The sequence below is a fragment of the Phycodurus eques genome, chromosome 13 (genome assembly GCF_024500275.1).
Source record: "Phycodurus eques isolate BA_2022a chromosome 13, UOR_Pequ_1.1, whole genome shotgun sequence".
Lineage (NCBI taxonomy): Eukaryota > Metazoa > Chordata > Actinopteri > Syngnathiformes > Syngnathidae > Phycodurus > Phycodurus eques.
In genome coordinates, this window is record NC_084537.1 from 8,358,564 (window position 1) to 8,412,451 (window position 53,888).

The following is a 53,888-nucleotide window of genomic DNA, read 5'->3' on the forward strand; positions in this document are numbered from 1 at the left end:
GTATGTATCTTTTAGAAACCAGCTTTCTTTGACGTTTTTTAAGGGTGTGAGGGGGTGCACAAAACTTGTTGAAAGCAAAAAACTGTTTGCAAAAGACTCATTTATGACAAAATCTTCATTGACTTCCACTGAGGCTTGTTTGATTTTCGAAATCAGCTTTTCTATTTTTTTTTTTTTAAGGGTGTGGATATGGGTAGAAGGGGTGCGCCAACTCTTGTCGGAATATTGAAGGGGATGCATGGCTTAAAAAGAACATTGTTCTATGATGTAAATGTCACTGCACTTACGGTAATCCAATTAATTTGCTATAGACTGCCTTTTTCGAGTGTGTTCACGGGAGACGGGGTGCACCAACTTGTTTAAGGGGCTGCTAAGGTTTAAAGGTTTGGGACTCATCTGACAAAATCGTCATATATGTCCCCTCGTGCTTTGAGAAATAAGCTTTTTTCTATATTTTTCAAGGATGTGTGCAGGAATGAGGGGTTACACCAACTCTTGGAATATGGAAGGGGTGGATGGCATAAAAGGTTCGGGGACGCTATTTCCACTAATCCTTGTGTATAACTTGTAATAAGCTTTCTTTTATGTTTTTAAGGGTATGTGCGAGGGATAAAGGGGTGCACCAATTTTTTTAAGGGAGTGTGCATCTTAAAAAAGGTCGGGAAAGACTAATTTGAGTCATTTGTATTGCATGTTTTTTCCCCCCCATTAGAATGTTTTTTTCTTGATGTTTGTTCCATCAAAGTTAAGGTGGGATGATTTCCGATTTTGAAAACATTAAGGCGAAGACAACGAATTCAGAGATGCAGTCACGTTTATTGTGAAGGGACAAACATTATAAAAGGAACAAATGTGATGCAATGATGGCACGACAAAAACAAGAAGAGGGGAAAAAAATGATAAAAGCAAAAAAACAAACAAAAAAAGGTTGGAGCTTCATCGCATGCGTTTTTAATCAGTAGCTTCATAACGACGTGTAACACTTTCATTTGGCTTTTTCTTCATTGTTTTTGAACACATTAATAGAATTCAAGATGAGTATTTTTACTTTTTATTATTTTTTTTCCTAATTTTTTCTGTAAAACCAACTCAGAAAGTCCCAGAACTACACGGTGGGCTGAGCTTGTTTGATTTGTTGTTTTTCATACTAAAATATATTATCGATTCATCCTACAGTCATGTACACTACCAATAATAAAGCGTAATAAATAACCGTCAAAAGGAAAATACAAAAAAGACATAAATATATATATAAAAAAAAGTTGTGTAAAGAGTTTTTAATACTGGCTTTGTTAAAAACGCGCTCAAATCCAACAACAAAAGAAATACTGTTTTGGTAAAGTAATAAACAGGAAAAACCAGGCGAGCGCCACGTTCGCGAACGTTTGCCACCCAAAGTGCGGGACAGCGCGCCGACATTTTCAACCGGAACAAGTGCACAAATGGGATAAAATAAAATTAAGCGTTATTGTCAAGTCGTTTTAGATCTGAAATTAAACTTAAACAAAACTGTGAAAATAAAAGTTTTACAAAAGAAAATCATTACCAAAAAAAATAAAAAAAATTGGTGTAGCTAATTCTTTAAAAGTGAGGTTGTAAACCTGAGCTTCGTCTACTTCACAATGGAAACAAGATCAGGAAAATATTTACTTACATTTTTGTTCAAACAAACTTGAGCTTTTATTACTTTATGAATCACAATGAAATTCTTTAAAAAATGCAAACATCGTTGAAGTGCGCGAGCATAATATATACATAATTTGAATTCTGTATATTTTTTTTTATGTAAACGTGAACTTTTACCACTTTACAACAAAGGACAATAAGTTTTAAAAAGATTCGTTAGAAATTGTGTAGCCAAACCATTTTAAAAACTTTTAAAATGGAGCTAATTACAAATGATTCGAGGAAAAAAATATTTGTTTTTTAAAATCACATAAATTGTGGTTGATTTCTGTTTTTATGAAGTAATCTTGTAAACTGGAGTTTTTACTTCTTTGTAATGGAAGACTACATTTAAAAAAAACCAAAAAAAGGTAAACAGTTGCAAATTAAAAAATAGAATTCTAATAAAAAGAACTGAAAATTAAATTGTGTAGCAAACTAGTTGATTTAATAAGTTAAACAAACACTATTTCCTCACAAATTGAAATTAAGGTTCAGGATTTTTTTAGCAAGAATTTTCAAAATGTTGGCCGTGATTTTACAAAGAAATTGCAAATCTCTAAAATCGTGAAGCCGATTGAAAAAATTTATCTTGTAAACTTGAGCTTGTTCCTGTTCCAATAATTGTTATATTTAATTAAATATACAAACATTTGAAAACGTGCAGCAATATTAATTATAAAAAAATACAAGTTTTACTGCTTTATGAATCGTAATGAAATATGAAAAAAAAAAAAAAAAACGTGTAGTAGATTTTATTCAATGTAAAAAAAAAAACAACAAAAAAACCAATCGTAGATATTTTTTTATTTTAAATGTAAACTTGAACTTTTACTGCTTTACAAAACGCACTGAAATGTTTGGGGTAAAACTCCAGAAAATTGTTAAAATTGTGTTACTACTAAAACTGTCAACTTTACTGTTTACAAATCGCAATGACTTAAAACATTTAGGGCATATATCATTAACACTGTGTCGTTGATTTTCATTTTATTTTAGAGATGAGCTTTTACTGCTTTTGAGACGTAATACAGTATTTAAAAAAAATACGAAAATCATTACAATTACGTAAATAATTTGACATGCATGCTGTTTGGCGGCTGTGGTTAACGGGTGGTCATACGGGTGTGAACGTGGCGCTGGGCGCTTGTAACAGATAAAGAAACCATCGTACGAAACGTGTGTAAAGTAACAGGTAACGTACAGTAACAGACGCATGTTAACACCCTCCACGCGAGTGGGGAGACGACAACAACAATGTTCAATGGCACTTTAACAGCACGCAAGTCTTGCATAAGGCAGGGGCGCCGCCCATTTTGCTCGTGGGTGGGTGGGGGACATTTTTTTTTTTTTCCTTTTCCTTAAGGCTAACAGTCAAAAATAAAAACAAACGCCAGCTTACGTCAGCTAATGGCATATAACACTGAAAGGGTGACAATGGGGGAAAACCGTAGTGCAGCGCTTTTTGTTCGTAGAACTCAAGGAAAATACTGATGTCGGAAACATTGGCAACCCAAAAAAATATAAGTCAAATTAGTAACACGAAGGAAAGTGTCTATAAACAAACATTTGTAACACTGATATTTGCAAGAGAAAGAAAAGAGTTTAGGCACACCTAGGTGTTTGGACACAGTAGTGGACCGTTAAAAGCAGCCAACCGCCGCCGGAGCCAGAGTCGGACCCAGATCTGGAACTGCAGCTGGAACTGAAGTCGGAGTCAGAGCCTGATGTCAGACTGTAAATGGACCCCCATAAAATATGAACCCACCAACTCCTAAAATATTCACTTAAAAACATACAGATCTTTTATGTTGCGTGAACCGGGCATTTGCAAAATCACCAAATCATAGATTTTCTTTTGAGGGGGAACCTATCCGCTGTTATTCTGTTTCTTTGCTTAAGCCAAACCAAATAAAAGTATTAATTTGGTGCAAAACAAAACAAAACAAAACAAAAAAAAAACTGATGACGTGACCTAAGGAGCTTGATTTAGGCAAAAGCAGTGCTTTGACCCCAGCTCGTGGCATCGTGGTGCCAAGAAACTACTGTGAAGTGAGTTTCATTGGGACAAAATTAGTGCTTTGGTGCCATCTCGTGGCATGTATAGGTAATGCTAAACCTTTTTGGGGCGTAAGGGGGTCATTACTTCCGTGATAAAAAGAAAATTAACTAAATGACTACAAATAGCATATATTACTGACTCTAACCGATCGAGAACATTAAATGATTTTCTTGATATGCAAATTTTGGTGGGGCAGCCATAGGGTGGGTTAATTTTTAAAAGGGTTCATATTCCATACGACACCTGATCTGGAGGCCAGACCTAGAACCGGAACCGGAGTCAAAGCCAGAGTTAGATCTGGAGCTGTGGCTCTCAAAAGTGTCCCGAAGGGGGGAGGGTTGGCTTATTTGGTGTCCGTCACAGCTTGATCGTCGGAGGATTCCTCACTGTCCGACCAGTCCCTGATGCTTTTGTAAGTGCAGTCCGCCATCTGCTCAAGGTTGACGCCGGCTGCCTCCGCCTTGTCCGCTACGGGGGGCTCCGGCGTCTGCTCGTCTTTCAGTTCCACCTCTACCACCTGGCACGCAAACTCATCCACATCGAGGTTTTTCTCCTTTTCTTCTTCATGCTCTTCTTCTTTTTCATCATCTTTTTCCACGTTGTCTTCTTCGTCGTCGTCGTCGCCGTCGTCGTCGTCGTCATCAAAGTTGCCCTCGTAGATCTCGCACTCGCCGTCGTCCACCTGTACGACCCGGATGTCGTCGACACACATGGCTTCGTCGTCGTCCTCGCTTTCGCCGACGTCCGAGTCCAGCGTGGCGGTCGGACTTCCCACGACGACGGCGGCGGCGGTGGCGTCTGCGTCCGGGCTGGAGCCATAATCGGAGCCGTCCCGCTTGCAGTAGGAGTAGCGGTGGTTCATGTGCTGAGAGTAGGAGCCCGAGTGCGAGAAGCGCTTTCCGCACTTGTTGCACTGGTAGGGTTTCTCGCCGGAATGCAGGCGCGAATGCTCAATAAGATGATGCTTGTGCTTGAAGGCCTTGTGGCACACTGGACACTCATGAGGACGCTTTCCTGCAATCCAAAAAAAAAAAACATCGGCTCGATGCAGAGGTCAACTCATTAACGTGAGCCACTTTGCACTCAGTATTTGTACTTGTGTGAGTTAGCTGTACTCAACACATTCAGAATCCGTTTTTTAATGGTACCAAAACCAGTCTCTGGCTTGTCTATTACTTTGTCTTCGCAATTAAATGTCTTACCGACATTCAGTTTAGTTCATATTTGACCAGCTATGGGTTAGCTAAACTGTGAGGTTACTGGAGCTTACCTGTCTTTGTGGATTTTGTAGTGAGGGAAGACGTTAGATATCTTTTTGCTTTGAGATAAAAACCTTGCATGTTCCCATTCTCTTTTTCTTGATTTTATTAAAAATATAATCCTTGAATCCAAATGTAAAAATCTTCTGAGCTCCCTCAATGGGAGGTGGCAACGACACTTCGCCACATGGCCTACTGGTGGGTTACCAGGTTTGCACGGACTACACAAAAAAAAAAAAAAAAAAAAACACCTTTCTAAGGAAAATAAGACAAATGGCAGACTACCTCAAAAATGCAAATTTTGTGTCCCAAAAATCCTAAAATTGGCTACTGAGATCTGAGACAAGTCCCCCACCTCTGGGTCAGACCACCAGGTAGGACGTACCTGTGTGTTCATATTTGTGCCTGAGTAAGGAGCTCCCCTTCTGGAAGGCCTTGTTGCACAGGTCGCAAGCGTAGACGCCGTTTTCCAGACGGGGCTTCTTCATTAGCGACATCTCCCTTTGTTCGTCCGCCGCGCCATCGGAGCTCACTTCCGGTGTCTGCACGGAAAAACACAAGAAAACTTCAAGTGGGATTAGCTTCAAATACCCTTTCGGAGTTGGAGCCAAGTCGTTTTTTTTAAACAGGTTACTCGACTTTATTCCTGCAGTGCTTCGGGACTTGGTTCCTGTTAAGACGTTGCTTGGTAGATTCTTTATTTTATTTTTTTTTGCTGTTTTGAGCCAAAATTTGGGTTAAGAGCAATCTCCAGATGTGCTGCCACTTGAATTAAGTGAAAAAGAAAATAGAGCAATCAAGGTACAGCCATGCCCGTGTGTGTGGGCAAGGACAGCCACATAGACTGAGGCACTTTCAGTCGTTTACTGAACTGTCAAACACAAATACAAAATAAGAACACTTGCAAGGAGTTCCTGTCCCGCACCCAGACGCTCAAACTGAAATCAACTCGTGACATCAATCACTCAGCCACGCATCTTAAAACACAAATACAGTATGGAATTATACTATGTGAAACCAGTTTATTCCTTAAAATTCTCTTTTGTTTTATTACCTTTTATACAGTGGACGACTGGTTAGCACATCTGCACATCCCCAAAACATGCATGGTAGTTTAATTGAAGACCCTCTATCGCCCATCAGTGTGAATGTGAGTGCAAATATTTGGTTGTTTCTATGTGCCCTGCGATTGGCTGGCAACCAGTTCAGGGTGTACCCCGCCCCTCGCCCAAAGTCAGCTGAGATTGGCGCCAACACACCCGTGACCCTAGTGAGGAAAAGCGGAAAATGGATGGATGTTTTTATACAATATCGTGCTATTTTCTTTATTGAAAAGACGTTTAAAAAAAACACCAAAAAAAACATGGTGGAACGATTAATGATATTTCATTTCCATGAGAAATATTGATTTAATATAAGAGTAAATTGATTAATAAGCGTCACTGACGGTGTAGTGGTACACTCGCTTGACTTTGGTGCAGGCAGCGAGGGTTCAGTACCCAATCAGTGACGGTGTGAATGCAAGTGCAAATGGTTGTCCGTGTCGATAGGTGCCCTGCGACTGACTGGCGACCAGTTCAGGGCGTAGTCCGCCTTCCGCCCGAAGTCAGCTGGGATAGGCTCCGGCACCCTGTGACCCTAACCAGGATAAGCGGTGTTGAAAATGGATGGATGGATGATTTATAAGATTTAAAACAGAAGGAAATAAACTCCTACGTCAAGGTGCCAATGTAAAAGCAAACGGCTTATGGAGTGACACAAGGTTCTGTACTAAAATGACTGCTGTTGATAACTCGAAGATGGTATTACCTTGTGTCCGTTGAGCACGACCGTCTTCGCCGCGGTTCCAGCCGAGTTGGCGTAGGTGTAGGTGAGCTGTGGGATGAGAATGGTCCGCTTGGCCGAGTCCCCGAGGGCGCCAAGGCAGCCAACCGGGCCCTGACCTGTGATGGCCACCAAGGTGGGCAGCTGTGAGGTGGGTATGATGTTGACGGCGGTTCGGCGCGTCTGAGGCGTGGCCACATAGATAGTGCGACCACCCACCTGCTCCTTCCTTAGGCAGGCTAGGGTCACAGGCTGGGGTGTTTTTTTGGCAGGTGAGGTGTCCTCTGGGAGTGCAGCAGATGTGGGAGCGGGCACCTGTTTCGGGAGGGACAGGTCCAAGGGTTCGGCCTGGGAGTCCAGAGCCTCGGGGTCCTCTGGCTCGCTTTTGATGATGACCAAGTCGCTGGTGTTTAACGACGGGGATTCAGATGGGGATTGACATGAGGCTTGTTTGGTGGCCTCTGACTCACAGTTTAGAGGTTCAGTCTGTTTGGACGCCGCCTGGTCTTGACAGATTTTTCTTCCAGAGTTCATCTTGGCAAACCACTTCCGCACCACGTCCACGGGAATCCTAACAGAGTCTGATATCTTCTCTAGCTCTTCTTGGTCAGGGTTGGAGTTGGAGGCGAAGTAGGTCTTAAGGAGGGTCAGGAGATCATCCACAGCTGGCTCCTGCTCTAGCGTCACACCGGCGTCGCTGAGCAAGGCGGCGAAGGATGGGTCCAAGGCGGCCGAGTCCACCGCCTCCCCGTTGGCCGCCTTGTGGTGCTGGAGCAAGTGCAACGCCTCCAGGTTCTCGGGGCACTCGTCGCACAGTGAACAAGTACCGGATCCGGTGTCGGGTGGCAGCCCCTCGGCTTCTTCAGTCTTGATGCTCTTCAATTGGTCTGTTTTTGTTTCTGTGATGAGCACCGACTCTTCGGGCTCCTCCTTCACCAGGCTGAGGTCAACCTTGGGACTGGGTGGCTTGTCAGTTTTGGTCGGGATGGGTGCAGCCGGGACCAGGTTGTTTTTGACAAGAAGCGGCATGGGTTGGGTGGTGCTGGCAGTAGTAGTAGCGGTGGTGACAGGTGCGGGTCCGATGCTGTAGTTGATGATGATCTTGGTGGTCCCATCGTGGTCAACGAAGGCGGGCAGGCTAATGATCTGCTGCTGAGGTTGCTGGACCACGATCCCCGGCTTCCCCTGCACCGCAGACCCATTGGCGGTCCCCAGAACCTGCCTCAAAACGTTCCCATCCAAAGCCAGTTTCAGGACGTTCTGCAGGTCACTCAGATTGATGTTGATGGGGGGCACCAGCCCCACAGTGGGAAGCACCATAGCTACGCCCTGGGATAGGGGTTGGAGCTGGGGCGCCGCCCCATTGGCCGATGGTGCCGACGCCACAGCCGGCTTGCAGGGCACCTCGGTCGCTTCTGATTTGATTTGCGTGACGGGGAGCTGCTCTTGGAGGGGTTTGCTTTCCGGCTTCTCCGTTACGACCACGCGGCCAGAGGTCACGGCAACCCCCGGGATGTCAGCAACGGGCGGCAGTGACTTGACGGACTTGCGGGCCAGGCCGTTGGGGGCGCTGGCCGCACTCACGCACTTCTTGCTGCTGATGTGCGAGCTGTACGAGCCAGAGTGTGAGAATCGCTTCTTGCAGTTGGCACACTCGTATGGTTTCTCACCTGGAAAGCAAAAAAATTAAAATTTTAAATAAATATAAAACATTGATAAAACAGAACTCCCTGCAATGTCACAGAACGACACAATTTCATGTCATAGGTCTGCCAGAGCAAGAACCCTATTGTATTTTTTTCAGAATATGTTCAGTGGTGTCCAAGATACATGAATTTAGCATTTGAACGTCAAAAAAAAGTTTTCCATTTCAGTATCGCAACTTTCAACAGATTATCTATGTCAGAACAAGAACCCTATTGCTTTTGAGAGATCTTTTTAGACAAAAGGTACTTGAGAGCTGGGATGAAAAGTAAAATCTATTCGAACATGAACAGTTTGTTCTGTGTGTATGTGAAAACAAGAACCATATTTGAGACATCTTTAGTCAAAAAGTACATGAGGTAGCTGGCATCAAAGGTAAAAATCAGCAATGCTTGTCACTTCTCTACCAGCAAACTTTTCAACCAATCTCGGAACCGAAACAGGTTAATGTTCAAAGACTTCTCAGGGTCTCGGGTTTCTTGAACCTATTGATTTTGAGAGGCCTTCAGCCCCAAAATACTAGGTAAATCTGTTTTGCGTGTCATTTTTCTACTTGTTAAATGTTAAACCAATTTCTGAACTTTAACAGCTTATTGTTGCGGTGGCAAACCAAGAACCCTATTGCAGTGGTGGGACGTAACGAAGTACTCGTACTTCAATACTGTTTTGTACTTCAATACTCTGTACTTTTCTCAAGTATTTATCTTTCTGACACCTTTTTATTTTTACTCCTTACGTTTTACACAGAAATATCTGTACTTTCTACCCCTTACATTTTAAAAATTTGCTTGTTACTTTTAAAACCTTCTCAAGTTAGCGACGACGCGATGCAAAAGGCAGAATGCCGAAAAACAGGAAATCGAAAGTAAAGTCAACCCACTGATCATAGACATTGTAGATACGACACTCCTGTTTGAGCCACGTGCCTGTGACAATGCTAAGCTAGTGGGGGAAAGTATCAGTGCATTCCATGCATAACTAAGTTAGTGGGGGCAAAGTGTCGGCAGATTCCATGTTTGCGGATGGCAGGTCGGAAACCAAAATAACAAAGATGCCTGCACACTGTGCTGCGTACGGTTCGTACAATCACTCTGAACTTGGATTAACCTTTCATAGGTAAGAATGATTTTTTGTTTTACTCTTTTTTTCCCAAAGGTGCCTGCAATGAATGAACCGTGATAGTTTTTTAGAATCTTAGCTTGTCGAAGTCAGGCTCGCTGGCAGTCACTTTTCGAGCAATAAAATACCTCCAACACATTTATTTGCGCACTGCCAAAACAAAACCGTAAACAAAAATCATAATAATAACCTGTTTGAAAAAATAAAAAGAAAACTAGCTTTTTTATTTTTAACTATTTATGTTGTACTGTATATATCTTTATTTCAATAGTCCAAATAAATGCTCGTCTTTTCATTTAATTTTTGTTTGTATTTGTTTTGTCCATTGTGCCCACCAGAGAAAGCATGCAAATCATGTGGAGAGATACAGTACAAAAATATCTAACTAACAGGTGTCAAACTCAAGGCCCGGGGCCCACATCTGTCCCGCCCCATCATTTTATGTGACCCATAACAGCAAATGATTTGCTTAATCTTGAAGGATTCTCACTAAAATCCATCCATCCATTTTCTGAACCGTTTTTCCTCACGTGCTGGAGCCTATCTTTGGGGCGAGAGGCGGTGTACGCCCTGAACTGGTCGCCACCCAATCGCAGGGCACATAGAAACAAACAACAGTTCGCACTCACATTCACACCTACGGGCAATTTAGAGTCTTCAGTTAACCTACATGCATGTTTTTGGGATGTGGGAGGAAACCGGAGTACTCAGAGAAAACCCACGCATGCACGGGGAGAACATGTAAACTTCACACAGGCGGGGTCGGGATTTGAACCCCGGTCCTCAGAACTGTGAGGCAGATGTGCTAACCAATAGTCTGCCGTGCCATTGGATTCTCACTAAAATTTGTACCTAAATTTAAAATTGTCATTTGCAACATATAAGAGGAAATTGAGGACATTGAGATATTGCAAGAATTTTTTGTAAATAAACCCATTTTTACAGTAACTTTAACGAAAGCTGAACAAACAACATTTCAAAACTAGTTATCCGTCAATTTGTTGTGTATATGTAATACTATGATAAGGTGATGAAACATTTACATGGTTTCAGAGTCATAACGGTCCTCTGAGTGAAACTGTACAAAAAATGTGGCCCGGAACAAAAATGAGTTTGACACCCCTGATCTAATTACATGTACTCTATTATTGGGTTGAAAAAGGTAGATTTACTTTTTTACTTAAGTACATTTATAAGTGTGTACTTTTGTACCTTTACTTAAGGGAGTGGGTTCAGTACTTTTACCAGAGTTGGTTTTTTTTTGCCCGGCAGACTTGCAGCCTGGAGTTTTTAGCAGAGCTGTAGCGGACTCCGCTCTCAATCTGTGAGGACGGACGTGGCGCGTGTTCGAGTCCATATGTGGTTGAACCGACCACCGTGACTCAAAGTTGTATACATAGACGGCTTGTTGGCTTCATAGCTTACATAGAGCAAAAACAAATCTTTGATGTTGCGACAATTGCGTGCCAGGCATGACATGCATCAACGATTTTATAAAAATAAAAGTTATTCATCACCGATTTGCCTTAGACACAGTTGCCAGTGACTAATAATAAATATCCCTGTTTCACAAGGATTTTACTTCCACATTACCTTTCAAAAGGCTATGAGGTCCATGGATGAATGTGAAAAGTCAATGTGTGTGTGTGTGTGTGTGTGTGTGTATATATGGTTTTGATATAACCGATTTAAGAGTGTCAAATGCTTCAAAACAGTGAATCATTTTAGGCTAGTTGTCTCAAATGATTAATTGCTTCAGAAAGCCTCAGTTTCTCCATCCCTAGCAAGAACTCTATCAATTTTGCCACTCACCACTATGTATGCGCAGGTGCTCCTTCAGGTGGTGTTTGTACTTGAAGGCTTTGAAGCACTCTGTGCACTTGAACTTGCGAGGGCCTCCTCCACTTCCACCGCCACCGGACGACTGCACGTGACGCTGAGGCGGGGAAATAAAAGAGACACTCTCAGACACTGATGCAAGGAAAAGAAAAAAGAAACAGCGCTAACGGTCATGCTAATGCTAAAGAGAAGCGAGGAAGGTGAGCGCACGTGTCATCAAGTAGGAAATGGCCAAACTGAGCCAGACTGGTCCATTGGGATAAATAGATGGGGGTGGTTTCCAGAATAGTAGTGAGGGTGGACTACCAGGGGTCCAGCCAAAGGTTAAGAAACTAGTTGAAAAATGTTAACTATTAAAAATAATGTAAATGATTCTACTTGGACATAATAAAGGTTACGTTAAAAATAGTTTGTAAAAGAAGGTGGAGCGGAGGTAATTTGGTTGCACATGCAGCTTACTTAAGTTAATCATTCATGATTTTGGTCCGTATGCTTCCTCTCGTCTGTTTGACCTTTTAACTGTCAATCGTAACGCTAATCTGAGCTACACCAATAATTAACAATAAACGTCTGCTATTTTTGTTTGAAAATGGCTGTTTTGTACGGAGCCCCCCTGGTGCCAAGGTATGAGAAAAATAAAATTCATTGATAATCTGTTCCCTCAATTTAGTAATCTGTACCCTCAGTTTAGTAAATGTCTGGGGCTCCGTATACCTCTGTATATCTGTCAAGTGAAGTAAATTCTATTTGTATGTTATATTCTTACTCGTGTGAATTCTGTGTATAAATTGTCATGTCGTGATATATCCTACATCCCATTTTTCAACTGAAAGGCAATATTGCTGTAGTTCGAGGCGGTTGCTCATTATATAGCAGTACTAGCAGGACTGGCTACAATTAGCCTGCGTGTTTCCTAAACACAGTACTAAATTGAGGGTACAGATTACTAAATTGAGGGTACAGTTTACTAAACTGAGGGAACGGATTACTAAACTGAGGGAACAGATTATCAATGAATTTTATTTTTCTCATACCTTGGCACCAGGGGGGCTCCGTAGTTTTGGGGTAATTTGTCCATTTTCAAGGATCAAAGTTTTTCTTTTTTTTTTCTAAAAGCAGCACCCGAAGTCAGTTTCACTTAGCAGCATGGAATTTGGTAGGCATCTTTACCATGAGCAGACCCACAAAAAAGTTTCACAAACCTGTGCTGTACAACAAACAGGAAGTCTGCCATTTTGGTTTGAATATGGGGTTATTTTTGGCTATTTCCAAGTGTCCAAGTAATATTTTTTTTAATTCAGCCTCCAAAGCCAGTTACCCTTAGCATCATGAAATTTGGTCAGCATCTCTATCCTATGCTGTAAAACAAACACAAATCCAGCTATTTTAATTTGAAAATTTCATTTTGATGGTAATTTGGGCCATTTCCAAGGGTGCCAGTAAAATATATTAAAAAAAATATTCAGCCCCTGAAGCCAGTATTCCTTAGCAGCATAAAATTTGGTTGACACATCTATCAGGAGAAGAACCGCAAAAAAGTCTCAAGAACCTGTTTGGTAAAACGAACAGGAAGTCAGCCATTTCGTTTTAAAAGATGGCCATTTTGTTGAAATTTTGTTGGGCAAACTAATACTAGAAATTGTCACTAAATTGTGAAAAAAAGTTTCATTTTCATCACTACCTGCTCCTTGCTGCTCCGGTGGTGACTCATGTGCCTCTCGAGTTGCGAGCGGTATGTGAAGGTGTAGCTGCAGTGCGAGCATCTGTAGTTGTCTTCGCTGGTCTCGTGCCGGTACTTGATGTGTTCTTTCAGCGAAGCGTTGCGCTTGTAGCCTCGCGAGCAGTACGGACACGTGTGCAGCTGAAGGGAGTCTGGCGTGCCTGTTTGCAGAAACGCACGTTCATTCGTTGAAATATCAAAAATGTATTTGAAACACGTGTGTTAAGTTTTGACGAGAGCTCAGAATTTAACTGAATTCCCCTTTAGCTTAGGTTAAAGACTTTGACGTTTACGAAAACACGCATGTTAGGTTAGTTGAAGACTGATAGTCTTATGTTTACCATAGCATCGTATGTTAGATTTCTAGTCTAAATATCTTCGATGTTTACGATAACTTTGAGGATAAGCGGGTTTGTTGATCTCAAATTTGTCCTCAATGTTTACAAAAATACACTTTCAATATTAAATCGGCTTTGATCTTTGCGAAAAACGTACATCACGTTCATTGAAAACCTGCCTTTGATGTTTACAAAAACAAATGTCAGGCTCACTGATGGCTAAAATTCATCTTCGATATGTCGTTCAAGACTATGAATCATCAATGTTGATGAGAATTTAGTGACTCTAAACCGCCTTTGAGGTAAACACCTACGATAGTTTAGTTGAAGATTAATTCATCTTCAGTGTTTACGAAAATCTGCGATTGGCTGGCAACCAGTTCATGGTGTACCCCGCCTCCTGCCCGACGATAGCTGGGATAGGCGACTCAGATAGATGGATGGATGTTTACGAAAATATGTAAATTGAGTTAGTTGAAGACTGTAAATCGTAAATTTTCAATATGATTGAAAACCCATGCATTGACTCGAAATTGATTATAACAAAAACGTACTTTAGTTTGTTTCAACTCAAATGCGTCGATGTTTACAAAACCTTGTGCAACAAGTTAACTGGAGACTGCATCACCTTTGATATCTACGAAAATGTTTCGGGTTCACTGAAGAATATCAATTCTTCAGTATTTCATGAAAAAAGAGACGCTAAATCATCTTTGATGTGTAGGAAAACACTTTCACTTTAAATTGTCATTGAAGTTGACAAAATATGTTCGGTTTTCTGAAGACAAAATTGCTTTACCATCATTAGCTATCGTTCCCAAAAATCGAAAGTGATGTTTATTGAAGACTTAATCATCATTGATGTTTACATAACCGAGTAGATGACTAATTGCTACACAATTTCTGCTTGTACTACCGTTTTCGTCCACGCCCCCCGTCTCCGCAGGACTCTGCTGATCATCGGGGGCTTCTGGGTAGATAACAGCCGTGTCTCCTTTCTGGAGGATCTCCTCCACCACCACTTCTTTCTTCACTCCACACTGCGGCTCCAACTCTCCTCCTCTTCCTCCACCATCTTCTTCTTCTTCTTCTTCTTCTTCTTCTCCTCCGGACACGCACTCCACTTTCACTGAAAACACCCAAATATGCTTTGAATCATTCCATCCTGACAAGAGCGTGTGTTGTTTCTGCACAGAGTCATCACTAGAGGGCGCCACAATCCAGGGTTAAGGTTTCAAATGAGGGTTTCAATGCAAGTGTTGGGGTTTCAAATCCAGGTTAGGGTCAATTTGTGTTGTTGTGGCTGGCGGAGACCCTGAAAATGGTGAGGAAATCCTTCCTTCTTTCATCCTTAATTCCTACATCCTTCCTTCCATCCATCCTTAATTCATTCCTCTATTCCTAATTTCTTTTCATATACAATTCTTGTTTCCATCCTTGCATCCTACCTCCATCCCTCCCTTTTTTCCTTGCTTCCATCTGTCTTTTCGCCATCTTTTTCTTGTTCCCTCCCTTCTTGTATTCCTCCTTTCCTCTCATCATTCTTTCCATCCCTCCTTTTATACATCCTGGTTGTTGTTCTTCTAACCTTTCCTTTTATACAGTCTTGTTCCCTTCCATCCTTTCGTACATCCTTGTTTCCCTCCTTCATCATCCTTTGTTCCTTCTCTCCTTCCTTTCATTTATCATCCTTCAGTCCTGACTTCCATCCTTCTTTCTTCCCTTCCAGTCTTCCTTCCATCTTTTCATCCATCCTTGTTTCTTTCCTTCCATTGTGGCATCCTTCCTTCCTCTCTGCCTTCCTTCCTTCTTCTGTCCCTCCTTTCTTTCTCACCATCCCTTTTTTTCCCTTCCTCTATTCTTTATTGCTTGGATCTTTCCTTCATCATTCCTCCCTTTCATCAGCATGATTTCTTTCCTATCCTTTCTCTCTTCCAACCCTTCAGCCTCCATTCTTATTACCTTCCATCCATCCTTTCATACAATCCTTGTTGCCTTCCTTCTATTCATCCGTCTTTCCTTCGTTCCTTTCATACATTCCTTTACCTTCTTTCCTTCCCTTCTCCCTCCCTTCCTCCTTCCATCCATCCTTATTGCCTCTTTCCTACCTTCCTTCAATAAATTAATTTCAAAAGTCTAGAACTACCTTTAGCTCACATTAGCAATGCTCAGGTTTGTAGTCTCAGTTGCATGTTCTAGCCATGTTAGCAGGCTAGGCTAGACCAAGCTAAAGTAAGCTAAGATGAATGAAGATAAACTAAGATAAAATAAGCCTCTGTTGGGCTTGTTTACAGCCACGGCATCCCGAGTCAAGGTGTTGTTATTTTAATCTGGATTTTCCCACGTATGGAACATGCACAATGGCTGACAGACAGACATGCGTTGCGTCACCCGTGTCATGTGTTTTAGGAATGGGAACTGTGTGCAGGTGCGTGAGTGCGTGCGTGTATGTGTGTGTGTTGTTGAACTTTTTTTTCCCCCCTCTCAGAAGGTTTTCCGCATTGCCATGGAGACAAAGGATTATAATGGAAGCCAGACGAGCCCCTCTTCCTGCAAAAGCTCGGTCAGGGACAGGTGAAGCCAGCCGTGTGTGTGTGCGTGTGTTTAGCCACATGATCTGGGCTTCCCATGACCTCATCATCCCAATTTTTCCACATCTGCTTCCCTTCTTCAGTCGTCACCTCCACCTGCCGACACACCAGTGGTTCTTTTTCTTTCAAGTGCTTTCTTCAATTTTCTTTCTTTCTGTCTCAGTGCTTTGGTTCAAACTCTACATTTTCTTCACTTTTTACTTCCTGTGGGTATCCAATCACTTTTGTCCATATTTTCTTCATTTTTCTCAATTCCTTGAAGGTGTCCCAATATGTATGTCTTACCTTTTCTTCCTCCCTTCCCTCCTTTCATATATTCTTGATTTCTTTCTTCTATCCAATTAGGGGGCGATTCTAGGATAAGAGGTTTAAGGGTGTTGGGATTTCATTTTAACCCAAAAATGGGCTACAAACCTGTGCCAGTCAGCAAGGGCAGACTGGCGTACGGGGAGACTGGGGATATCCCCGGTGGACCGGTGGGACGATGGGCCAGTGGCCACAAGAGGAAGAAGCAAATGAAACAGAAAAGGGGGGGGGGGAGTCTAGCACCACAGCCGTCAGCCAACAAGCTTTGTTGTCCACTAGGAGGGGTGCGGGCGGGGGGTTAGTGTTGTGACTCGTGGGCCCATTGTTGCGATGAGAGGGTATACTGTACTTACATGTTTTCGCCTACTACTGTCTATGCTGAGCCAATCAAATTACATATTACATATGTTAATGTCCCACCTTTTTCCCCTAGCTGTTGCGGCTGACCATCACCTGCCAATCACTCTTCAGCTAACTGTACTAGAACCTGTAGATAGATAGCCAGCCGGACCAGAGTTAAGATGGACATGAAAAAAAACAACCTCCAAAACGAAAAGGTGCTGCTGAGAAGTTGAGAGATTAAAAAAATATATATATTAAAATCGCTCGAGGAAGTGCTGGGGACACATAATTTGGCGGTCGTTCGAGTTTGGCAACCGCCACACAGGAGTCCGTTGCCAGCGCAAGCCGCGGCTAGCCTACTCCTCAACAGACAAATAAACATGAAAACCCTTGTGATATAATGGTAAGTTATGTTTGAAACTTTGTGATGCTTTACGTGAAAATGCTTATTTGGCTAACATTATGGCGTGATGTGCTGACTCTAGCCTCGTCGTGTGAGCTGCCTGCGCCTACATTTCACAGAGTTCAAAATTAGCATCGTTCAATGACCAAATGTTTTCCTATATTTGTCAACCTGCTTACTGATGATTTCTGGTTGAAATCTAACTTGATTATGAATGAATAAATAGCTTATTAATCAGTCATTTCTTTCTAGAGTGTGTATTAGGCCGGCACAGAATGAGAAAAACTGCAATATTGCAATATGACTTGTGATAAATAAACATGTATAGCTATAAGATAGAATTTGTTACCACGTCTTAATGAACTTTCTCATTTATCTTAGTTCAGTTTGTCTTAGGTGTAGTGTGCATGATGTTAATATCTCTTGATGATGAACATTTGATAAATTAGGCAGTCTCATTGTTTTTGTGTCTGGTTTCGTCAGTCCTTCTGCACAGGATGTCATGTCAATAAAATTTCAATAACGTGTATATCCATATTTTGTTGTCTGTCAATCATAGGCCAGCATGCATGGTCCAGAGGGGACTCCCGAGAGGACTGTGACCCTCAAATTGTCTCCAGTTCAGTGATTGTCAAAGTGTGGTTTGGGTACCTCTAGTGTTACGCCGGCTCTGTTTATTGGTGTGTGACAATCTCTGAATGAAATGTTCAAAATGTGAACAATGTTACAGTGGCTTAAACCTTTTTTTTTATCCAGTACAGTATATTTGTTGAGTACAGTTCTGTTGTATATAACCTTTAAGTTTCTTACAGTTGCATTTAAGAATTTTAGAATTCTTTGTGTCCCAATATTTACTTGGGTACAATGTTTTACTTTTGTCTTCAAAATATTTGAATCGAATTCATTACTTATGTACATTTTGACTATATTTAAGAACACTGTTAATGTTCAAACTGTGTATAATGTTACTGTTACTTTGTTCCTTTTGTCTTTGTTTATATTTTTCATTTTAGGTTTTTGAGGTTCTTAACTACTCCCTGAATTATGGTCCAAAAGTGTTGCCAGCTGGCTGGCTCCCCACGGCGCGTATGAACTGTGCCGGTCTGTCCATGACTCCCAGGCCACTTTTACTCCCTAGTCCGCCCCTGAGAGTCAGTAAGCTATTCAGTAGCACCTCGGCTTTAATATTATCACATGTACACCGTACATGACACAACAACTAACTTCTCTCATTTCAATTCAAACAGAGGACAGTGGCCACCTGAATCATTTCCATCCATCCATTTTCTGAGCCGCTTATCCTCACTAGGGTTGCGGGATTGCTGGAGCCAATCCCAGCTATCATCGGGCAGGAGGTGGGGTACACCCTGAACTGGTTGCCAGCCAATCGCAGGGCACATACAAACAAACAACCATTCGCACTCACATTCACACTGAGGGGCAATTTAGAGTCTTCAATTAACCTAGCATGCTTGTTTTTGGGATGTGGGAGGAAACCGGAGTGCCCGGAGAAAACCCACGCAGGCACGGGGAGAACATGCAAACTCCACACAGGTGGAGCCGGGGATTGAACCCCGGTCCTCAGAACTGTGAGGCAGACGCTCTAACCAGTCGACCACCGTGTGAATCATTTCCTAGCTAGAAAAAAAGAATGTCAGCTAGCTCCTACCAAACAACATAAACAGTGAGCTACGATTAAATGCAGCAAAAATGAGGACTGGTAGTGAAATAGTCCGTTGCTATTGAGTGGTTGTAGTGAAGAAATGTGCCACAAATCGTGGTTTAAGCCAGGACTTACACCATATCACTGAAGGCAGAGTATTGTTCTGTGCAAGTAGAAAGCTCAGAGCCCAATCAAGGAAAGGTGGGAGGGATTAGGTGGCGCAAAACATTTGTTAGTTGGGGTGCTGTACTTTTGCTGTTACGCTCTTACGTTATGTTACAAACAACTAGCACTGTGGGTTTCCACTTTTCGAGGTTGTTTGAAAATGACATACAATTTAAAAACAAAATTGGATCTCTCAAATGTTAGGGGTGCTGGGATCTATTTTTGGGGGTGCTTCAGCACCCCCAAAAATGGACTACAAATGCCTTCCACTCATCCTTCCTTCCTATCTTCAGTCCTTCCTTCCACGTTTCCTTCATCTTTCCTCTTTTACTTCTTACCTTCCTTCCCTTATTCCTTTTGGGTGATCTTTTGTTTCCTTTCTTCAATTCATCCTTCCTTCATCCCTCTCATCCTTCCTTTCTTCCTTCTATCTTGATTCCGTCCTTCTATCTTTCATTCCTTCCTCCTTCCTTTGCTCGATCCTTTTTCCCTTCCTTCTTTCCTTCCTATCTTCCATTTTCTTCCTTCCTCCCACCGTTCCTTCTTTCTTACAACCTTACTCTTTCCTTCCTTTCTCCCTTCCATTCTTCCTTATATCCTTCCTCCCACCTTCCGTCCCTACCATCCTTCTTTCCTTCCAGTCTTTATTCTTCATCGTTCCATCTTTCTCCTATCCTTTCCTTCCAGCATTCCTTCCTTTGTCCCACCATCATTTCTTTCCTTCCAAGGTTCCTTGCTCACTCACTTTAGTCCTACATTCCTCCTTTCATTTTCTCCTCTCTTTCTCCCTTCCTTACATCTTTCCTCCCACCCTCACTTTTTTGCTTCCAACCTTTATTCCTTCCTCCCTTCCATCATTACTCCCTTCTTTCCTTTCTCCCATTCCTCCCTCACTTTCTCCCAATCTTCCTTTCTAACCTTCCTTTCTTCCTCACTACATTCCTACCTTCCACCTTTCCTTCGTAGAGCCTTCCATCCCTGCTCTCTCTCTCTCTCTCTCTCTCTCTCTCTCTCTCCCCCCCCAGCAATTACCAACCCTCGTCTGCGCACCTGTCCCCAATCAGCACTCATCACTGCCTGCGTTTAAGCCTGCCAGATCCAGGAATCCAGCCAGAGAGTATTGACGCTCGTTCGTTGTACACAGGCCGGCTGTCATGATTCCTTTTCGTGTGTTCCTTTGATTACTTGGCTACCCGCATTGTACTAATCCTCTTGTGTCCTCCTCCGTCCCCAGTGCTCCTTCCGTGTCTCCCTCTCCGCTGCTTCCTCCTGCCACGCCGTCAAAGCTCTTCCACCTGCCCACGCTCCCGCTACCTGCACCTTCCTTGTTCCAACGGACTCCTCAGATGTCCTACCTAACCCCGAGCTTCTACACATTAAACCCTTCTCATCTACTTCCTCCACCTCCGCCTGCTTTTGGGTCCAGTCCGATATTATACAATTACCAATCGTGACTCTTACCTCCGTTCCAGGCTCCATTGTGTGTTAATACTGCGTTGTTGGCGTCTGTCGCGTCTTTGGCGTCGCGGCGGCCCCCCCTCGCCACCGCGGTCTCTTCGCCGTCAGGCGGGCTTTCGTCCTCCACGATGTGTAGCTTGTCGTCATCGTCCGAGTCGGAGCTGCTGGCCTCCAAGCCGCCGTTTACGTTCGTCACTGCGAGGGGACAGAAGTCAACAGGAAAAGAAACAGACAGACTTAAAAGTCACATTAACACATCGTTGCAATTATCAGTCACAAGTATGTATGCAAATAAGTATGTCATTATTTAAATATGTCTGTGTTGTCCATCCATTTTCTGTACTGCTTATCCTCACTAGGGTCGTTGGAATGTCTGTGTTGTAAAGTAGGTAATAAAGTATGTAAGCATGTGTCCATGTAAGTATGCAACTTTGTCAAGCTAAGGAGGACGCATGTCAAAGCGGGGACAGGGCCCTGTATAATCGAGCTAGAAACCTGCTGACTAAAGAAATTAACATTGCAAAGAGGAACTCTGCAGCAAAGTTGGAAAAACAGTTTAGTGCTAAGGACTCTAATTCAGTCTGGCATGCATTACAATCGCTGACCAATTACAAGCGACGATCCTCCCAAGCTGAGAACAATAGCACACTAGCCAACGACTTGAATACCTTCTACTGCAGATTTGAAAAAGACACTTTCACAGCCCACACCCACCCAGCCGCACCACTGACCACAATCACACCTCTGACTTCTGCGTTGACCATCCACGAACAAAATGTGAGACACATCTTCAAACAACAAAAGATTAACAAAGCGGCAGGCCCGGACCTTGTGTCCCCATCCTGCCTCAAAGTCTGCGCGGACCAGCTCGCTCCAGTCTTCACTCAGATTTTCAATAGATCTTTGGAACTTTGCAAAGTAGCATCCTGTTTCAAACGCTGCACCATCATCCCATTCCCCAAGAAAACTACAATCTTAGGTCTGAATGACTACAGTCGCCTGTCGCCCTGACATCTGTGGTCATGAAGTCCTTTGAACGTCTCGTGCTGGACAGACCTCAAGAGCGTCACAGGTCCCCTGCTGGACCCCCTGCAGGTCTGCGGATGATGCAGTCAACATGGGACTGCACTTCCTCCTAGATCACCTCGACAGTGCAGGGACCTATGCGAGGATCCTGTTTGTGGACTTCAGCTCAGCATTCAACACCATCATCCCTGAACTCCTTTCCTCCAAACTTCTCCAGCTCAGCGTCTCACCTGTCATCTGCCAGTGGATTTACAGCTTCCTGACGGGCAGGACACAGCAGGTGAGGCTGGAGGACACCACCTCATCCACACGCAGCATCAGCACTGCGGCACCCCAAGGTTTTGTCCTCTCTCCGCTGCTCTCTCTCTCTCTACACGAACGACTGCACCTCAAACTCCTGAAATTTGCAGATGACACCACTGTCATCGGCCTCATCAAGGACGGTGACGAGTCTGGATATCGACAGGAAGTGGAGCAGCTGGAGCTGTGGTGCGGCCGACACAACCTGGAGCTGAACACGCTCAAGACTGAAGAGATCATCGTGGACTTCAGGAGGCCCTCACGCTGTCCAGCTGCCTTGTGTCAACCGTCGAGACCTTCAGGTTCCTGGGAATTACAGTCTCTCAGGACCTGAATTGGGCGATCAACATCAACTCCTCCTCAAAAAGGCCCAGCAAAGGATGTACTTCCTGCGGCTTCTGAAAAAGCACGGCCTGCCACGGGAGCTGCTGAGGCAGTTCTACACAGCGGTCATCGAATCAGTCCTGTGTTCTTCCATCATAGTCTAGTTTGGTGCTGCTACAAAAAAGGACAAACTCCGACTGCAACGGACAATCAAAACTGCTGAAAGGATTATCGGTACCCCCCGACCCACCCTTAAGGACTTGCACGCTGCCAGAACTAAGACAAGAGCATGCAAAATCCTCTCGGACCCTCCACATCCCGGTCACCGGCTCTTCCGGCTCCTTCCCTCAGGTAGGTGCTACCAATCAATGGAAACGAGAACTAGCAGACATTCCAACAGCTCCTTCCCTCTTGCCATCAACTTCTTAAACAGCTAACTTACAATTCCATTGCAACATGCTGCCAATTTCTTTTGTCTGAGTTTGTTGTCACATTTCTGTCGGGCCAATTATATATTACTCGTGCACTCACTGTAGTAGTCTCGCCACGCTGCACTATTTGCATATCTGTTGTTGACCAAAACAGGCCACTCATGACAGAGTAGCATCTGCTCAATTTCCACACTGATTGAGGAGTATCTGCAACATTTGCACAATCAACATTGTCCCAGATTATCGCGCTACTCGTCACTTTAAACTACATACACTCCTTGAAGTCTCGGCGCCCTTTGCACAATGGTCATTGCACCGGACTATTGCGACATTAGTCATTCGAACTGCTCTAAGTGCTGGAGGACTCTGCATCTTTTTGCACAATTGTCAAAAAAAAATAATAATAATAAATTGTACCGGCATTACCAGATAACTAGCAACCATTTATTGCTCAGTGACTGTTTTTCTTTAATGTCTTTATGTCTTAAAAGTCTTCTCTGTCAATTGACTGTCTGTTGTTGTACTACTACTGTCTGTTGTTGTACTACCGGAGACAAATTCCTTGTGTGTTTTTTGGACATACTTGGCAAATAAAGATGATTCTGATTCTGATGTGGCCATTAAGTATGTAATTATGTAACGATATGTCTATGTAGCTATGAAAATATTTAAACAAATATTTAACCATTTATTTCAGTATGTGTATACCCACAACTTTCCCTATAATTAACTATGTATGTGTCTATGTATGTAAATAAGTAAGCAATAATTTTTGAATGTGTCCATGTAAGTATGTCATTATGTATAAATGTGTCTATGTAATTTTTTATGTACTGCGTGCATTGATGCAAGTCTGTAATTAAGTATGTAAACATGTCTATATATGTATGTAATTTAGATCATAATTATGTAAACATTTCTGTCAAAGTATATAATTATGTAATTAAGTATGTCAGAATGGGTCAATGACAGCTGTGTCTATGTAAGCGTGTGTCTATGTTCAGTATGTAATGTATGTAATGTGTGTGTGTGTGTATGTGTGTTTAGTAAAAACCAGAATTTAGATATACATAATTAGTCATGAATAAATGCAGCAACTTATTGTGTAAGGGTCTGCCAGCACTTCCGGTTCACAACAGATCTCACCGGAGTTCACACGAGTGGACACCACGCCCACACCAGTGACCCCAAACAGGAAGTCACGAGCAAAACACCAAGGTCCACTGCGCGGTAGGTACAGTAGGTAGCGCACAAACACGACAACGAGCAAGTCCACGAGTGGTCGCTACAGGTGAGGAAATTGATGTGAAGCATCACACTCCATCACCAGACCCCAACTAATGCGTGTACGTGTGTTGACCCAGTGCAGCTGTGCAGCATGGGAAGCCCGCCAAGCCCCCAACAGACAATTACCCCACTGTGTGTACGTGTGTGTGTGTTCATGTATATATGTATATGTGTGCTTGTGTGTATATGTGTGTGTGTGTGTGTGTGTGCATGTCTGCAACTAGATGTGACCAGACTTCAACGTAGAGAGCAGCTGCAGGCCCTCTTAAAGGCACAGTCGCCCATTTTCCCCTTTTACCTCATAGCTTAGCTATCCATCCATCCATTTTCAGAGCCGCTTCTCCTCACTAGGGTCGCGGGCGTGCTGGAGCCTATTCCAGCTATCATCGGGCAAGAGGCGGGGTACACCCTGAACTGGTTGCCAGCCAATCGCAGGGCACAAACAAACAAACCACCATTTGCACTCACATTCACACCTACGGGCAATTTAGAGTTTTCAATTAACCTACCATGGATGTTTTTGGGATGTGGGAGGAAACCGGAGTGCCCGGAGAAAACCCACGCAGGCACGGGGAGAACATGCAAACTCCACACAGGCGGGGCCGGGGATTGAACCCTGGTCCTCAGAACTGTGAGGCAGACGCTCTAACCAGAGCCATGAACCATATGTAGTATTATATCCTGAGTTGTGGTGCATCATGTCATATTTCATAGTGTATCGTATGTTGTAATCTAACTACTGTAATCCTGTATTCGATGTTGAAGTGTATCCTACGTACTGTAATACTGTTGCTGTATATCCTATGCCGTAGTGTATCTTATGTAGTGATATATCTGTACTTTATGGAGTAGCAGTTAGGAGACAAAAAACTCAGTAGGCTACAGGACTACATACAATACACATTACTACATAGGATACACTACTATTGTACCCTATGTTGTATTGTATCATATATATCCTAAGTAGCCATGTGTAGGCCTGTGGGGAAAAAATTAAATAACCCGGCTAAGCCGACGTCAAAAATAGGTCGACACAAAATTTCTGCCTCGAAGCTACGCAGGGACCAGAAAAGAAAAAAAAAAAGTTCTGCCCGGAACCATGTTTGCTGCCAGAACCCATGTTTTACACGAACATGTATTGCAGGCGGATGCAATGTTGGGGCAATAATAAACTTGGCCAAAAACGACAATGGAACGTCTTTAAGTGATTAATAAGACACAGTTAGATCTATATAACATAACATAATATAATTATGAGTGAGCTGAATTGTAGTCAGCTTTTTTTTTTTTTAATGTGCTAATGATAATCGCGATTGCTAACCATTCAGCGTTTAGCATTTTGCTGTCTCAGATTCTGTACACCAAATTTATACCCATACACTCAGTACCAACATATGCAGTTTAAGAGTTGGAGTCCATCTCTCATAAATGAGAACAAAATACATGTTAGTAGTAATTTTAAAAAAATAAATTTAATAGCATTATTATTCGATTATTAGGTCAATAATCAATATGCGAATCAATTCCAAAAACATTTCATCGTGACAGCACGAGCCATCTGTATTCTATGTAATCCTCTATCCTATGGAGGGCCTTTTCCTATGTAGTAATGTGTATCCTAAATAGTCAAATATGTCCTATGTAGTAGTAGTGTGTATCCTAGTCATGTATAACCTATGTAGTATTGTATCGTATGAAGTGACATATCCTTGTATTTCTTTATCCTACGTAGTGTTGTGTCATATGCAGTCGTGTGTATCCTAAGTAGCCCTGCACATCCTAAATAGTCCTATCTTGTCCTGACTATGTAGTCCTATATCCTAAGCAGTCCTGTGTATGATGCTGCATATCAATCCTACTTAGAATACACTACATAGATACTGTACTATTTAGCATACACAAGACTACTTAGAATACAACACTGCATAGGATATAGTACTCCCTACATACAGTAAATAATGTAACTTATGTAGTCCTTTATCCTATATAGTAATGTCCCCTGTGTAGTACTGTATTAAACGTAGTATGAGTAGTATCTTATGCAGTTCTGTATCCTAAGTAGTACTTTATCCTATTTACTCTAGTTCTGTGTCCTAGGTAGACCTGCATCCTATGCATACTTGTATGCTATGTAGTCCTATATCCTGCATCCTCATGTAGTACTGTACTCTATGCAGTAATGTATACTATGAAGTACTGTATCCTATGGAGTAGTACACATCCTAAGTTGTCAAGTGTCTCCTAAGAAGTCCTATTTCCTATGTCGTACTCATCTTATGTAGTACTGCAATCTAAGTACTGTATTCAGTGGAGTAATGTAGTTTATGTACTACTATATCCTATGTAGTAGTGTGTATCCTAAATCATGTTTCTCCAAAGCAGTCCTGTATTCTAAAGTAGCACTCCAAATCTAATGTAATATGTAGTACTGCAATTTAAGTAGTAATGTATTAGTAATGTATCCGATGTAGTACTGTTATCGAAGCAGTACTGTTTCCTATGTAGTACTGTATCCTAAGGAGTCCTGTATCCTTTGTAGTACTGTTCTGCATGTAGTATTACATAGGATACACACTACTCAGGAGACACTGCTCCATAGGAACTGTTGTGTCCAATCTCTTATGTCGTCACGTACACATTTGGCCTACAGTCTATCAGCACACGCGCCATCAACACAGGAAGTGATGTACGAGGAAGCTAGGTGCATGTGCAGTAAGTGACACTTCGGGAAGTGGGGTTAAAAGCGGTCACTTCCTGTTTGTGTCCTGCTGTCACTTCCTGCTCAGGTGATGCACTCACGTTAAGATGACTCACTATGTCGCGATTACGGTGGAGTAATTTAACACACACCTACACACATGCACGCAGAGTAAGTGCTGTATGGCACAACACCCACGTTGGGGGGAAACTGGATGTCCCTCGCCAGGTATGACATCGTCACTTTAGCTTTAGCATTTGCGCTAACACTTTCTCTACGAGTCGCAGTGCACTGGAGGTCAAGTGTGTAACTAATGAATCCAGTCACCTGCTCGTTATAGAGGCTCACACTTGAACAATGTGTGTGTGTGTGTGTGTGTGTGCGTGTGTGTGTGCGCGTGCACGCGCGCGTGTGTGCGTGCGTGCATGTTTCTCAGCAGAGCGTTACAGCCTCTCCAAGGCCCTGCAGGAAGTGTTCTTATTCTAAAAATAACCACTAATTATTGTGTTTATATAACATTGCATTGAGCATAATACATAACATTGAATGTATAGTCCTTTGTCCACTATTTAAGGGAAGTATAGGGAGGGTTTGGTGAGAGATGAGGTGAAAAGGGTGAGAAAAGAAGGCGGGATGATTGATAAGATAGATAGTTGTCCTCACCATTATTGGGGCGCCTTCGATTTTTGCATAATCCTTCAGAAATAAATGGAAATGTACCTAACTTATGTCACTCGGATCTTTTAACTGGAGTTCCACAGTAATTTAAAAAAAAATAAAAAATTCAATTTAGATATTGTAATTTCAAAGAAAAAAAACGAAAAAAAAAAACATAAAACAGCAATCTGCAGCAATTTTGGCACCCTTCCTTAATATTTGGTTGCACACCCATAGGGAGCGATGACAGCGTTTCTTGTTTCCATCTATAAGCTTTTTGCGCTTCTCAGGTTGTATTTTCTTCCATTCTTCCTTTGCAATTTGTTCAAGCGCTTTAACATTTGCAGGGTTCTTTTCCCCAATAGCAGATTTCAGCTCCCCCTAAAGATTTTCAATTGGATTGAGATCAGGACTCATTGCTGGCCATTTTAAAACAGTCAGCTTTTTCCTTTTCTACCATTCCTGTGCGCTTTTGGATGTGTGCTTTGTCTTGCTGGGGGACCCATGATCTTTGCCTCAAACCAAGTTTCTTACACTGGGTAAGACATTTCGCTCTAAAATCTCTTGATGATTTTCTGATTTCATGATGCCTGTGATACAGTCAAGGCCTCCAGTACCAGATGTGGCAAAGCAGCCCCACAGTATTATGGCTCCTCCACCATGCTTAAATGTTGGCAGGGTGCTCTTCACCTTAAAGGCTTCATTGCGCCATCTGTAAACATACTGTTTGTGTGCATTCCCAAAAAGCTCTATTTTTGTTTCATCTGTCCATACAATGTTGTTTATCATTTGCTCTTTTGTATCAAACACAAGTTGTCTTTAGAAAATGTTTCACTTGATTCATTTTCTACAGGAGATATTCCAGATTTAGTACGCAAGCTTCATGGGTGCCAATCAAGGTGAGCAGAACTGTAGATAGATAGATAGATAGATAGATAGATAGATAGATAGATAGATAGATAGATAGATAGATAGATAGATAGATAGATAGATAGATAGATAGATAGATAGATAGATAGATAGATAGCGAAAGAGATAGATAGATAGATAGATAGATAGATAGATAGATAGATAGATAGATAGATAGATAGATAGATAGATAGATAGATAGATAGCGAAAGAGAGACAGACAGATAGATAGATAGATAGATAGATAGATAGATAGATAGATAGATAGATAGATAGATAGATAGATAGATAGATAGATAGATAGATAGATAGATAGATAGATAGATAGATAGATAAAATAGATTATAGATTATAGATAATAGATTATGGACAGACAGACGGACGACATGAGGGTGTCACCATATTTGGACTTCTTGCATGCAGTCAGAAAAAGCCTACTATAACAGCCTAAACTTTATTTGGGTTCAATCAGAGGAACGAGTGATGTGTGCTGACTCCTTTTAACATGAGTTTGAATGTGATTAGTTCATTCTGAACACAGCGACATCACAGTTATAAGAGGGTGTGCACACAACCACATTATCTCACTTGTTAATTTTTGTATACCATTAAGTATGTAATTATGTAAAAAATTACATAGGCACGTTGTACATGTTGTAGATCACATCAATGGTGCAAAACGTTTTTGAAATAATTTATCTTGGTGTCATTTTTGTATATCACAAAATTTGGTATTTGAACAGGGGTGTGTTGACTTTTTATATCCACTGTACGTGCATGTGTGTGTGCGTGTGTTTCTTCAAACACAATGCAGGGCGGGGGGAGCGGAAGGAAAATGTGACATGCAGTTCAACTAAAGGTCATCACGCACATTCAAACTTTTACAAGAAGGCACTTTTTGAACATTGCTTTTACTTTGACAAGGCGCCATCAGACAGGAAGAACGCTCGTGTGTGATGTTAACAAGCAGTGAGTGCAGTTAGCATGTAGCGCACTAGCCACCTCTATTACAACAGCATCACCTGCCGTCTATCAGGCCTCCCTGAGTGGCCTCCATTAGCGCTCCTCCACGGGGACTCGGCGGTCTCGGAGGCGCCGACACTTGACGCTAACTGATTCATCAACACGGACCCCCGAGACACACACAGACGCCCACACACACATATGCACACACCTGTAATTCAATCACTTGGCTTCCACATTACAACAGCAGTTACAACAATATTTTTTACAATGCTAAAAACGAAGCGTGTTAGCATATATATGTGTGATTGTGTATGTGTGTCTTATATTCATTAATTCATTTTCCATACCGCTTATCCTCACTAGGGCCCCGAGCAAGCTGGAGCCTATCCCACCTGACTTAGGGCAAAGGGTGGGGTACACCCTGAACTAGTCGTCAGCCAATTGCAGGGCACATAGAAACAAACAACCATTCGCACTCACATTCACACCTACGGACAATTTAGAGTCTTCAATCAACCTACCATGTATGTTTTTGGAATGTGGGAGGAAACCGGAGTACTCAGAGAAAACCCACGCAGGCACGGGTAGAACATGCAAAACACAGGCGAGGCCGGATTTGTACCCGAGTCCTCAGAACTGTGAGGCAGACGCGCTAACCAGTCGGTGCAAAGAACACACATATATATACATATATATATATATATATATATATATGTATATGTATATATATATATATATATATATATATATATATATATATATATATATATATATATATATGTGTATATATATATATATATATATATATATATGTATATATATATATATATATATGTATACATATATATTCACTCTGTTGTTTGCACTGTTGCACTCTGCCTTGTGACAAGTGGTCCTTGCAAATGTGACAGATTGACAAAATATGTAAATAATACAAAAAAATAAGGAATAATTTATAATCACACTTTAGTCTTATTGTATTTTTATTTAATTTACTTTTTTAATGTTATTTTTTATTTATTGATTTTTCCTCTTTGTTTTAAATGTTTATAAGCTGTTTTTTTTACTTTGTTTTTAAATGCTTTTAATCATGTAAAGCACATTGAGTTACCTTGTGTAGGAAATGCGCAATATAAATAAATTTGCTTTGCTTTGCTTTTTTTTGTATCCTAAATCAATATAATAAAAAAAATAATGTATTCCTTTTTCTTTTTGGTAGGCTTCAGCCCTCAGGAACCAAACAATTCTGTTTATTTAACATTATTAAAACTGTACAAAAATAAAATAATAAAATATGTATAGTTACAACAATAAATACAAAATGTAATGGTAACATTTTAAAAACATTTACATTTTAGTAGTAGATTTAAATTTTAAAATAGCCTTCATTCTGACAATTAAATCACAAAATTATAGAGTAAGTAAACAAAAATATAATAAGAATAAAAACTAATTATCACAATTTTGTTGTAAGTAATTTCTAAAACATTCATTCTGAAAATTGTATTATCTCTTTTTTGTCTTGAGCCTCACGAACTCTGCCTAGCAACAAGTTGTCCTTGCAAACAAATAAAAAATAAAAATAACTACAAAAATAATAAATAAATAAATATTATTACAATTTTCACTACTGAATTTCTTTGTTTATGATTTGGTCAGCTTGACGCCAACGATCTCTGCCGAGCAATAAGTGGCCATTGTAAACATGACCAGGGTGAGTGCAATTCTGTTGTTGAAATTAAAAACACAAATTGAAGAGTTGAACACAAATTAAGAAAAATAATGAGAATAATTGAAAAAATACATAACCTGCAATAATAATAATAATAATAATGTGACATTCCTCATTTGTGGTTTTTATGACTGCAAAATGTTAAGACAACTATATTACAATAATAAAAAATATATAATAAATGACTTGTTCATTTATTTAACTGCTCAAAAAATTATATTTACAATACATTTGGCTGCCGACCGGTTCAGGGTGTACCTCGCCTCCCGCCCGAAGATAGCTGGGATAGGCTCCAGCAGCCCGCGACCCTAGTGAGGATAAGCGGTAAAGAAAATGGATGGATGGATATCTTTGTTCATCTATTTGTGCCAGTGAGGCATAGTGACAGACAGAAAAAATAAATGCTCTTCTATTAGATGACAGAAAGTAAATACACTGATTAATGTGTCCATTTTTTGTGACATTTTTGTTTGTTGGTGTGCCGTGAGATTTTTCAATTGTAAAATATGTGCCTTGGCTCCATAAAGGTGTCATGACCCTGTTTTTCCAATTGTTTTTCTTTGTGTTGCAGTGTCTGGGTGAGCAATGGTGGCCGTTGACATCGGTAACACACCTGTCGTGAATTGTCATCATCAGCCTTTTTGGGGCCACCGTGACAGTGTGCGGCTGTCGGAATATTCACCCGATTTTGCCCCGTGTTCGCAGCCGACGTTTGTCCTCTGTCTCAACTTAGTTGCTCTGCTAGTATATCGTTTACCACACAGACCTTTTGTCGTGTCCCCCTGTGTTATCCCTTTTTTGATTCTCTCTGGTTGTGAGTCCCTTTGGCTTAGTACGTCCGTCTCGCCATCACATGCTCTTTCGTTGAATTTAAATTGTTGTTGGACCTTTTATCTAGAGTCTATTTTTGGGATCTGCTCTTACGGCATTGCCGTCCCCGACAAAAGGTTGGAAATTACTGGTCTAGTCAGGTCAAACCAAAATTACAACATGACAGAAATAATGGGTGCTAACTTACTGTAATTAAATTACCCTATTGTCATTACATTACTGCACACACACCGGAACTTTAGAGCATGATTCGCCAGAACGCCGGTACAACTGTTAGTGTTAGCACTATCTTGCTAGGTTACATAACGTTTTGTTTCTTGCTTGCGAGCCGTATCGTATTCAAAGTACGTGAACATACCTCAAGCAAGTCCTCTGCCGAGCACCAATACACGTTTCCCCCCATTTAGTTCTTAATACACACGAGTCGATCGGTTGTTGTTGTCGTGGCCGTGGTAACGAGTGTATCCGGTCGCGTCTGAGTTGACAAGATAAAGCCCAGTGATCGTAAAAAAACGGGATGCGGTGGTATCGGAATACAAGATTTTATTGCATTAGTCTGACATAGTGCAATCGTGAAAGACCAAATTTGTCTTGTAGTCTAATTTTAAGACAAGCTGTAGTACTCCTGGTATGTAAGCGAGTCTACCTACTGTAAGTGCTCGCTGCGGTGTGCTTCACTCCCCCCCCCCCCCCCCCTCACAGACACACACTTTAGTGGAACCAGCTGCTTCTTTTGAGCCTCTCAGGCCCAGCCAAAGAAAGAAAGAGAAAGTAGGACGGAGAGATATGCAAATTCAACAGCGCCACAAGAGAGACACAGGACTTTCCCACCGCCCACATAGATGGGGGGAGGAGGATTTGTCTTATACACACACACACACACAAACGCGCTTTGAATAGCTGTCTTTTCTGGCAACACACACACACAGAAGCCATGATCAAATTCCTTCAGGTTGGAGAACATGTTTTGTTTGTTTTTGTTTCAAAAGAAAAGATGCAGATTAAAGATGAATATCATCACATAAAGAAGAAGTGATAACATCACCATTCATCTGTTGCATAATTATAGAATTGTAAAGCCTTAAAAGAAGGATTTGGCTCAACAGTAATCTGGTGTGCTTAAAAAGTTGCCATTAAAAGTGAAGGAAAGGCTTAAAAATTGCATATAGCATATACTGCACCGTATAGCTGCTAAAATGTCTGCTAGAAAGAAAGGTGACAACAAGCAAAACAAAAACAGAATGAGGGCTAACAATAAAAAAGATTCCTCAGTCTTTTTTTGTTGCTTTTTGATGCAAACGAAGAAAACTAACTGCGATTGGCTGGCGACCAGTTCAGGGTGTACCCCGCCTCTTGCCCGAATATAGCTGGGATAGGATCCAGCATGCCCCCGCGACCCTAGTGAGGAGAAGCGGTACAGAAAATGGATGGACGAATGTAAGAAAACAAAAAGACAGACGAGCAGGTGTTGTTGATGTTGTCTTTTGCTATTGCTGTTTTCGCTCTCTTCTCTCGGACTGCCGCTTTGAAAATGAAGTAGCGCAAGGTGTTGGCATTGCTTTTTGTTCTCTCTCTTCTCTCCGTCTGTTTCCTCTCAAATTACTTATTTTTGCTACTGTGGTCTTTTGATATTGCTTTTTTTTGGCCTCTTTTGTACAGACTGCATCAGCAGGTGTTGTTATTGCTGCTGTTGTTGCTTTTTATTGTCCAACCTCTAAAAACACAAAACAGCAGGTGTTGTTGCAGTTTTTGTCCCTTGCTCTGGCTGTTTGTTTTCTCTTCTCTGTGTCTGTCTCCGCACAAACTAATCAGAAGATTTTTGCAACTGTTGTCTCCTACTGCTTTTTATTCTCTCCTCTCTGTCTGTCCCCTCTCGAACAAAATACTAGCAGATGTTATTGCTATTGTTGTCTTTTGTTATTGCTTTTTGTTCACTCTCCCGTCACAAAATAAGAACAAGAAGGTGTCGTTATTGCTGTTATTGTCTTCAGTTGTTGTTGTTTTTTTGTAACCTTTTCTCTCTGCCTACTCACAGTCAAACTACATATTAATGCTATTGTGGGCTTGTGTTATTGCTTTTTTGCACACTTTCTTCTCTCAGTTTGTCCCCTCTCTAATTACACTGCATATTATTGCTGTTGTTGTCTTTTGTTATTGCTTTTTGGTCCTCTCTCCCCTCACAAACTACAAACCAGAAGATGTTTTTATTGCTTTTTGTTCCCCTTTTTCTCTGTCTGTCCCCTCTCTATTAGCAGGTGTTGTTATTGTTATCTTTGGTTATTACTTTTTTGTTCCCTTTTTTCCCCTTCTGAAAGTTCAGTCTGCAACCACCTTTTGCTGCTTTTGTCTTTCGCTTACTGCTAGTTCTCTCGCTTAATGGAAGCATCATGACGCGTGCTGATGACATCATAGCGTTTTAGCGTATGATGATGTAATGTGATTACTTAAGCAAGCGCATTGTGCTGACTTGCACATGTGCAACAAAGCGTCGGGGTTGGGGAGCGTTAATGGAGTGAACTATGACCTCTTAAAGGGGGCTGAGGGGGTGGTAGGGCTCCCATGCAAACACTTCATTGTCCAGATGCTAAGGCCACGCCCACAGCACCACCACCGGTAGTGCACGACGCCGCCACGTTAGCACGCTAGCACGCTAGTTTAATGCTCACACTCGTGCTTTCACGTTTAATCGCACACTTCCTCTTTCGGGCAAAATAAGAGTCATAAAGGGCACGTCAAGAGTCATGTGACACCAGTGCTAAATTAGGTCTGACTGAGTCATACAATTACAATCCAATAGAATAGAATATGATACAATAAAATAGAATAGAATAAGCCTTTATTAGCAATTCCAGTTTCCATTGCTACGACTTTATTCTCCTAATTTTACATTTTTGTTAAAAACAAAATACAACCTCATTACTTTGATTCATGACATTAATAGGCGTGATATCACGTCTTTATTCTGGTTACATTTTGAAATGTATCTCGTAATTCTGCTGCTTTTTTCAACAAAGAAAATACTACTATTTCTGATTTTTACAATATTTCAACTAGTACAACTTTACGACTGTATTCTTGTAACTATGAATAAATTATATTTTATACTCGGCTATAGATCGTTCTCATTTTATTTTATTCTCATTCTTTATTATTTACTTTATTCTGCTAATATTACAACTTTTACTTGTAACATTTTGACTTTTTCCTCATAATATTAAAACACTATAATTCTCGGAACATTACAAGTTTCTCCTTCAACAGAATAACTTATTTGAGATATGACCATTTTATTCCTGTCAACTCTATTCTGCTAACTTTGCGAGTTTTCTCTCTTAATTTTACTACTTTATTCTTGCATCCCTCCAAATTTATGCTGCTAACATTACAACTTTTTTCTTATCATTTCTCTCCCCCCCCCTTTTTTTTAGTGTCACTTTGCCCCGCGATATGTAGCGTTCATACAATACAAATTCAATAGTAAATACACAAAAACAATTAAGACTCAGACTATTTAGTGACACTGCATTTTTGTGTCATGATTAACAGCAACAACAGGAAGGGATGTCTTAATGCATGTCAATACAAAACTGTTATGCAAAACTGGTAAGGAAAGTAGCAGTTTCCCCACTTTAACACACACACGCTGGACTGCTCAATTAGTCACAGAGCAGCAGTAGCCGCAGTGGTCGGGGCACACCTCCCCCCCACGCACTACAAAGGCAAAAAAAGGGAGGAGGACTTGATGCTTACTTGCTAAAGACGTCCTGTTGTGCTTTGTCATCCGATTTGCTACACGCGCACACATGAAGAGAGAGAGAGTAATGGCAGCATCACATGGCGGCAACCAACATCCAATCACAGCCTTGTGACCTTTGAACCCCACACACATGCTCTACATGTAACAAATAAAATCATAAACAATATGAAAATATATAGAAATACACAATAGAATAAAACACATTTGCCACAATTAGGGTGATATGTGAGTAGGAGGAGGAGGAGGAGGAGACTGCTGATTGGCCGAAAAGGCAGTCACATGATTCCAAAACAGGAAATAATGCACAACACAAAGACAATTTTAACTTTTCTCGTGGAAACATATAATTTAATTCTAATAAAATTATGTTTTGTAATACCACAACTTAATTCTTGTTAAATTAGGACTTAATTCTCATATTATTGTGACTTAGTTGCCAGAATTGGACTACTTTTTAATTGAATTTATCCTTGTTACTTAATAACCTTTAATAACCTGACTTGATTCTCCGAATTTTTCTGTCTGAAAAATATCACATTACACTCATGACATTGAAACCTCTTTCTTGTATTATTATTTTTATTTTTATTATTATTTTTATGCTTACACTCATTGTAATCCTCAAGGAAAAATTTAATCCTTTTTAAATGAATATTAAACATTAATATTATCCATCCATCCATTTTCTGAGCCGCTTATCCTCACTAGGGTCGCGGGCGTGCTGGAGCCTATCCCAGCTGTCATCGGGCAGGAGGCGAGGTACACCCTGAACTGGTTGCCAGCCAATCGCAGGGCACATACACACAGACAACCATTTGCACTCACAGTCACACCTTCGGGCAATTTAGAGTCTCCAATTTATGCATGTTTTTGTGATGTGGGAGGAAACCGGAGTGCCCAGAGAAATCCCACACAGGCACGGGGAGAACATGCAAACTCCACACAGTCGGGGCCGGGGATTGAACCCGGATCCTCAGAACTGTGAGGCTGACGCTCTAACCAGTCGACCACCGTGCCGCTATTAATATTATATAATAAGTTATAGTTTTTATTTTTCCCAATAGTCTCATGATTTTATTCTCATACTTTTATGACTTTATTCTTGCAATTTCACTGTTTTTCCAAAGAAAAACTTATTGTTGTAACATTTCAACCTTATTATTATAGATCATCCATCCATTTTCTGAGCCGCTTCTCCTCACTCGGGTCGCGGGCGTGCTGGAGCCTATCCCAGCTATCATCGGGCAGGAGGTGGGGTACACCCTGAACTGGTTGCCAGCCAATCGCAGGGCACAAACAACCAACCAACCATTCGCACTCACATTCACACCTACGGGCAATTTAGAGTCTTCAATTAATGCATGTTTTTGGGATGTGGGAGGAAACCGGAGTGCCCGGAGAAAACCCACGCAGGCACGGGGAGAAAATGCAAACTCCACACAGGCGGGGCCGGGGATTGAACCCCGGTCCTCAGAACTGTGAGGCAGACGCTCTAAACAGTCATCCACCGTGCCAGTATTATAGATCATATACATATAAATATTAACATAATTCTGTCATTTTGATTTTCCCATAATCAGATGTTTTTTCTCATACTGTTACGACTTGATTCTTGTCATTTCACCTTTTTCTCAAACAAATCACTTTATCTTGTAACAATGGACTTTTTTTTCGTGAAGCATTTTAATCGTATTATGTACTTCATACATACATAATTTATGTATTCATAATATTTAATAGGAAAACATATTCATTACTTTATTTTGTGACATTTTAGTTTTTTCCAATTGTTTTTAATAGTGTCATGATGTTCTCATTTTATTCTTGACATTTTACAGATTTTTGTGCTTAGCATTTTCCCGTATTATTTCCTTTGTTCTTGTGACATTATAAGTTTTCCTTGTAACATTTCAACTTTATCCATATATGCCTTACATACATATATTTTTTCAAATACTTCTCATTTGGGGGAAAATTACTTATTCCTTTTTTCTCACGTTTGTATCACATTTTCCCCCTTCTACTGCAATTTTGAATTAATGTTGTCCAGCCCACATTGGATTAATAGTCTGTATAATTAATCTATTCAAATACAAACGTCACGTGTTCCATGCAGTTTCCACTTTCATCTAAAACCAGGTCTTCATCTACATCATCATCAGATAATTATCATCATCATCACATGGCTTCGCCTCGTGCAATAAGTTAAAGGGGGAGACAACACCTGAGCCCGCCACCTCCCCTGCTCCCGTTTTTGGGCCACCACCGCGTCCTCCCAGGACCATAAACGCACCACTCGCGTCACAAAAGGCACCTTGGCTGAGGTTTTGCATCACCTGTGCGGCACGAAGGAACCGAGTGAGCCACAAGCCGGGTAGGGTGGGGGCCAGGGAGGGGGGCGAGGGGGCGACCCGACCCCACCCCTCCTCCCTTCACTGCAGTGACGGCCGCCATTGAGCCGATAAAAGTGCGAATGAACCGCAAAGCACAATGGACGGCGAAGCACCGCGCGTGCAGCAATATTTTTTTGCATAAATCAAACGAGCAACAACAACAACAACAACAAAAAAGGAGGCGAGGAAATAAAATCACGCACAAGTGAGTCACGATGACATAAATCCCGCGAGATTATCAAAGCAAAAAAGAATAATAACAGAGGAGGCCATGAAAAAAAAAAGGCATCGCTACCTGCGCAGGTTGTCATTTGCAGCCCCTTGTGCGTGTGCGTGTCGAGGTCCTCGCCACACACGCGCCACCAGATCCGCTTCCGGTCGAGCTTCTGCAGGTATTCTGTTAATTCTTACGCTTTCGAAACCATCGCCGAGCCGCCTTCAGGTAAATAGGAGGAGGATGAAGATGAGGACGGGGATGATGATGGCTCCTGGACGGACGCACCGTCGTGACGTCATCACGACAGGAGAGAGGGAGGGGGGGGGAAAGGTGTTCTCCGCCCCCTCATACACGCGCGAATAACGGTCCCTTATTATTAGCGGGCTAATGTAAACATAGCACGTGAAGTACAACGGCGCGTGAGTTTTTCTGCTCCAAAGCGACGCCGAATTTACAGGTGCGTGACGTACTGACTAGACGCTACCATGTGCTCCACTTTCTGTTGCGTGGACACGTACTTCCACGCAGGTTTGCGGGAGAATTAGCGGATTAGTAAAAGGAGTCCGGTGCGTGTGATGACGACGACGATAAAAGTCATTATCCCCTTTTATATTTTATTTATTTTATTATTTCCTTTGGATAATCACTTCCACGCTTACCTTAAACGAGGCAACATTTGGTGCAGCAGCAGGGAAGAGGAGGAGGGAGAGAAGGAGGCGGAGGAATGAGGGGGGGGAAGTGGCCACGAAATAATAAACATCCCATCTCTCTGCCATCACTAAACCTCGTGCAAAAAAGCCGCGACGTCCAGAGCCAGAGTCCGACCATTAAAGCGACTCCCCGCCGAGTTGTCGTTACCCCACGGTGCACTCCCACGGCCCGGTTCGGCGGCCCTCCCCGAGCCCCGTCGAGCCTCGCCCCGGCCCTGGCCCGGGCGTTCATCCTCTTGCCGTTAAACAAAAGTGCGGAGCGCGAGCGAGAGCGAGAGCCACGTTGTTGTGGAGAAAGGGGGGGGGGGAAGTCAACTGCAAAAGTGCAAAAAGTAGTGAAAATCAATCAAACAAGTGACAAAACAAGCGCTCCCGGATTTATTGTAAGGGATAACGGTTCTGAGAGAGTACCGCTAGGCGGAGGGAGAGACGCCATCCAGGTATAACGGTACACCCAAAAAAAAAAAGAAAAACACACACACACCGCCCCCCGTTAAACTCCACCAAAGTCGACCGCAACAAGTCCGGGAAGGAGGAGAGTGAGGGTCCGGTCCGAGTCCGGGTCCGCGCGGCGGCGGTGGCCCGGGCCGGGCGGAGTTGAACAACTCACCGCTGCTCCGCTTCGGGTTGGCCTGTTTTCTGCGTTTACACCTGGGGCCATCCGCCATGATCGCCTCGCTCGCTGCGAGTCTGAAGCACACACACAGCCACTCGCGAGTCACCCCCCTCCCCTTCCTCACCCACCCATGTCTGCTTTACGACGTCACCTTCCCCCCCCCCCCTCCTCTTTTCCGAACACCTGGTTTGCGACGCTACCTCCCGCTTTACGGTCAACACCTTCGCGTTCGTTACCAGAGAATCTTATTCTCCCTCCCTCCTCTCGCGACAAACACCTGGTTTGCGACGTTGCCTCCTGCTTTACGACATCACCTTCCCCCATGTCCCCCTTACGAAAACACCCTTTCCTAACCTGTAAAACATTTTTTTAAAAACACACCTGAAAACAAACACTTAATATGTAACAAATAATACCTGTTTGTATCATAAAATGCCATGTTATGAACGGTGTTGTGTTTCCCCCAATCCGAACACCTGGTCTGCGACACTGTCTTCTACTTTATGGCTAACACCTTATCCTTCGTTACCATAGACACCCTTCCTCCTTTCGCCCTGAACACCTGGTTTGCGACGCTTTCTCTTGCTATACGTCAAACACCTACTCGTTCGTTACGCGACCCCTCCTACTGGTCACAAAGAAACAACTCATATAACACTTATGTCATTATGTATTCGAATTATTAAAAATATTAAAGTAAACGCTATACAGGTGAAAAACACGCTGGCACGTGGCAACAAGGGGATTTGATTTTCAGCAATTTGTACTGCTTGACGGTAAGAAGAAGACGAAGAAGAATCACCTTTATTGTCATGAACATGCATGCATGCACACGAAATTTGTTCTCTGCATTTTACCCATCACAGTGAACCAACATACACATGTTAGTGGAACACACTGGAGCAGGGGGGCAGCTGAAGCGCCCGGGGAGCATTTCGGGGTATCAGTGTCTTGCTCAAGGAAACCACAACCGTGAGTCCGGGGGATGTTGGCGGATGGTCCAGTCGGGGTCTTGAACCTGGGTCCCCACGGTGGCAGGCGATGATCTTAACCATTGGGCCTTTACAACGCATTGAAGTGATCAACTCAAATGAAACCACCCTGTAAGTAAAATTTGACTATTTGTACTATATAATACCTTGGGTTTACCTATTATAAACTGTTGTACAATTGCCTGTTAAGGGGCTGTACCAGGACATTATCAAATGTCCTGAAACATTTGTTGCATTAAATTAACCGTTTTTGTCCTCTACAATTGGTTCATTAAAATGTATTTTTATTCATTAATTTATCTTTTATGTATCTTTTATTTATCTAAATTTATTTGATATTTATTCATATAATCATATACCTGGCTGGCTTATTGTTAATAAAGTAAAACATTAAAAATAAAAAAGCAAAATACACTATGATGTTTCTATTTTATGAACTAATGGATTCATTACAATTCAAGTAGTAATATGTATAAATAAAATTTTAAATGAGCATGAAGTTTTTTATTATTAAATGAAATAATGTTACATTTCTATTGTATTAAATAATTGGTTACTTAATAATAATTAACTTTAAACAACACTACTATTAAAAAGTAAAAAAAATGTATAATCAAATATAAAAAAAAGTAATTGGTCAAGTAATACAATTATTTATAAACAGTGAAATGGTTTTATTTAAATGTTTTTATTTTATTTTATTCTTCATTATAAAACTATGAAGCAGTTCAGAGTAAAAAAATCAATAAACGAAACATTGCAACAAAGAAAATGATGATGTGGTCCCCCTGATTCCTCTGGTAACACTGTAAAATAGTAATTAAAAAAAGAAAGTTACTTAACAGCAATCAAATGTTCTTAAAATTGTACTCAAATAATAGATTTCATGCCCAAACCATCATTTTGTAAAATTTTATGACACATAATACCATATAAAAACAATAAAACCCTCATAATAACATAGTCGTAACAATAAGCAAATTATTAATTATAAAATATGGGTTTTCCCAATAATTAATAACAATAATGATTATTGTAAAAATTCAAGTGTCATCATTGGTTTACCAAGTGACACATTTATATTATATATTTACAAGTTATATGTATGGTGTATAGGATCCTCCGCTCAACAGGCCACAGCAGGTCAGTGAAGTGGCCTTTGCCATGCCCGTTGGGCTATTCTGGTACCTGCGGAAGATCGGGTTTCCGAAACCCCCGGTGTGCACCAGGTCCCCCTGAACGCCACATGCAAGATTCATTCCCAATGAGGTGAAAGACTGGAGGGACAAATCACAGCAGATATTTAAAATTAGTGATGAGCTATAAATATTTTGCCTTTACTTTTATGTACTTTATTTGGACCCATTTTCTTAAATTTTTGTGAGTTTTAAAAAGGTAGCAATTAAATAATCATTTATTTAATTGATTTTTTTGTTATTAATTGCTTTTGAAATTAAAATTAAATTAACTAACAAAAATCAATCATGGTAAATTCACAGGCCAATTCAGTAGTTACAGAAAACAATATACAGTCTACGTTATTGCCTTATTTCTGTAATATGAAATAGTTAAATAAATAGTAATAGAGTTAAGTAGTTATATTTATTACATATATATGTTTCAGTTGAATTTCACAGTATTCTTTACAATTCAGGTTTAAAAAAGCATTTATTACTATTAATACTTTGTTTTTACTCCTTGCTAATGTAAAAATGTGTCTGAAATCCACACACAGGTGCTAAGGTAAGCGTTTGAATTTTTGTTGAATGCGTGGGCTCCTCGGTGGGAGGGGGGGAGGGAACACCCCCCCCCCCCCCCCCCCCTGGGTGAGTCAGTGGGCTTGGTTACATGACAACACCTCCACAGGTGAGCCCCATGCTGCTTAACGTTCATCCAATGAGGAAATGGAGTTTATTTGGAAGTTAAGTTCCTTCTGTTCTTCACTGGGTTCATTAGGGAATAATGCTCAGGTGGGGGTCCTACTGAGGAGTAAAGTCGGGTCACACACAAGGGGGGCAGAGAATGAACCCTTACAAAACCTTTAAGGTGTTACTACTTTGCTGAATTGCGAATGTGAATGCTGATGGTAATGCTGCGTGAAAAGGTGTCATAAACCTCTTGTGGTTTTTGGGGGCTTTTGAGGTATAAGCAGATGATCCTGCTTTAAGAGGTGTTAGCGCTTAGCATTAGCATTTAGAGAAGCGCAAGAGCTAGCATAGAAAAAGTAACAACATCCTCGTCATGTACCATTGGATTCTACCTTACTGGATTGCTATGGTGAATGCTAATACGGTGTTAAAAGGTGTCAATTTTATTGTAGGCCCAGTTTTTGGTGGCTTGTACAAGGTACTTTTATTGTCAATGTTACAATATGCATAGCAGATACAGAGGATTGAAATTATGGTACTCAAGCGCCCACAGTGCTCCAAAAGAATATATCAAAAAAAGTATGAATAATAAACCTCAGTATAAAGAAGCTAAATAAAACCATGGTGTACTGTATACAGTATAAAACATTATAAATTAAATGTGAAAATATAAAAGATTAGGAGACATGTGCAACATAGTCAATGTCTGAGTACCAAGGCACATAAAGACATTTACAAATTAGAAGGCAGTGTGACGAGGTGTGTGCATGCGCATGGGGGTTCAGAGTTCAGGTGGGCAGAGGACAAGAGAGGTAGAGAGGTTGGAGCGGGCCAAGAGAAGCTTCCTGAAGGCCTGATGAATAAAGGTGGCTGGTCCAGGCCCGGAGACTCCGCAGTCTCCTCCCTGATGGCAGCAAACTGAAGAGGCTGTGAGATGGATGGGTTACAACCCCCGCTAGGCGGAGGGCTTTGCGGCTGAGGTGGATGCTGTAAATGGTCTATAGGGAGGGAAGAGAGGTTCCAAAGATCTTCTCAGCTGCCCTCACTATGCGATGGAGAGTCTTGTGGCAGGATCAAGGTCAAGGTCAAGGTGCTTTTATTGTCAATTCTTCAATATGCGTAACACATACAGAGGTTTGAAATGACGGTACTCAAAGCCCCGCGGTGGTACAAAGACAGTACAAATAATAACATCAATATAAAAAGCTAAATAAAACTACGGTATATACAGTATAAAAAGTATTATTTGAATGTGCAATATCAAAGGTCAGGTGACGTGTGCAACATAGTCAAGGTCAGAGAACCAAGGCAAATATGATATATATAAATTAGATGACAAAACCCCAATGCTGCTAAACTGGCTGGTGCGACCCTGAGTCTGGTGTGTGTCTGTGTGTACAGTGGATACGAAAAGTATTCAGACCCCCTTAAAATGTTCATTTTAATTATATTGCAGCCATTTGCAAAATAATTTAAGTTCCTTTTTTTTTCCGTCATTAATGTACACACAACACCCCATATTGACAGAAAATAACGGAATTGTTGAAATGTATCCACATTTATTTAAAATGAAAAACTGAAATATCACTCAGCCATAAGTATTCAGACCCTTTGCTGTGACACTCATATATTTAACTCGGGTGCTGTCAATTTCTTCTGATCATCCTTGAGATGGTTCTACACCTTCATTGGAGTCCAGCTGTGTTTGATTATACTGATTGGACTTGATTAGGAAAGCCACACACCTGTCTATATAAGACCTTACAGCTCACAGTGCATAGCAAATGAGAAGCTCAGAGACAGCATTGTGGCAAGGCACAGATCTGGCCAAGGTTGCAAAACATTTTTTTGCTACACTTAATGTTCCTAAGAGCACAGTGAGCTCCATAATCCTTAAATGGAAAATGTTTGGGACGACCAGAACCTGGCTGTCCGGAACGAGCTGGCCGTCCGGTCAAACAGCAATCAGGGGAGAAGAGCCTTGGTGAGAGAAGTAAAGAAGAACCCAAAAGATCACTGTGGCTGAGCTCCAGAGATGCAGTCGGGAGATGGGAGAAAGTTTTAGAAAGTCAATCATCACTGCAGCCCTCCGCCAGTCAGGGCTTTATGGCAGAGTGGCCCGACGGAAGCCTCTCCTCAGTGCAAGATACATTTAAGCCCGCATGGAGTTTGTTAAAAAAACACCTGAAGGACTCAACATGGTGATAAATAATATTCTCTGGTCTGATGAGACCAAGATAAAACTTTTTGGCCTTAATTCTAAGCGGTATGCAACAAGACAATGACCTTTAGCACACAGCTAAAATAACGAAGGAGAGGCTTCAGAACAACTCCGTGACTGTTCTTGAATGGACCAGCCAGAGCCCTGACTTACACCCAATTGAGAATCTCTGGAGAGACCTGAAAATGGCTGTCCACCAACTTTTACCATCCAACCTGACAGAACCAGTTCTGTCAGGTTGAGGATTTGCAAGGAGGAATGGTAGATGATGCCCAAATCCAGGTGTGAAAAACTTGTTGCATCATTCCCAAAAAGACTCATGGCTGTATTAGCTCAAAAGGGTGCTTCTACTAAATACTGAGCAAAGGGTTTGAATACTTATGCCTGTGTCTTTTTTAATAAATCTGCAAAAATTTCACCAATTCAAAGGGGTCTGAATACTTTCCGTACCCAATGTATTGATGTGTGTGTTCATGTCTGTGTGTGAGTGTGTGTTTGTGCATGTATGTGGGGCATCAAAGTTCAGAGTTCAGGTGGGCAGGGGGTAGAGGGGGGCAGAGCGAGCACAGAGTTCAGATTACTGACAGCCTGATTAATAAAATTGTCTTTGAGTTGGCTAGTCCTGGCTCGCAGACTCCGCAGTCTCCTCCCTGATGGCAGCAGACTGAAGACGCTGTGTGATGGATGGGTGGCATCCCCCACTATGCGAATGGTTGGGCGGCGAGGCGGGTGCTGTAAATGTCCTGCCGGGAAGGAAGAGAGGTTCGGAAAGTATTCAGGTTTTGTACCACACAGTGATGCAGCTGGTAAGGATGCTCTCTATGGTCCCTCTGCAGAACAAGCACACGATGGGGGTCAGGGCTCTGGCTCTTCTCAGCTTGCGCAGGAAGTAGAGACGGTGGTGAGCTTTCTTGGGCAGTGATGAGGTGTTGCTGGTCCAGGAGAGGTTCTCGGTGATGTGCACTCCCAGGAACTTGGTGCTGCACACTCTCTCCACCGCAGCACCATTGATGTTCAGGGAAGCATGCTGGGAGTGCGCTCTGCTGAAGTCCACAACAATCTCCTTGGTTTTCTCCACGTTCAGGGAGAGATTGGTGTTCTACCCGGCCAGGCGGCTCACCTCACTCCTGTAGTTTGTCTCATCCCTGTTGCTGATGAGACCCACCACAGTTGTGTCGCCTGCAAACTTGATGAAGAGGTTGGAGCTGTGTATCGGTGTGCAGTCATAGGTCAGCAGGGCGAAGAGGAGAGGGCTCAACACACATCCTTGAGGAACCCCCGTGTTCAGGGTGATGGTGCTGGATGTGTTGCTGCCGACCCGTACTACCTGCGGTCTCCCCGTCAGAAAGTCCAGCAGCCTTGTGAGATATTACAACCCCAATTCCAATGAAGTTGGGACGTTGTATTAAACATAAATAAAAACGGAATGTTCAACCTATATTTAATTGAATACACAACAAGGACTAGAAATGTAACGTTCAAACTGATCAACTTTATTTTTTTTCGCAAATATTCATGAACCTAGAATTGTATGGCTGCAACACGTTCCAAAAAAGATGGGCCAGTTGCCAAAAAAGACTGAGAAAGTTGAGGAATGCTCATCAAACACCTGTTTGGAATATCCCGCAGGTGAACAGGCTAATTGGGAACAGGTGGGTGCCATGATTGGGTATAAAAGGAGCTTCTTAAATTGCTCAGTCATTCACAAGCAAAGATGGGCGAGGTTAACCTCTTTGTGAACAAGTGCGTGAGAAAGTAGTCGAACAGTTTAAGGACAATGTTCCTCAACATACAATTGCAAGGAATTTAGCGATTTCATCATTTACGGTCCATAATATCATCAAAAGGTTCAGAGAATCTGGAGAAATCGGAAAAATGCGCAAGAACTAGCAGAGAAAAAGTAACAACATGCTCATCAGGTACACTTGGATGCCATAATATTATGTATGTACTACTTATATTAGGTGCATAATATTAGGTTAGCTCTTGGCTTTTCTATGGGTACTCTGGCTTTCTCCCACATTCCCAAAAAAATGCATGTTAGCTTAATTGAAGACTAAATTGAGCCAATGAGAGCAAGAGTGAGGTAACTCAATTTTTGCCATTTTGCAGGTGAGTGAGTTTTCTGGCTGCAATAAAATCTGGGGGATTTATATCTTTTGATGTAAATTTAGGTTTTCCCCAGATTCTTGCATTTGGCCCAATATAATGATTTTGGACTTGGATCATATTGGATATTTATATTCGATCATACTGCTTACAGTTTTATCCACAACTGAGATACTGTCATCATCTTCAGTTTCATAGGTTGGATCCCAGTCAGTATCATCTAGGTTACCTTAAACAAAAGAAACAAGGAATAGAAAAAAAATATTGCAATAGCTGTCTGAGACCAAACAGCAATCAAATGTAACATTTCATGAAAGATGATAAATAAAATGAGTTTATACTACAACTGCCCCTTGTATGTCAAAATAGCAACTAAACCGTGATTTTGACCAGTATTCATCTGAAAGACATGCCTTTTCGCTAACCATTTCTGCACTTCACTTAAAAACGACAAAAGAATTGTTAGCCCACTGTAGTTCACAATAGAAAATTGATTAATGGATGGTCTTCGCATATATATTTTTATTATTAATATTTCTGTTATTTCTTTAGAAGTTCATGTTTGGATAAAAACTCAAAGAGAAAGACTTGTTTCAACTAATGTTATTGTCAATTATCGTTAATTATTTAATAAGCAAATGGGGGGGGGCAAATGAAAACTGGAAATCGGATTGTTGTGAATATAATGAGAGATTATATTTGGATTGTTGTAGTTGAAGCTTCTGCAGGAGTTATGATGAGTGTCGTGACGCGACATTAATTTCCTGTTGTCGGCGAGCGGCAACTTCATGTTGCCATCTTGACGGCCATTTTGATAAAGGTCGGTGACGATAAGCGCCAATGTCTGATTTTTATTTTTGAGTGAGATGAGTCATAGAGTCGATATACAACAACAAGCATAGCCTCATATTATGTCGTGATCTGTGCCCTGCAGTTCCTGTTTTGTAGTTTGGGTGGCGCTTTGCGCCCCTCCCTCCCCGCTCTCTCTCTCTTTCTCTCTCTCTCGCTCTCTCTCTCCCCAGCAATTACCACCCCCTCGCATGCGCACCCGTTCCCAATCAGCACTCATCACTGCCTGCGTTTAAGCCTGCCAGTTCCAGGAATCCAGCCCGAGAGTATTGACGCTCGTTCGTGGTACACAGGCCGGTTGTCATGATTCCTTTTCGTGTGTTCCTTTGATTACTTGGCTACCTGCATTCTACTAATCGTCTTGTGTCCTCCTCCGTCCTCAGTGCTCCTTCCGTGTCTCCTGAGAGTGTGTCAGTATGAGGGGACATTTTTCAGGATTAGCTCTCACACTTACTATTCAAATGCTGTCACACACACACAAACTACTGAAAGGCTCTCATAAGGACTACTCAAACACTCTCATACATACGCGTCTTGCTCTCATTAACACTACTCAAATGCTCTCATTTACACTAGTCAAATGCTCTCATCAACACTACTCAAATGCTGCTGCTTCGGTTAAGTTACTTGTGGGATGTTGAGCCACCACAGTGATTTCAATAATGAGTTGATGCGCCCTATTGAATGTTTTCAGGTTTTATGGGGTCTTCTAGTTTGTAAAGGAAGTAGACAGGCAGTACTTCCTGTTAAATTACGACCTAAAATAAAACTTAACTCCTCAAGTACCACCATCATGACAAATATTAAAATACAGTAGTAGTGTTAGTATTAGTAGTAGTGTTAGTGTAAGCTACGATAACATATGAACAGTTTGAACATTAACACTGCGCATGAATATGAGAACATAAACTGTACTGAAATAATCCATCCATCCATTTTCTGAGCCGCTTCTCCTCACTAGGGTCGTGGGCGTGCTGGAGCCTATCCCAGCTGTCATCGGGCAGGAGGCGGGGTACACCCTGAACTGGTTGCCAGCCAATCGCAGGGCACATACAAACAAACAACCAACCAACCATTCGCACTCACATTCACACCTACGGGCAATTTAGAGTCTCCGATTCATGCATGTTTTTGGGATGTGGGAGGAAACCGGAGTGCCCGGAGAAAACCCACGCAGGCACGGGGAGAACATGCAAACTCCACACAGGCGGGACCGGGGATTGAACCCGGGTTCTCAGAACTGTGAGGCTGACGCTCTAACCAGTCGGCCACCGTACTGAAATAATGATCAATTAAAACATAAGGTCATATAAGCTATTGTAGCTACATGTTTGAAAAAAAACCTGTACTAAATGATTAAATGTTACTGTATTATATTAAAACTTTAATAACAACTGTACTGTTATTTACAAATGTACTGTACTTGATTAAAAACATGAACTCACTATATCATCATGCAGTGAACATTTAATTTACTTTCGGGTACCACTAGCGGTACTGGTACTACACTTTGAGAAACACTGTTCCAGTTATGTACACCTGTGCTATATATTCGATTTAACCCATTATAAATATCAGCAGAATGTATCCATCCAACTTATATACTGCTTATCCTATCTATCTATCTATCTATCTATCTATCTATCTATCTATCTATCTATCTATCTATCTATCTATCTATCTATCTATCTATCTATCTATCTATCTATCTATCTATCTATCTACCACAAGTATGTATGAGAGCAGTATATGAGCAGCCAGTATATGCTGCACTATTTGCATATACTGGGCACTCATGCCAGAGTAGCATCTGCTCCATTTGCACACTGATTGAGGAGTATCTGTAACATTTGCACAACCAACATTGTACCAGATGATCGCACTACTCGTCACTTTAAACCGCATACACTCCTTGAAGTCTCGGCGCCCTTTGCACAATGGTCATTGCGCCGGACTATTGCAATATTAGTCATTCGAACTGCTCTAAGTGCCAGAGGACTCTGCATCTTTTTGCACAATTGTTTTTTGTCAATGTCTTTATGTCCCCAAAGTGTTCTGTAAATTGACTGTCTGTTGTACTTGAGCGGCTCCAACTACCGGAGACAAATTCCTTGTGTGTTTTGGACATACTTGGCAAATAAAGATGATTCTGATTCTGATTTGAGTAGTGTAAATGAGAGCATTTGACTAGTATAAATGAGTGCATTTGAGTAGTGTAAATGAGAGCATTTGACTAGTGGAAATGAGTGCATTTGAGTAGTGTAAATGAGAGCATTTGACTAGTGGAAATGAGTGCATTTGAGTAGTGGAAATGAGAGCATTTGAGTAGTATAAATGAGTGCATTTGACTAGTGGAAATGAGAGCATTTGAGTAGTGGAAATGAGAGCATTTGACTAGTGAAAATGAGAACATTTGAGTAGTGGAAATTAGAGCATTTGAGTAGTATAAATGAGTGCATTTGACTAGTGGAAATGAGAGCATTTGAGTAGTGTAAATGAGAGCATTTGACTAGTGGAAATGAGTGCATTTGACCCATGTAAATGAGAGCATTTGAGTAGTGGAAATGAGAGCATTTGACTAGTGAAAATGAGAACATTTGAGTAGTGGAAATGAGAGCATTTGAGTAGTGTAAACGAGAGTATTTGAGTAGTCAATGAGAGCATTTGAGTAGTGTATATGAGAGCAAGACTTGTACAAATGAGAGTGTTTGAGTACTCCTTATGAGAGCCTTTCAGTAGTTAGTGTGTGTGTGAAAGCATTTGAATAGTAAGTGTGAGAGCTAATCCTGAATAATGTCCCTAACGGCCCCTCATACATAGCTGTCTGCTGCTCACGCATCAACCTGGAGGCTGCTGACCTCATTTTTTTTTTTTCGCCAAAGGACCAGCGCTCCAGACATGTCACATGACACTCACACCCATATATGGAAAAGAACACACAAACATATGAATGTTTCACACATGCGTATTGAACATACAGCAGTTGAAATAAGTATTTGTCTTTCTCATGGCAGCACGGTGACCGACTGGGTAGCACGTCTGCTTCACAGTTCTGAGGACCTGGGTTCAAATCCCGGCTCCGCCTGTGTGGAGTTTGCATGTTCTTCCCGTGCCTGCGTGGGTTTTATCCAGGTACTCCGGTTTCCTCCCACATCCCAAAAACATGCATGGTAGGTTGATTGAAGACTCTAAATTGCTCGTAGGTGTGAATCTGAGTCTGAATGGTTGTTTGTTTATATGTGCCCTGCGATTGGCTGGCGACCAGTTCAGGGTGTACCCGGCTCTCGCCCGAACATAGCTGGGATAGGCTCCAGCAGCCCGCGACCCTAGTGAGGATAAGCGGTAAAGAAAATGGATGGATGAATGGATTTCTTTCTCATTAAATATATTTCCAAAGGTGCTATTGACATGCAAATTTCACCAGATGTTGGGAACAACCCAAATAATCCATACATACAAAGAAAGTAGAACAAATAAGATCAGAAACTAAGTTGTGTATACTAATGTGAAATACACAGGGAAAAAGTATTATACGCAACTGGTATTTATTTAATACTTTGAACAAAAGCCTTTGTTTGCAATGACAGCTTCAAGACGCCTCCTGTATGGAGAAACTAGTCACATGCGTTGCTCTGGTGTGATTTTGGCCCAGTTCTCCACACAAGCAGTCTTCAACTCTTGAAGGTTCCGTGGGCTTCTTTTATGGACGTTGAGTTTCAGTTCTTTCCGTAGATGTTTGATTGGATTCAAGTCAGGTGATTGGCTGGGCCATTATAGCAGGTGTATTTTTTTTCTTTTAAACCAATTGAGAGTTTCCTTTGCAGTATGTTTTGTATCATTATCCTGCTGAAATGTCCAACCTCATTTCATTTTCATCATCCTCGTAAATGGCAGCGGATTTTTGTCAAAAATGTCTCGGTACATTTGCCAATTCATCCTTCCTTTACTAATAAGAAGTTTACCAATACCATTTGCTGAAAAGTAGCCCCACACCATCATGTTGCCACATTTGAACTTCACAGTTGGTTTGGTGTTTTTAGGGTGATGTGCAGTGCCATTTCTTCTCCAAATGTGGTGTGCATTATGGCATCCGAAGAGTTAAATTTTGCTTTCATCAGACCAAACTATATTCTCCCAGTATTTGTCTTGTCCATATGTTGTTCAGCTAACTTTAAACGAGTTTTGACATGCTTTTTTTTTCAGCAATGGGGTCTTGAGTGGTGAGCGTGCATCCAGGCCATGGCGGCGGAGTACATAACTCACTGTTTTCCTTGTGACAACAGTACCTGCTAATTCCAGGTCTTTTTGAAGCTTTTTTCCTCATTGTCCTTGGCTCTTGGACAACTCTTCTAATTATTCTTTGCACTCCTCTGTCAGAAATCTTGTGCGGAGCACCTGATCGAGGTAAATTTACGGTGGTATGATTGGTTTTCCACTTGCGTATTATGCCCCCAACCGTACTCACTGGAATGTTCAAAAGCTTAGCTATGCGCCTGTAACCATTGCCATCGTTATGCTTTGCAACAATTACTTTTCAATGGTCTTGAGACAGCTCTTTGCTCTTACCCATCATGAGATGTCTTGACTCACAGCTTGGCAATGAGACCTTTTTGTAGGCCGTCAATCAGGACTTAAACAGCTGATATACATTTGCACTGACAAAGGGCTGGATTGCAGTTGGATTATTGGTCGATTTTAGGTGTTGTCTTGGCTTTCCATGGCTTTTTGCACCTCCCTTTCTTCATGTGTTCAATACTTTTTCCCTGTGTCATTTCACATTATTACGCACAACTTAATTTCTGATCTTATTTATTCACCTTTCTTTGTATGTATGGATTACTTGGGTTATTCCCAACATCCCGGTGAAAATTTCATGTCAATAGCACCTTTGGAAATATATTTGGTGAGAGAAATGGTGACGTGTTAAATACTTTTTTAAGATGCTGTAAATACATATTTGTATAACTCCCATATAGAAGCCAGTGGAGGTAGGGGGCTGTGTGAGTCAGCGTAGACGTTAAATCATGGTGACGCACCTGCGTGACATTATTCAACATGAACGCCGTGGATTACTTGGCACGCATGCTCGGCACTAAAGGAAAAGGAGAAAGGGATGACATACTTTCAGTGTTGAAGTAGAGGAAAGGGGGAAGAGATGATCATGAAATCAAATCAAAGAAAGGGAAGCAAAAGTCAAATGTTAAACAAGTCCAAGGAAATTGATAGAAAAAAAGGAAGAGTGGGAAGGGAATATCCTTGATGCAAAAGAAGAGAAAAGGTGTGCAGAGTAGTGGTAAGAAAAAAGTGAACGAAAGGAAAGGCTATGCAATCAAAGGAAATGGGCCCAAATTCCAGGATATGAAATATTGGAAATAAAGGAAAGAGAAAAAAAAGACATCAAAAGTATGCCAGAAAGGAAGAGCACACTTGATGTATGTCACCACAGAGACGTCATTGACATGATCTCCTTTGACAGCACTCACACACATCACACACCCTGACACAAAAACGCCACACTTTTTCTCTCCCTCACGCACACACGCGCACACACAGTTCTCTCTGACACACACTCACAGCTGGTTTCTCTCAAAAGACGAGCAGCTATCCCTGTTGTCCAGAATGTGAAGGCCCTCGAAGACATCAAGCGAAGTGCAGACAAGTCAAAGAATCACAGAACACGAGCGCTGAGATCCTTCCATGTACCTGTCACTCTCGAACGATGGCCCACTTCCTGTGGGTGGGAGCCACTATAACAGGCTCCAGATGGACCGCGCCATGTCTGCGTGTGTGTGCATGTTACACCTACGCCGCTACATCAGAGAATGACTTGAACATGTGAGCACGCTAAATCCTTTTGGAATGGAATCGGTTTTATTAGCAAAACTGCTAGCACCCCGTTAGCATCATTGATAGCATTTTTTATTTGTTATTATCCATCTTCTGCTTGTTTTGTGATTTAAATAATTAATTTTCTTTTTATCTAGATTCTACTTCTTTATTTAATCTTTTTATAATTCATGAAAACAATTATTTCACTTCCCACTGTCTGCTTCGTTTTATTTTTTTAAAGAAATGTTTTTTTTTCAATGTTTTTTTTATTATTATTTTTATTGAACTACTAAATTTTGTTTCTTTTGTTTGACATTTTTTAACTAATCTTATTTCAATTAATTTCCTACTTTCTATCATCTGCTTTGTTTTTTTAATAGTTTTTTATTAATTTAAATTCATAATTTTTAATTGAATCTCCTATCTACCATGTACTTCTTTTGTTTATTGTTTTAAAAATATCTTTAAGCAATTATTTTAATTTGTATTTATTTAAAAGGAAATTATGTTCTGTCTTCTACTTTGTTTTACTTTTTTTAATTAATATTTAATTTTTTTCGTTTTCATTTAGTTTTAAATATGATTTTTAAAAAATCAAATCTTATCTTTTTTATTTTTTAAAAGTATTTTTAAATACTTTTTGTAAGTATAGAAATGATTGTTTTACATATTCCGTTACATTTGATGAACGGACCCTGTCTTATTTAA

General features: G+C 41.4%; 1 protein-coding gene across 4 annotated transcripts; it reads right to left on the minus strand.

Moving 5' to 3' along the window:
- Positions 1-810: 810 nt before the first annotated feature.
- Positions 811-39,421, minus strand: LOC133411326 (zinc finger E-box-binding homeobox 1-like). Of its 4 annotated transcripts, none has more exons than XM_061693563.1 (9): positions 39,307-39,370; positions 38,065-38,205; positions 20,462-20,653; positions 14,447-14,659; positions 13,154-13,353; positions 11,446-11,569; positions 6,796-8,480; positions 5,372-5,528; positions 811-4,741 (listed from the first exon to the last, which is right to left on the minus strand). In XM_061693563.1, exons 2-9 carry the CDS (start codon positions 38,078-38,080, stop codon positions 4,071-4,073), a joined length of 3,258 nt encoding a protein of 1,085 aa, XP_061549547.1. In that variant the 5' UTR covers positions 38,081-38,205; positions 39,307-39,370; the 3' UTR covers positions 811-4,070. The 4 variants fall into 4 exon arrangements, with proteins under 4 accessions (XP_061549547.1, XP_061549546.1, XP_061549545.1 ...); XM_061693562.1 differs by having other exon boundaries at positions 38,065-39,011; positions 39,307-39,369; XM_061693561.1 differs by lacking the exon at positions 38,065-38,205 and having other exon boundaries at positions 39,307-39,421.
- Between the last annotated feature and the right edge of the window lie 14,467 nt (positions 39,422-53,888).

Excerpts from the sequence above, each read along its gene's own strand:
- LOC133411326 (XM_061693560.1), bottom strand. The coding sequence starts at position 35,508 with ATGTGTGTGGGGTTCAAAGGTCACAAGGCTGTGATTGGATGTTGGTTG. Across the intron at positions 20,654-35,369 it reads CAACAGGACGTCTTTAGCAA|TGACGAACGTAAACGGCGGC; the intron begins GTAAGCATCAAG and ends GTCCCCTCGCAG. Across the intron at positions 14,660-20,461 it reads CAATGGAGCCTGGAACGGAG|TGAAAGTGGAGTGCGTGTCC; the intron begins GTAAGAGTCACG and ends GGGTGTTTTCAG.